This window comes from Pollachius pollachius (assembly GCF_949987615.1).
Source record: "Pollachius pollachius genome assembly, chromosome: 2".
In the NCBI taxonomy this organism is placed as follows: domain Eukaryota; kingdom Metazoa; phylum Chordata; class Actinopteri; order Gadiformes; family Gadidae; genus Pollachius; species Pollachius pollachius.
The window spans coordinates 12,408,300-12,480,388 of NC_136935.1; the positions used below are offsets into that span (position 1 = coordinate 12,408,300).

At 44.4% G+C, this 72,089-nt stretch overlaps 2 protein-coding genes across 2 annotated transcripts in view; one reads left to right on the forward strand and one right to left on the reverse strand.

The window, feature by feature from the left end:
* The window catches only part of LOC307091933 (VPS10 domain-containing receptor SorCS1-like), a gene marked incomplete at both ends in the record, with an annotated part of 39,166 nt that extends 34,337 nt beyond the window's left edge, over positions 1-4,829 (forward strand). The window contains 4 exons of the mRNA XM_079758779.1: positions 12-111; positions 723-846; positions 3,074-3,228; positions 4,771-4,829. Of these exons, the coding sequence (XP_079614905.1) occupies positions 12-111; positions 723-846; positions 3,074-3,228; positions 4,771-4,829 (438 nt within the window). The remainder of the gene's footprint in view (positions 1-11; positions 112-722; positions 847-3,073; positions 3,229-4,770) is intronic.
* A 4,680-nt stretch (positions 4,830-9,509) lies between these two features.
* sorcs3b (sortilin related VPS10 domain containing receptor 3b) lies at positions 9,510-57,094 on the reverse strand (the record flags this gene model as incomplete). The annotated part of the gene is made up of 27 exons (XM_079730781.1): positions 9,510-9,574; positions 12,125-12,285; positions 13,239-13,344; positions 14,492-14,591; positions 14,883-15,017; positions 17,167-17,279; positions 17,758-17,881; positions 18,218-18,351; positions 19,544-19,730; positions 22,090-22,261; positions 23,924-24,037; positions 25,266-25,399; positions 25,940-26,057; positions 26,779-26,886; positions 27,765-27,856; positions 28,415-28,491; positions 28,800-28,902; positions 30,739-30,885; positions 32,821-33,000; positions 33,638-33,727; positions 35,853-35,971; positions 36,746-36,810; positions 37,848-37,921; positions 38,188-38,346; positions 38,600-38,699; positions 42,321-42,388; positions 56,489-57,094. The coding sequence occupies 27 exons, from the start codon at positions 57,092-57,094 to the stop codon at positions 9,510-9,512; spliced, it is 3,651 nt and encodes a 1,216-aa protein (XP_079586907.1).
* Between the last annotated feature and the right edge of the window lie 14,995 nt (positions 57,095-72,089).

The following is a 72,089-nucleotide window of genomic DNA, read 5'->3' on the forward strand; positions in this document are numbered from 1 at the left end:
CCCCCCATCAGCTCTTCCAGGTCCTGATGAGTGCTCTGAACCAGGACCTGATCAAGTTCAGCCTGAGGCCGGGGGTCCTGATCAACGTGTACGCCACGCGGTTCTCCCCCGGTGAGTCTGCCTTCTAACGCCCCCAGTCTGTTCTCACTGCACTGAGACGGACAGGCGGACAGACAGACACACTGTCTCATGGGGAGATGTTAGGTACTCTGAAATGTGAAGTGTGACTCTTTCTTAATCAATCGCTCCCTGATTAATGTGAGGTTGTCTCTAAACGTGTTTTAATTAGTCTTTTTTTTGTTGTCATTAGTCTCAGCTCAGACATCTGTTGTTCCCTTAAAATATCACAAGTACATCATGTCTGCTATTTAGCACATTTGTTTTCCGCTTTTATCCAAAGTGACTCAAAGGTGTTTTTAAATATTTTGTAATAATTATTGTTACGGCATTTTACCCCCATGATGTGTACAGGTAGACACTGCTCACATCAGGGTTCGAACTTGCAAAGCTACACTATACTATCCCATCAGTGTAGATTTAAAATACCATGAAGCCATGAATGTTAACCAAATTTTGTTGAAATCATTGTATATAAGGTGTGTAATATACTTGTTTAAGAATAGTCTTATTAGATCAGACCTTTATATACGTTGTATTTTCATAGACATCCCTCCATAGTGCTCTATTTCACTGATTGTATTTTGTGTGTGGTGGTGTGACAGCGTCCCTAGTGGACATCAGTGAGAGTGGCATCTACAATCACCATCACAGCGGTGCGGCAGTCATCATGCTGGTGTCCATCGCTCTGATGTGCCTGGTCGTCTTCGCCATATACAAGTTCAAAAGGTACAGCCACCTTATGAGACAACCCAACCCCTACACCAGTTGTAGAGTGAGTGGTCCGCATTAGATGACCCTCTCTCCTTAGGTTATACACATGCCATTACGTGCATAACTTCTGACTTTCTGGCTGATGGGGTTCCCAAGTCACCTTCTGATTTAAGCGTTGCTGCGCCAGACCTTTTCCACTGCTCCTTCAGCTGAATAGAAGGGGAGTTTACAGTGGAGCCAGCACTTTTAAAGGTGGGGTCAGGGGTTTTTGTTTCAAACCCGGTCCCCTCCCCACGTGTCCCCCGAGGCAGGGGCCAAACATGGTACCGGTTCAAGTGGTTCAGCAATGGTAGAAGCGTGACAGTGCCTTGAGACAAGTAAATACAAGTAGAAGACAACAAACAAGTGCCGGTTTTTCTCTTATTTTGCCATCTTGTCTTTATTTAAATAAAAATTTGTTCCCAATTCATGACTAGTGCTTGATTTCATTTTTATTCTCTCCACAAACTTCGCCATGACCACTTATTGTTGTGTCCATTCAGTAAATTCTAAAGCCCAATACTCATTAAAATTGAAAGATTTTCTTTTGGAGAAACTGACAGCTCTTGTTGGAAAACATTCATCTGAAACTCACCACCCAGAGACAAACAACTCTTACCAAGCTCAGATTCGGCATGCGACTTCATCACTCGATTCAATCCTGCGGCGCCTCCCAGTCTGATTGGTCCACCAACCTTTCGGCGCATTCAGAAAAAGCACTGCAGTCGGCACTTTCTGTGGAACCCCCAGCAGTCATCGCTCAGAAGATAAGCAGGGCTCGGCGTCTCCACCGACGGGGAAGGCGGGGTCACGTGTCTAGCATAATGTACGTGATCGCAGTCTGACTTGATCTCCTCCCCTCCTTAAAACACCTTCAAAATGTTCCCGCCCCACGGCCCCAGAGTATCCAGACGCCTTACATCCTGCAGTTATGGACATCTGCGACACAATAATAGCCTCAAGGAATAAGACAATTCTCCTCTGTCTCAATCAGTCGAGTATTACGGTGGAATGACAGCCTAATCAATTGTCTTCGCACGGCAAACCGGGGGTCAGAGTCCTGTAGTTATCAATATTCATCTGTCTGACAAGGAGAAGCTTGACCTTTCGGGAAATGCTAAACACACTGGTTGGGTGGGAGGTACAGCGTGGGGAATGGCACCTAAGGTTGAAGAGATAAGCCCTCCGAGTGCATTTATTATACGCCGGCACGACCGTGCCACGACACGTGCCCGGTAGAGGACAAACTTTTGGGGGACCCAACGAAGGTCTATTCCCCCCCGCCCCCCCCCCCCCCATCCAGGAAACAAAGTATTTTTGTATTTTTTATTAATACAATCTATATGTTCTTCTTTCCTTAATGTCATGGAAAGAAAACAAACGGCGGCGGGTAGGATCTTGTTTCGAAGCCGGCTGTTGGTAGCACAAAATAAAAAAGTATTGATTGAAAAATGAAGGCGGGGATGGAGAGTGAATGTGTTGTGTTGCTTCTCGAAATGCTGCAAAACAAAATATCTTCACCGCAATCCATCAGGATGGCCGACCGGCCCTCATGTGACAACACAACCATGAAATAGCTCAGTGCTTCACATTCCTATTGACTACTATTGGCTTTGTTTCAGTTGCATAGCATGCAGTTTTATTCAAATAGACTTGCATTGGATTATATGTAGTCAAAGAGCAGGTTGGTATCTTCTTATTAAAATGTTTGGGCATTTAGCAGGTGCTTAAGAGCCAAAACTCTAAGCACCTGACAACACAACCATGAAATAGCTCAGTGCTTCACATTCCTATTGACTACTATTGACTTTGTTTCAGTTGCATAGCATGCAGTTTTATTCAAATAGACTTGCATTGAATTATATGTAGTCAAAGAGCAGGTTGGTATCTTCTTATTAAAATGTTTGGGCATTTAGCAGGTGCTTAGAGCCAAAACGACTTTTGATAAGTGCTCCACTAAGGAGCTGGAAGTTTGGTGAGGGCATCTTGCTCAAAGAAGCAGATTTTGGAGATCAACCCAGTAAATTTCAGGCTGGGAATTGAACACCCTAGCCACTACCTTTCACAGATGGTAATTTCTACTTTAATTTACATGTCATGAATGAGCAGGCTGCACTCAATGAGGGATCAAAGCCAACACTTTTCAGGCTGGAAGTAAAACTTTTAAGACGTTTTAATTTTTATGCTCCCAAACTCCCAACAGGAAGTCCCCGCGCGGCGACGCCTACACAGTGGAGCAGCCGGAGAAGGAACAGGAAGTGATTCCCACGGTGACTTCTATGGTGGTGACTGACGTCCAGGGCGGCACGATGGCATCACTAGAGCGCCTCGACGTGAAGATGGACTCCCCGCGCCGAGGTAAATGCTCCTCCCACCTGGTTGTTTTAACTGCTAAAAATCAGGCGTTTCCCAAACCCTTTGAGGCCATGAGCCACCTGTGGAGGAACTTTTGGCACCCAAACCGACCCATCAAATATTTTGTGCAAAAAACGTTCTATTTTTCTGTACTGCTGCAGAGTCAGAGCAACTAACCATCATCCATGTGTTCCTAAAGTTTGCGTCAACATGACAGAATGTATTTTTAGCCACATTTGCATATTGTACTTTTCACATTTATCGCAGTTTCGGTCATCAATACAGCGTACCCTTTCCAGTCATCAAAAATGCTAATGATCAGAAGAAACCGGCAAAGAAAGTAGGCATGCATATCGATTTGTGAAGAGCAGAAAAGATCAACGCATTCTGCCTTGACCCACTGGGTGCCCTGCTGTGACCCACTTATGGGTCGCGACCCACAGTTTGAAAACCCCTGCTTCTGATCACCTTTACCCTGGGAGTGCACCAAAACACTCTCATGCGCAGGCATGAAGCGTGAGTTGCCCATGGAAATGCTCTTGCTCTAATATTTCTGTTGGCCGGTAGCTGTGAACAGAAGAGATGCACTGTAACAGAGATGCTCAGAGTGCTGGCACCCTCTCGTAGCTTCAAATCTCCAGACACTTATTGAAGCAACACATTGTTTACAACACGTACCACTGTTTGGCAGACGTTCTTGTTCACTCATGTTCCGTATTTGCATATAAAACCAGAAGCAAAGGCAGAATCACAATACGCTGTAGCTGTTTCATTGTTATCCTTCTGTTCAGTTGAGTTTGCGCCCAGAGGTTCCCTGTTCCCTGCCCTTGACCTGATAGCACACTTGTATCTCCTCGCGGCCTTTCCGTTGTTGCATCTGATCATTTCTTTTACAATTTCCATCTCCCGAGCAGGTGGCGGAGTGAGGGGCATCTTGCCAACAGGTTAGGCTGCTATAGACATGGGGGCGGGGAATCGAACCAGGTACTTTTGTGGGCTTCTATTTGAACACCGTAGCTCCCAACCGTATCCCGCAGGCCGTACAGCAGACACAATAGCCAATGGAGCAGAGACTAGATACCCCTGTGTGGGTTGTGCTAATAAACCACGTGACCAATCTACATGTGTGTTAAGGCAATTCTAAACGTGTGTGTTCGTGCACTGTTTGTGCACTGTGAGTGAAGGGGTGGGGGGGGATGGGTACCCCCCTCCCCCGCTGTCCATATAAATTAATTAGTGTCTGAGGGAAAGCAGCAGAGCGTTGAAAGCATTTTCATCTGCTCCTCCTGATCCGATTTCCATCTGATTTATTTACCTAAAGTAGCTGAACAACCTCCCTGCCCGCGGCCTAGATAGAAGTGTTGACACGGGCGGGGGGGGGGAGAAACACTCACACGCATAAAAAAAAGACGACGGTGGATATGTTAATACTTCAATGCTGCATAATAAGACGAGAATAAATAAATAAAAATAAAATAATTCCCCCGTCTCTTTCTTCCTCTCCCTCTCCTTCCTATCCCCCTCCCTCCTTCCCTCTCCTGCCAGGCTACCTGCCTTCCCGAACAGACATCAAACTCTTGGAGGCAGCGCCCCATGTGTCTTAACGCTGGGAGTCTATGGCCAAGTGGAAGAGTAATACGTCTTCTTTGGCAGTCTGCTTTTTCCGTGGCTGAAACGCAGACTATGAAATGGCCCGGCCTTGGTGAATACTCCCGGGTTTGTTTTCTTCTTTTTTTTCTCCGCCGCTCGTGCGTGGACAGACAAGCGCTCACCACGCTGCCCGCTACACCGTGGCGGAGGGAGAAGATGTGTACAGATTTATACGCCAATATGCTCCTCAAAAATAAACGCGCCGCTTTGTTTTTCTCCCCTGACTCAAAGCAATTGTATTTTTGGAAGGAACTCTTGCAGATTTTTATGTAAATATCGTGTGTACATCGCTGCAATGCGTGCGCGTGTTTTTTTTTTTCAGATTGTTTTATCTTGTCTGAGATCTGTGCCATGCGTCTGTGTCGGTCTGTCCATGTGTCTGCAATAGAGCTAGGATCTAATATATATAAAAAACAGTGGGGAAAGAAACATGACACTGCTGTTCAATAATATCATTTTGAATGATGGTTATCGAACAGATCTGGGGCCTGGTGTCGGTGCAGTGGGGAGCCCACAGGACTTGGTGGCGGTGTGTGAAATTACACACGACTATGAGACAAACTCGCTTCTTTATTATGTCTACCCACAATCTGTGGATCTTATCACGAGATGTATCAAATTACCATCCGGGAGGGTACCACATCTGTGTTCTTATCCAACACAAAATATAGAAGTTTATTAGAGGGATATGTCATGTCCTGGTTTGGGTGACTTGGAGCCGACTGAATAAAAAAGAGTATGATTTAAATTGGCACTCAAATCCACAACCTGACAAATGATTTGAAGAAACAAATGATGCCAAAATGAATCCCGCAGATACACGTCTCCCTTTCTCCTCCATCTCCTTGCACATTCGCTGTTTGGAGGTAGATTATACATGTGTATGTGATGTGTGCATGCAATGAAACAAAACAGGCATCAGCCACATAAAATCACATCATTCAGCTCATAGAGAATAAAGATTTCTTTATCTATAACACAAGTGCAGTGCCTTCAAGGGTACTAACTTGTCAAAAGTACTGACAGACAGTAATGACCTGAAGGTGAAGGTAAATAAAATAAAAACTACCATTGATACGTTTTACAACTTTGTTGATTGCAGCTTCTGCCATTACCTGGGCTTTGCTTTTGCTTCCAGAACATATTGCTTGACTGCTGCTACACTTTGTATTTACTCCTCTCCTCGGTCTTACTGTACGTGTTCATACGAGAAGACGCTGCTTTCATTTGATCCAGGTCTCCCCCTCCAAGGAGTCCAGCCGAGGGAGAGAGAGAGGTGAGAGGGAGGGAGGGGGAGGAGAGGTGGGTGGTGGGGGAGGCGAAAGGGCTGCAGCAGTGTCGGTCTAGTTGGCTGCAAGGGACAGAGATGCTGAAGACATATCTGCTGTCAGCAAGGGGGTCTCTGCCTACGCATAGCGCCGCGGTCCGCGTCTTGTCTCTCCGGGATAAGCAACTGAACTGCGCTCTCCTTCACTCAAACTGAGTTTCCTTCTTCTTCCTCTTGTGTTCCGATTGTTGTGCCCGTCCACTGGCGTGTCAGAGAGACACATTGATTGGAAAACTTTTTCTATTGCCTCCGTCCCTCTTCTCTTGGTCGTGGGTGGATGGGCCCGCGGCATGGAATAGACCCCCGCACCCCCAATGCTGCAGACTCTCTCAAGACCGACACTGGAGGATGTGTTGCTGTTGATGTTTTTTTTTTAATCCTGTGGTTGGTTATTTAGATGGAACCTGTTTGGGCTTCGTATGCTAAGGTTCTTAATTACGCAACGTGTGGATATATAAAAACTGTACATTTCTGCATGAAGATTTTTTCCGCTCTGTTGGTCTCCTTAATGCGAGTCTTGGTTGGATTTGAAACGCTAGACCTGTGAACTATACCACAGTTTTCTGGGGGATAGGCGAGACATTTGTTAATATGATTATTATTGATGTGCTTCATTCTGTGTGTTATGTTGTCTTTGGTTTTATTGCTCACAAAATCACAGAGGTTTTCAGAATAAAAGCGGTAACCCAATTTATATTAATTTTATTCTTGAACAAGTGTAAATCCTTACTCCAGTAATATACTTCAGTATTTTAAAGGTCTACTATTTTACCAGCAGCAACGATTAGCCACTACAAGCCAGTTGACCCTGTACGAAAGTCGAAATGGTAAAGTCAATCTATGAATCATACTTCTCTGGGTAGACACTCCCACTTGTGATGTCAGGGTAGATGACTTGAGTTAGTCAACATGAGAAAATGGCCCTTAAATCCTGACTTCAGTCCACTGGCACCCGGACCAAGTCAGCATGTGGAGCACCAGTTTGTCATGAGGTACAAGCTGTTGTCCGCATGGAAAGTTGTTTGACCTTTCATTTAGTCAATCAACCCATTTAATGAACCATGCTGGAGTCTGGATCTGTTTTTTACCAAAGTGATGGAGTCACTCATCTGAGGGAAATTGAATGTGGAACTAAAAAGGGATGTTTGAGACAATTTCAATTTACCAGATCCAACCAGTCGCCCCCCCGTCCTCCTCCATTGTGCCTCAGGTTACTTAGCATTCCCTGTGCCGCTGTAATTATTCACACAATACCGTCGGGGCGATTGGCAGGGACAACAAAACGCCTCAAGTGGCCCAGAGTGATTTTAATAAGCTTGCTCTCCGGCTCTCTTGCCGTGCAACAAATTAATTATCCCCCTCCCCGGGAAAGCCAGCGAATAGTGTCTTCTAGGAGAGAAAATCCACCGGCAGGGTAGCACCTTGCGAGAAGAATGTCCCACGACAACAATAGCTAACAGGCGAGATTGTGTTAGCAGCGGTGTGAAATTGATGAGCGCATTTTCGTTTTCGTTTTCTTTTTTTTTCTTTCTTTCTATTGAGCGTCGTCCTGTGTTGCCGTGACCAATCATCCATTAGCGATTGTCACTGTTCAATTTGATTGTGGACTGAAACGCACTTCCCTCGGCGGCAGGTTGAAGGCCTCCTCGTTCATTTACAACCACAACACAAGAGAGATGAGGTAGGAGAGGGGAGGAAGTGGGAGGGAGAGACTCACTGCAGGGGGAGCTGACGGATTCGGAAGTGATGAAGATTGGTGTGTGACATTAAGTTGTTGAAAGTAGGAACAGGAAAAGTATAAGATGTAGGCAGGGTGTCCGGAACAGTGGGTGCAGCAACAGAGCGACCGAAGATGTCACACTCATTCCTCCATCTCTCGTGACCTTTTGTTTTACAGAACATAATACGTATGTTGTTGTTTTTTGCGACTAGCACAAAGGGTATCGAAGTGGGAAAACTTGTATTTGTTAAAATCGTTTTTTTTTTCTTCCTCTTTGTGTGGCTTTATTGACGCTCCACTCTGATTTAAGGCAGAGTGTGTAAAAACATCAGTGCCCCGTTGGGAACGCCATGGCACAGACGTTTGGTGTCCATCGGGAGAGAGAGATTTTTTTTTACAGAAATCTCATAACAGAGTTGGCCCTTGGGTTGTTTAAGGGCAAATGCAATGCCTAAGCCCTGCGTAAATGGCGTGTCCAGACCATAATATGGTGGGAGTCTGAGACCACGTGGTCGGATGGATTAAGACGAATAGATCCTCGCACTGACATTCATTAGTGTTGTGTTTGAAACAAAGGGAATTGCATCAGTTCACGCTCCAGTTGTTCTTCTGCACGAGAGACCAAGGGGAACGCATTAAAACGATATTCAATCCTATCAATAATGACGATAACAACAAACCTAATTCCATAAAAAAATACATTTATTTGAAAACAATTTGAAAACAATTATTTGTTCACAGTAAGAAATGTGATCCAAAACAAGTGAATGTTCACGTTAACAAGAACCGAAAAGAGCCATTTGATATATCATGCACGACCGCACAACTAGAAAAACGAAATCTTTGTTAATTCTTCGTCTTTAGTCAACTTTAAAATCACCACGAACACTGTGTATGTGTGAGTGTGTGTGTCCTAAGATTACTGGGCGTGCTACAGTAAATAAAACAAAGAAATTTAACATAATATTGGAAAAAAACAAGAATAACGGTAGCCATTTTGCCTGTTCATTGGGTCCTGCAATATAACAAGAAGTAAATATACTGAATAATATTTTTTTTACATTCCATCATTTATTTTGTACAGTACATGTATTGAAACACCTAGTAGAAAGGCGTCCATGGCCAATTCATCAATGACATGTATTCACTATGTATCAGCGTCTAAGAGATCATGGGGGAACCATTTCCCATCCCTGAAAATCAACTAAATATACAATATAAGTTTATATATATATAGCCACACCTTCCTGGAAATCTAAAAGGGTTCCACATACATTCGCCAATTCCCCAATTCCCTTATCCTGTTTGTGGTGCAAAATTCTTCCGTCATAGATCACTTTATAATAATAACACACATGACTACATATTATTTTCGTTTGACGTATTTACACGTTTAAAGTCCAGCTTTGTAGAATACTTGTTTCTTCTTCACGATAATAATATTCATGATATTCTATGAATGAATGTCAAAAGTGGCGTCCCAATGCAGAGAACAGTGTTTGATGAACACGTTCTGTAAAAGTGAAGCATTATTCATCCCGATCAGTACACCAACCACCCTGTACTTACTCTCCGACTACGACCGCATCAGACGTTAGTGCAGTTCGGAAACTCCCTTGTGATTACTCTCTCCATGTTTCTTCCCATTCCTCCTGGGAATAAAGCGACACAAAAACAATAATAGGGCTGAAGTGAGGGAAAGCAAAACTTATTTGATTCACAATCAAAAGGATAGTTTATCTTGAAGTTCAATATCAACCTACCAGTTATTGTATTTATGTATCTGAATAGAAAACCAGGCGTTATATACATCCTTTAGAAGACACTTACTTTGCAATTCGACTCACAGTAAATGAGATGCATGTCCTTAAGGAGCAGGTAGGGGTTAGGGGGCATCTTGCTCAAGGATACCTACAGGTAAAATTGCCTATACAAATTTAACCCAGTGTCACTTTCAACTGAGAGTCGAACGCCCTAGCGACTACACTATATCCTACTACTCAGTGCTGGATTTAAAATGTCAGCTTGACAGCGCCAGCTAAATTCAAAACCACAGACACCACCACAGAGTATCCTTAACACATGACATTTACATGATAGTAACCTTTACGTGAATTTTCTCACGTTACCTCGTATGATACGATATTATAATGTACGTTAAGTTTGTCTTTCTTATTTATCTGTGCCTCGGCCAGAAATTGCCGACAAGTCTGCACACGGTAATGAAATCTATTAGAAGGAGCTTTCGCAGCCGGAAGCGACTTTATTTAATCAACCTAGCACGAAACTGAAGTCACACGCTGCTATGCCCCTTTGAGAATAAATAGTTTGGAGAAGACAATCCGCGCGGAAAGAAAAAACCTGGAAGTTTGCAAGGTCGGGGGAGAAAAGTGAGGGGAAATATAGTGGCGGAAAAAGAAAAGAAAAGGGGTAAAGTGCTGAGTGACCAGAAAAGTGGCCCTGTGGTTCCTCTCGCTGGGCAGTCAGGATCAACGTGGAGTTGCTCTTGTCAAGCACACTTCACCGCTGGCAGCTGGGCTCCAATTTTGTTTCCTCTGGGAGCGATCACCGCAGGTATCTGGTATCAGCACCCTCCCCTTCCCCCAAAAATAATAAATAAAATCTTCGCCTTGTCAACTTGACATTATTTGTTTGGGACCAAGGCAGGTGCATCATTTAAACGATGTGTGCGCACACGCACACACATAGACACGCCAGCGCTATGCTTAAACTACTCTAAGTGGTAGTTTCAGCTTTTGTTTATTTGGTCAACTTTGTCGAAGGCGAGTCGGACGTGTGGTGAAAGCCAACAGACTTTGGCAGTCGTTTGATCGCACGGTTGAGGAGAGGCCGGCGGACGGCATGCTGGCCTCCTCACACAGTCATCCGCTCCTACGAGCCGAATAGCGGTGGGTGAATACTCTGCGACAAGAATGTTGATTTACAATCAATTAAACGGTGGGAAGACTGGTAGAAGTTGGAGACGCATGACCAGGCGGATCGACAATACTGTGAGGGAGGCGGACATGTTGGTAATTGGGTTGTCAATCCCAGCTGACTGGTGATTGTTGTTGTCATAAAGCTTGTTTATATATTTTGATTGTAAACAATTCTTACTTGCATTGCGATGTCCAGTTCCACAAACTTATATAGAGTTGAGCTGATATTGGCTGTATGAATTTGTTGTAGTCGCTTTGGACAAAAGAGTCAAGTTAATTGAATAAATGTTAATTTCATTCAGGCTGACAATTTGAAAGACAGGCTACTGAATATGTTTCTGCTGTTATTCCGATACTGGTTGAGGTTGAGAATGAGAATTTTGGGTTAAGCATAACTGAGTGGCGGCATTCAACGCAACTCATTTGTATTGCCGGAACAAAGACCAACCCAGCTTGAAGCCCTTTCATTTCAGTCTGCTCCAACAGTCAATTCAACTTTTTCACTTTGATCCCTTCGGTGCGACCCAGCCTTTAAGACCAACAGGATTCGACATTTGAGCAAAATCATGCAGAATATCCTGAAAATCCAAAATGTCAAACCATATCCTGTTTGACTTAACAATATTTATATCAAACTTCCCCAAAACTGACTCTTGAAACTAATATCCGACATAACGTGTACGATTCTGCCTCTTTGAAAATGTACATTATATCCATGAAAAATTAGTTGAGAAGCTTTGAATGTTTATGAATTTGTACTAAACATCATCTTCACATTATAGCAATCACCAGATGTTCACTGAATTAGTGACGGTGAACAAACGTCTGCCGACGTTTGTTCCTCAGATGTCAAAGTCCCCGATGCAGGATCATAGATAAAATAACTTGCAGTGTATCTACGGTGGCTGCTCAACATGGAATTATAGGATAATTCAACCTTTAGACTTTGAGAGCTTCCCTCAAGATTTGGTGAACTTCACTCCAGATTAAGAGAGCTTCACGCTAGATTTAGGCTGAATTCAAATAGCCCATGTATAGCGATTCAACACACATTCCCTGCCTGAATCTCCAGATGTTCCCCTTGATCGCCATTTTAGCCACTGTTCCAATTATTGAAACAGTGCTCAACCCTGCTGCTCGAAGCTCAAGGAAGGAATATCATCAGTTTATTAGAAAAGGAGTTAGCCTTAGAACAAAGCCTTAGAAGTGCTTAATTCTAGATTTAGGGAACTCTATCCCAGATTAAGGGAGCTTCACACCTACCTCTGCCCCTTATCTCCAGTTCTTTCTCCAGGAGGTCCTTCTGGGAGGGGAACTCGCTGAGCTTGACCTTTGACATGCTGTCGTTCTGACCCACCGTGCTGATCACTTCCGGGTCCTTCTCCTGGCTGTCTTCGGCCTGCACTTGAATCCAGGGGATTTTCCTAACCACAGAAATAGTGAAATGATAACAATGATGATATTAATCTGGTAGCGCTTACAAGGGTACATTTATCAACCCTTAATAAACATAACTTAATACAGTAATAAGCATTATTCTTTAGTGTAGGCATTTGTTAGGGTTCATGAGTAACCCTACTCCTACAAATCAGACTCCAGCTGATCTCCAGCTCATTCAAGCTCAACCAATCATTTTGTTGGTGGCTGGGATCTGTGCATAATTGGCAAACACAAACTCGGCGAGCAATAGCAATCTTTAAAAAAGTGTCTAAAGGCTTCTAAATAACAGTGTAAACTGGCAACTGTAGAAATACACACAATGTTTTCCTCGGTTGATAAGTTCAATGAAAAATAACCATAATGGTCATAGCATATTACCATAACCAAAACGTAACTCTGTCCTTGGCAGTTTCTAGTTTCTTGCCCAGACTCTGTGCCATCTCCCCCCAGAGGATCTGCTGGATCCGGGATTAGGGTTACCCTAACCCAAACTCTATTAAGTCATGTATAAATGAATTCCTTAGTTGATATGAACACCATGAGTAAACATGAACACCATGAGTTAAGGATAACCAAACAAGTTAACTGTAACTGTTAGTTAATGCTTAATGTTGCATTAACTAATGTTGTTTAATGGTTAAGGAATGTTGAATTAATTGTAAATTGTTACCGATAATCGTTATTTATTTTGTTATCTGTATCAGGGTATGCTATTATATTCTATTAAATGTCTATTTGCATGGCACCTTTCAGAACCAAGTTTGCAAAGCGTTTTCAACTCAAAATATATATCCTCCAAACATTCTGTAAAATGCTCGTCATCCCCACATCTCTGGTTTCTAATTAGTTGATCTGTTCCTTTCAACGCTAGGGATCAAAACATATGGGTGTGAGGATACAAGACGTTGTTGAAATGAGAAGGCACACGGCAGGACACCTTTTGAACTTGTAGATGAAGAATGCTGCGAGGCCCACGAACACCACCGACAGCAGCATGAGCAGGGCCGGCCCACTGTGGATGGAGCCCGAATCCACATGCGGCTCTGGAAAAAAGCCAGAAAAATCCAATAAATGTGATGTTTGCTCGGTATAATATACATCAGACTTCTGAGTCGGACATGTTTAGATGTGTGATTGAAAAATCATCGTCTTATTTTTTAATTACTTTGGGGACGACATAGGGGGCCTCTTTGAAGGATTATCCCCAGGGGCCAATATAAGGACACTCTCTCCCCAGGGCTCCCACATACAGAGGTTCTTTGCTTAGTCATGTTTTTTAAAGTGATGAGGTGTGATATTGAAATCACAGGTCTTTCCCACCCTCCACCTTCACCCCCCTCCTTCCGCCTAGAAGATGCCCATGAAGGGTGTGACCTTTGGGGATAATTTCTGAAGGCCCTCCAGACCTTTTGTATCCCGACAACCAATGAAGACGGATCTGCTGGTGGATGAAAAGGGTAAAGCCGACACCGGCCGCGCTTGTCCATGTGCTTTAGCCATATGCTAATATTGCGTTGACCGCCCCCGGTTGAATATCAAATACCTTGCGTGTCAATCATCACATTGATCACCTGTTTTCACAGAGACCTGATATCCAAAGTGTGCCCCGCCTACATAATGTATTTGACGAGACACGGAAAGAGAGATAGAGGACGGCGTCCACATTTTATGGTAAGTTGTGTTTATTTACGATAACTGCCAGGGGAAACGTTGATGTACATTCATCGTGCCTTCAGTGCATGAGGGGGCAATACGGAGCCTTGTAAAACAAAGATGAAATGCATAAATAAATAAATAATACATGTCATAACATCCTGGAGATAACAGATGAATCTTAGCAGATTGTGTGTGTGTGTGTATGTGTGTGTGTGTGTGTGCGTGTGTGCGTGTGTGTGTGTAAGAGTTGTTTCTTCGGAGGTGATGTTGGTGCTGTTAGGGTTAGGTTTCGTGGTGGAAAGGAGTCTTGTTGTTAAGGTGTCTGATTCCCAGCTACATCCTTGTTTTAATCCCTACTGTACGCTTACTAACCCGTAGGCATCATTGATAATGAAGGATACACCAGCTGCCCGAGCTACTCCTGGATAACTTGTATCTGAATTCACTGAGAGTGGATTTGGATGAGAGCGTTTGTTTATCGACTTAATAGTAAGTCTGAGAACGTATTTTACTTTGCTTTAAAACCAAACTCACCCAGTGTTTGGTGTGTCATGTACACAATGATGCGTACTTCAGGCTTCAGCTCAAACTGGACCAAGCCTTGGTTCAGGACGTTGACAAACGTGTCCGACACCTGTTTGAGGTCATCAAAACACAGACGCACACACATACGCATACACATACGCACATACAAAGAGTCAAACCTCAGACAAGAATATTTAATGGTAAAATGAGCAGAACACAAATGGCCCAGGCAGGTTTATTCATTCAGCACACTTCAAGCACAAGGTCTTTCACTGTGTGTCTCATGGGCAAGGAGGACAATTTTTTAACATTAAAAGGTCAATCCTTAAACAACATCCAGACAGAGCTAAGCTTCAACGCGGTCATGTCCTTGAAGGACTTTCACAAAATGTCTCCGTACCCTCTCGAGCGCTTCCCGTGTGCTCTTCTTGTGCTCAGACTGCGTGTGCGTGTCAGGCAGAATGAACAGCTCCCCTACAGTTGGGAGGCCAGGGTACAGCGACACCAGGAGCCGATCCGCTGGGAAGCCGGATGCCTGCAACCACAAGTTACCATAGGATAAAGATAACAGAAGGATAAGGTTAAAAGTACTTCTTCCATTACCGGCCCCTTTGGCCGGTAAGTAAACTGCAGCCTGCTCAAGCTCTTGCATTCAAAGCATTGATTGAGACAATAAGAATCACAAACCTATGTTAATTTTCATCATAAATAAAAGCATTAGTTAAAATTCAGACAATTTGAGTGGCATGAGTATAACATCTTATATAATGCACATGAAATGTACAAATGATGCTATGAAAGAACTGACATTTTAAGACATGACTTCCTTCCTATTTTCCTTGCAAACCCTGCCAAAATCTTGGTCAAACTCAATAGAAATCAGCCCACAGGCAGCAGGGCGAGTCGGGTAAGGTCACATTTCTTGACATGATTAAAAAACTGATGGGAAGGGTTGGAGGGTTGGTTCTCTATTTTTCAGATATATGGATTTTTTTCCTATATATTATACATTGTAGCTTCTAATTTAAAGTAGTACAGCCTGCTACAGCCTGCTCACTACACATAAAGTAAGAGTGACGAATACAGTCTTTGTATCTTTAGCCGGATACTCCAAGGAAGGACAACTTTTTTCCAACATTATGCTTTAATAATCAGAACATTCTTGAATAATACTGTAGAGATGCAAGGAAACAGCCGGTAGCAGTGAATTCTTCTCCCATCGCGTAGCGACAAACACTAAAGGATTCTCCATAAAAAGAATGAGGCTGCTTGTGCAAAATACATGACCACCGGAAGCGTCTGGGCAGCGTAACAACGGCTCTCTCTCCTCCCTCAGCTGCGATGGACTGATTGATAAGTGAGTTCACTGAGTTTATACCTTATTGGTTGATGGATTTACTTATGGATTAATTGGCTGTTTGATACATTTTGTGACGGACTGATTTATTGATTGATTGAATAATTAATTTATGGTTAATTGAGTAATTAATTGACTGGTTTAGAGCATTGTAAAATGCAACATTGCCATTTGGACGCGCCAGGATGTGACATATGAGTCACATTGAGAAGCATTTTAGAAGCCATTAGAGAAACTGCTGTTGCGGATCGTGGCCCCTGGAGGGCCATAGGTGGAGGGGGCGTTAGGAGGGGGTGACAGGGTCTACCGGGGGGGTCCAGGTTTACACGGGGTGACCGGGTGTATGGGGGGCGACAGGGTGTACAGGGGGGGTCCAGGTGTACCCAGGGGGACCGGGTATATGAGGGGTCTCCCAGGGGGTGACCGGGTGTATGGGGGGTCTCCCAGGGGGTGGCTGGGTGTATGAGGGGATCTCCCAGGGGGTGACTGGGTATATGAGGGGTCTCCCAGGGGGTGACTGGGTGTATGGGGGGTCTCCCAGGGGGTGGCTGGGTGTATGAGGGGATCTCCCAGGGGGTGACTGGGTGTATGAGGGGGTCTCCCAGGGGGTGACTGGGTGTATGAGGGGGTCTCCCAGGGGGTGGCTGGGTGTATGAGGGGATCTCCCAGGGGGTGACTGGGTGTATGAGGGGGTCTCCCAGGGGGTGACTGGGTGTATGAGGGGGTCTCCCAGGGGGTGACTGGGTGTATGAGGGGGTCTCCCAGGGGGTGACTGGGTGTATGAGGGGGTCTACCAGGGGGTGACTGGGTGTATGAGGGGGTCTACCAGGGGGTGACTGGATGTATGAGGGGGTCTCCCAGGGGGTGGCTGGGTGTATGAGGGGGTCTCCCGGGGGGTGACTGGGTATATGAGGGGTCTCCCAGGGGGTGACTGGGTGTATGAGGGGGTCTCCCAGGGGGGTGACTGTGTGTATGAGGGGGTCTCCCAGGGGGTGACTGGGTGTATGAGGGGGTCTCCCAGGGGGGTGACTGGGTGTACGAGGGGGTCTCCCAGGGGGTGACTGGGTGTATGAGGGGGTCTCCCAGGGGGTGACTGGCTGTACGAGGGGGTCTCCCAGGGGGTGGCTGGGTGTATGAGGGGGTCTCCCAGGGGGTGACTGGCTGTACGAGGGGGTCTCCCAGGGGGTGGCTGGGTGTATGAGGGGGTCTCCCAGGGGGTGACTGGGTATATGAGGGGTCTCCCAGGAGGTGGCTGCCTGTACGAGGGGGTCTCCCAGGGGGTGACCGGGTGTATGAGGGGGTAACTGGGTGGATAAGGGGGCTGTACCTGAGCCAGGGCCCTCCGGACCACCCGCCCCACGTCAGCCCTCCACTCGCCGATGTCCGGGTTGTGGTCGTCGAGCGCCGGCGAAAACGACAGCAGCAGTGACTTGAAGAGCTCTGGTGGGAAGGGCAAAAAACATTTTGGATAAAAAAAACGCTAAGCGTAAAAAAAACTATGCGTCGTCGAGTTGAATTGCCTCTTTTATAATTAGATTTCTGAATAATCCCTGCATGTAGTTTAAGTGTGTCTTTTATTTTCGGGGAGTCTAAGTTAATTGCTGTCGGAGATACGGTGTTCACGGAGCGTGACATTCTGCTCATTAGACATGGCCTGTGTTTGACATTAACACGGCAGCGCTTTCAACGTAAGCGCTTCGCTTCAAGTGCTTCTTTTTTCCTTTTTGCATATTCATGTTCACATCGATTGCCCCCCTCCCAATTAAAAGGTTATTCTGCAATTTTATTACTCACTCCCTCTCTCTCTCTCTCTCTCTCTCTCTCTCTCTCTCTGTCACGCTCACTCTCTCTCTCTCCATCTCTCTGTCTGTCTCTCTGTCTCTCCGTCTCTCTCTCCATGTGTGTCTCTCTGGCTCACCTTTGACGGTTATACGTGTTGAGTCCTGGATGACGACTCCCCCAGAGGACAGCTGCACTGTCACCTTACTGGTCCCCTCGCTCTGGAAGGTGTGCGACACTGTTCCCTCCAAGGTTATCAGGGGCTTTTGTTGTTGTTGTGGTTGTGTTGTTTTCAAAGGGTAGAAGGGGAGGAGACAAAAAGCCAAAGTGAAAAATGTACATTTTAGTTAGGATATATTGTCGTTTTTCTTGTTATTTCAGTTTTTTCCTTTTTCTTTTTCGCAACCCAAAAAGAAACCCAAAAAGAAAGGTCGCAACCCAAACCAACAGCGTTCAAACAGCCACATATTCTGTTATTTTATTTTTCCGTTCATCAGAAGCTTGGCTGGAGCAAAGCGTTAGCAGAGGATGGTCCCCGGCATCAGACCAGGGAGGACGGGAGGAGGTGGGCGGCGGGGGATGTTGATGGCGATCGTTACCTCGGAGCTGTTGTCGAACCACCAGAAGAAGGTGAGGGTTCTGGAGTGGCTGGGCCACACCACCGCGGTCAGGTTGACCTCCCTCTGCCTGCTCACCACCATGGGAGCTGAGAGATGAACACGCTCCACTGGACCTGAGGCGCACACACACATATACATTACACACACACATATCTATATATACACACACACACACATACACTATACACGCACACATCAATTATACACACACAGCCACGAACACACGCATTGACGCCTACTCACAAAATATGCGCACAAACCCACCCACATACATTATACACACACATTCCACACACATACATTATAAACAAAGATCTATAAACACACATACATTATATATACACACACACACACACACACACACACACACACACACACACACACATTCACACACCAACCCCAACACACATTCACACATACACACACACACTATGCACACAAACCCACACACATTTGCGTACAGCATCAACAACTAGCAAGACAGACAAACTACCTCCAAAGATGTTTATCCACCACAATGGAATATATATACACAGTATATACAGTGGACGCAGTTGAGCACTCTACAAAAAGAGTCAAAGCTCACAAGGCTCCAGGGTTTTTTTATTTTTCCTGAAATGAAAATTGATTCCTTGTTAACTAAAACAGCTGGAAAATCCATGAAGTGATCGACAGCCACAGGTTGGGGCCAGCAGCGAGAAATGAGAAGATATAAATCTAATGTTTCATTTAATTTGTTTACGAAATTTTGAGCCGCTCTTCAACCCATGATTGAGTTTGTTTGCGATTGTATGATAAAGCCAGACTGCCAACTAAGTGGAAAGTCCAAAGTTTACCCACACGCACACAGCGCTGAACTTTCCAGCCAGATGGACTGTTACGAGGGCTAAAGGGATGGAGGGTCCCGATTTCTTGGAATAATTTCCAACTTATTGGAAATAACACGATTCAATTTATTGTATAGACCCAAATATTTTATAAAATAAATATTCTGTATAATATTTCCGTCGTCTTTGATACCCCAACCCCACACGCACCCAGTGAGATAAATCAGACCAAAGGAATCAAACACAGATTGGTAAAGACGAGGCCTTTAACTAACCATTTATCTTTTTCGATTCCACAGTATGTAGTGGAAACTGCAGCCAAAGTCAAACTCCAACTGTTTATTTTTTAAATCGATTCTCAGCATTAAAGCGAATTGGAATCGAGAATCGACTCTCCGTCGGTCGACCTCTCCATTATCTCCACCATGGCCAGAGTGACTCAGCGGGAGATTTCATCTCTCTCCCTGTGGGGACGTACTGGTGATGTGTAGGAACAGCGTGCTGCTGTCAGACCCCTGGCTGTTCTCGGCGAGCGCAGTCACCCTGTAGATCCCGGTGGCGCTGTAGACGTGCTTGATGCCGTCGCTGGTGCGGCTCAGGTTGGAGTATGTGATCTTAATGCCGTCCCCAAAGTGCAGCTGGATGTGGGTCTTCTGAGAATCCCCCTTTCAGGCCCAGAGATAAAGGACAAGGGGTGTCTGTCAGATGGGCTTAGGTCTGGATTCCCCTTCCCAGACTGGGAGCTGAGTGGACACCACTTAAGGGTCGAGATGTACTTCAGGAGAAATGTGTCTGTGAAATATTTTTATATTTTGGGAGGAAATAAATACATGAGGGAGACGGCAACGGGGAAGCTGACTCGGTCGGAAAGATGACAAACTAAAGTCTGGGAGAGGTTTAAGTAGAAAAGTTCCATCGTATTGTGCCATGAATACCACTTATTAACATTATGAAATATTTTATATTGATACATGATGCATTAGTATTATAGGATCGATACCCTCACATCTCTAACTATGAATATGCTAATATTAAAAAATATATTTATATACTCCGAACAGGGGAGTTATAGGTCACACTTTATATTAAGGCGCCCTAATAAATAGAAAACTAGTCATTATCTAACCCTTTGTTATTATTTGTTAATTGTTACTAAAATATCTATTTGGCACAAGTTAATAGTTTTTTCATCATTAATTAAATATTAGTTGTTTGCATAACCCTAACCCAACCCTAACTCACTGCCCAAACCCTAACACACGGCCCTAACCCTAACCACAACACACGGCCCTAGCCCTAACACACGGCCCTAAACCTAACCCTAACCATAACACATGGCCCTAGTCCTAACACACGACCCTAACCCTAACCCTAACACACGGCCCTAACCCTAACCATAACACACGGCCCTAGCCCTAACACACGACCCTAACCCTAACCCTAACCATAACACACGGCCCTAGCCCTAACACACGACCCTAACCCTAACCCTAACACACGGCCCTAACCCTAACCATAACACACGGCCCTAGCCCTAACACACGACCCTAACCCTAACACACGGCCCTAACCCTAACCCTAACCATAACACACGGCCCTAGCCCTAACACACGGCCCTAACCCTAACCCTAACCATAACACACGGCCCTAACCCTAACACACGGCCCTAACCCTAACCCTAACACTGGCCCTAACCCTAACCCTAACCATAACACACGGCCCTAGCCCTAACACATGGCCCTAACCCTAACCCTAACCATAACACACGTCCCTAGCCCTAACACACGACCCTAACCCTAACACACGGCCCTAACCCTAACCATAACACACGGCCCTAGCCCTAACACACGACCCTAACCCTAACCCTAACCATAACACACGGCCCTAGCCCTAACACACGACCCTAACCCTAACCCTAACACACGGCCCTAACCCTAACCATAACACACGGCCCTAGCCCTAACACACGACCCTAACCCTAACACACGGCCCTAACCCTAACCCTAACCATAACACACGGCCCTAGCCCTAACACACGGCCCTAACCCTAACCCTAACCATAACACACGGCCCTAACCCTAACACACGGCCCTAACCCTAACCCTAACACTGGCCCTAACCCTAACCCTAACCATAACACACGGCCCTAGCCCTAACACATGGCCCTAACCCTAACCCTAACCATAACACACGTCCCTAGCCCTAACACACGACCCTAACCCTAACACACGGCCCTAGCCCTAACACACGACCCTAACCCTAACCCTAACACACGGCCCTAACCCTAACCCTAACCAGCGACACTCTGTCAGTGAAAAAAAACTATTAACTTGTGCCAAATAAATATTTTAGTAACAATTATCAAATATTAACAAAGGGTTAGGTAATGACTAGTTTGCTATTTATTATGGAACCTCATTATAAAGTGTTAGTGTTACCGAGTTATATAATATTGGGAAATTAATACCACATATTCACCAATTAAAAAACATATATACACATAAAGAATCCCATTTTAAGTTGTCTACATATAAAAGTATGTCTGCCCAGTCCATCTGTGGTAGAATCCGATGAGAGTTAGCCAAGTCCGAAAATGTCCAAAAGCGGGAGTTGGTATGGTCTGACTCTAGAGTCTGCCCATAGGTGGTACAGTCCTTCTTTAGATGGTACAGTCTTTCTATGGGTGCTGTCCGTCTAAAGCCCAGTCTATCCTGGCCAACTATAGATGGTACAGAAAATACATGTAACAGTCTGTCCCTATGTGGTACAGTCTGACTGGATGTTTCAGTCAGACCATAGGTAGCAATTTGTTTATAGATGGTACTGTCCGACTATAGAATATACAGTCTGTCTATAGCTGGTAAAGTCTGACTATAGGTGGTACAGTTCATCTTAAACCCTGTCTTGGTGGCATAGTCAGTGGTATAGTCTAAAGTAGTCTTTAGGTGGTACAGTCTGTCTTTAGATGGTACAGTCTGTCTCTCGATGGTACAGTCCGTGTTAAGGTGGTCCAGCACCTCTTACCTGGTCCAGCTGCACCAGGAAGGTGACGTTGGTCCCGGTGGGCGCAGCCAGCTCCCCCTGGCTGGTGGTGAGGCGCAGGCCCCGGGGGGGGCTGGGCTGACAAGCCTGCCTCCTGGGGGAGAACACGCTCCTCCCTCCCTCCTTGCAGTTATTGGACAAAACCTTTCGATACCTTTACCAGAGAGACAACATCAATACCAACTCGAGTCCCCGAGTCAATAACAACAGCAACAACAACAACCACAAAAGCCGGGTTGTTGTTTTTACTCTTTCTTCTTCTGTCTTTTAATACACAGCCCTGGGTGGACGGGGGAAGCTCAAAGCTGTTGTACTTTCTCTCTTCCACTCACTCTCCTGTGGATGCATCTGATGTAAAACATGACCCATATTTCTGTGAATGTTACGAAGTTGCAGGTGGTGTACATCAAGGGTACTGGAGGAGACTAGACTCAAACTCAGTGGTAGTAGATAGAGGGCAGTGAACTAGACTAGACTCAGTGGCAGTAGATAGAGGGTAGTAGAGGAGACTAGACTAGACTCAGTGGCAGTAAATAGAGGGCAGTAGAGGAGACTAGACTCAGTGGCAGTAAATAGAGGGTAGTAGACTAGACTAGACTCAGTGGCAGTAGATAGAGGGCAGTAGAGGAGACTAGACTAGACTCAGTGGCAGTAGATAGAGGGCAGTAGAGGAGACTAGACTCAGTGGCAGTAGATAGAGGGTAGTAGAGGAGACTAGACTAGACTCAGTGGCAGTAGATAGAGGGCAGTAGAGGAGACTAGACTCAGTGGCAGTAGATAGAGGGCAGTAGAGGAGACTAGACTCAGTGGCAGTAGATAGAGGGTAGTAGAGGAGACTAGACTAGACTCAGTGGCAGTAGATAGAGGGTAGTAGAGGAGACTAGACTCAGTGGCAGTAGATAGAGGGCAGTAGAGGAGACTAGACTAGACTCAGTGGCAGTAGATAGAGGGTAGTAGAGGAGACTAGACTAGACTCAGTGGCAGTAGATAGAGGGCAGTAGAGGAGACTAGACTCAGTGGCAGTAGATAGAGGGTAGTAGAGGAGACTAGACTAGACTCAGTGGCAGTAGATAGAGGGCAGTAGAGGAGACTAGACTCAGTGGCAGTAGATAGAGGGCAGTAGAGGAGACTAGACTAGACTCAGTGGCAGTAGATAGAGGGCAGTAGAGGAGACTAGACTCAGTGGCAGTAGATAGAGGGCAGTAGAGGAGACTAGACTAGACTCAGTGGCAGTAGATAGAGGGCAGTAGAGGAGACTAGACTAGACTCAGTGGCAGTAGATAGAGGGTAGTAGAGGAGACTAGACTCAGTGGCAGTAGATAGAGGGCAGTAGAGGAGACTAGACTCAGTGGCAGTAGATAGAGGGCAGTAGAGGAGACTAGACTAGACTCAGTGGCAGTAGATAGAGGGCAGTAGAGGAGACTAGACTAGACGCAGTGGCAGTAGATAGAGGGTAGTAGAGGAGACTAGACTAGACTCAGTGGCAGTAGATAAAGGGTAGTCGAAGAGACTAGACTCAGTGGTAGTAGATCTTAAATACATTGCATACAATGCTTTTTTATCTTTGCCTTTATTTTCTATCTATTTGACTATTTTTTTCTTTTACTTATGTACTATTTTATTTTATTGTATGACAATGTTTCAATGAGAAGCACTTTGAGTCGTCCTTGTGTATGAACAGTGCTACATAAATAAAGTTGCCTTGCCTTGCCTTGATAGAGGGTACTTGAGTAGATTCAAACTCTGTGGTAGTAGATGAAGGGTAGTTGACTAGACTCAGACTCAGTAGATGGACGGTAGTAGACTAGATGCTCACCCGGTGCTGTTGAGGAAGCTCTGGCTGGTGCTGCAGCTCTTGGTGGTGGTGTTGGGATTAAACCAGAAGGCAGGGGAACATTTCCCGTCCGCTTGGCGGTCGAAGCCGTAATCGCTGCCAAAACAGCACTCAATCAATGTGACCCAAGCCACGCTAATGGAATAATTACAGCTACAACGTTGGTAGTAGGGGCGATACATCATGGGTTCATGAATCGATAAGGGCGACGACTAGACACGCGACAAGAAGCAAAGATCAAAAGGAATTTAGGGACAGATGGATAAAAGATATTTAAAATGCATTTAGCAGTTCACTTATTATTAATGAAATTCGAACAAGTCATTTAACATTATGCTAATTTGAAGACGCTTCGCAGAGTTACTAACCTACATCTAAGATTTGCATACTTCTAATTAATTCTCCTGACAGGCAGGCATATTATAAATTTATCATTTTATGTGTATATATATATATATATATATATATATATATACACATAAATGAATAGGTCCCAGGTTCATGGGATTTGTTCAGTCAGTGATAATAGACCAATCTTCATTACAGAATAGCCTAGTAGGTAGTCAAACTGTTCTCGAGTCAAACCCCCAACATTTGCCTACTAAGTGTAGGCATCCTTGAGCGAGATTCCCTCCTGACCTACCTGATCCTTAATGACATTGGTCTAAAATAACTCACTCTAAGACGCTTCTGCTAATTGACTGCATTGTCAATTATTAAACATGTGAACCGTTAGGGAAGATGGATGAAGGAATGGATAAATGAACAGAGAAGGAGATAGTGGGGAGATCATACACCCCACTGCTATGGCTATTGCATTGAAAAACACTGGACTTGGATTGTGGAGTGGGGGGGAGGGGGGGGGGGGTACGGATATTTTCAGATGACTGAAGGAGCACTTTTAGAATCTTATTTACTCCTGGGATATGCCCTCCATCACAACAAGATTCTAGATAAGCGGAACAGAATGTGTGACGAAGTCTGGATTCGGATAAATTTGAACAAGGGCAAGACACACTTTAGAATCCTCCTAGGGGACAGTCCTCGGCAGTGGACCCGTCCTACCCTGCCTGGAGCAGCGCCCCACAGGGGACTGCCGGGGCCCCAGCTCCAGGGGATAGGGCCCTCGCCTTGTCTACGGTCGGCGGGGCGGACGTGTTAACTTGCATGTTCTGCGGTGGGCCCGTAAGGGAACCCGCGTGTACACGGGGAGAACATTTATTCAAGAATACATGAATATACACACGAGTGACGGGATGAATGAATGATGCATGAAATAGAATGAATACATTTTGCGTTATGATGGCATTGCTTTTGGATTTACCACTCAAAGTCGTAGGAACTGCAGGGGCAGGGCTCGGAGGAGTAGATCCTGGAGTAGTCCTGGGTCAGCATGCAGCGGTTACCAGGCCGGCGCTTCATGTAAACCTGCTTCTCCCCCATCACACACGGCTCGGCCTTGGGGGAGGAGGGAGGAGGAGGTAGGGGAGGGAAGGAGAGTAGATGGAATGAGGAGAGAGACGGAAAGGGAGAGAGGGAGGAAAAGAGAAGGAAATAGGGGAAGAAAGGGTGGAATAGAGAAAGAAAGGCGAGGAGAAGAACAGGACAGAAGGAAGGAAGGATGGAGTACAAAAACATGAAAAAATATGAAGAAAGAAGGATCGAAACAAAGAAAAGAATTGATGCAGGTATAAAAGAGGAAAAAAGAAAGATATAGGGGAGCAATCAAGAAACCAACAGGGGAAGACAGAGAAGAAGAAAAAAAGGACGAGGTGATGAAAAAGACAGACATAAATAGACCAAGAAATATATAGGGGAAGATGAATAAAGAAAAGAACGAAGGCGAACAGAAAATACACGTTGTTAAAAGGACCACCACTGTCATGCGACCATCAGCGGGATTATGCTGTCAACCCACACCGAGTGTCTCTTGATGGTGACACGACAAAAAGGCATAAAAGTCGATAGCCCTCCACATGTCAAGAGGAGGTGCGTTACCTTGTTGTGTAAGTGCCATGTCTGGTAATCACCGTCCATACAGCGCCGGCTGAAGATGCCCTTGTAGTCGATCTTGATCAGCTGCCACTCCGATCGGTGGCTGAAGTGTCCAAAAAACCTGTGGGGGACAGGGGGACGGACAAAACCACATGAAATGGGAGATCCATTCCCATTTATAGAGGGCTGGTGTGGGATCATGGCCCCTTTTCTGGACGGAGTGGGGGGTGACAACGTAACTGGTCGTTTTTATTGTCGACGACTTGTCACGCGTGGGATGAGGCTCAGGAGATAACAAGGGCTTTTAAAAAATGGTTTTATTCCCGAGGTGAAAACAACACAAGAGACGTAGCTGAGAGACAGACCTTAGTATAAAATGGTGTGAGCTCGGCGTGTGGTCTATTTCTAGCCGAGCCACACACCGCTTCATAGCTGAACCTATCACACGTGGCAGTATCGTGCCAAACAAGACTATTTTGATCTAAAGTTCATGGAGAGAAAAGAGACGCTAAATCTTGGCTCTGGTTCTAGCTGCTGGCTGTGTTTGGTGGCATTTAAAATCGAGTGTAGGGTAGCCAGCTTGTTCAACTCCCAGTCAGAAAGGTGCTGGGTTCAATCCCCCGATTTCCGCGGCTTAACCCGTTTGAAGTTCTTGAGCAAGATGCCCTACCAGCCCCACCTGCTCCTTAATGACCTCCCTCCACCCTCAAGGAAAGGCTCTTTTTGGATAAAAGACTCCACTAAAGGACTTAAATAATAAATCGTCATTTCAGCTCAGCAGCGCTTCTGCAGTGGGATTGGTTTGTTCTGATGGTGAAGTGATCTGGGTTCTGTGATCTTACGTGATTATGTGGTTCTCAGCTTCTGGCTCCATCATCACGCCGTCCACATACAGAGGCGCCAGGGAGAAGCTGTGCCGAGTCCATTTCTTCCCTTCGTCTAGACTGATCCTATCAGGGACACAAAGAACAAAGAACAACAAGTTATCAATGCTTAATGTCCTTCTGATTCTAACAGTGGCCTGTGTGTGATTTAATTGTGATTGAGTACTGCTTGAAATAGTGCTCCAATGGGTTAACTATGGCTCATAAAATGTGATAGAGTAAACAAAAGTAAACATTAGGCACTATACAATCCTGGATAATACTAATGGAGTAGACACTAGCCCAAAAAAGTTGCTTGCAAATAAAGCCATTTGAACGAATTTGAAAACAGCACAATTCCATGTGAACAGAGTTAATAAATAGCGAAACAAAACACCCGTTCTAAAACCTAATTCCTTGAGACTTCAGAAGGAGTGAAAACTGGGGGAAATCAAAGTATAAAGTTTGACAAGGTGTCAACGACAAGAGAACCTGGGCAACGCATCTCTCATGTTCATATTCCACAATGAAAAACCCTAATTTACATTTAAACTGTGCTGGAATAACAACATCCAAGGGCATAACAAAAGCTGCAACAAAACACCACCCTCCCTCTCGCGGTGTTCTATAGCGCTGTTGATGCACAAAAAGGCACTGATGTGTCAACTGTAATCATACCTTCCTGATCATCGCTTCAACAGAAAAATAAGAAAGAAGTAAACGTTTAATGGGGGGCGCTGTGAGCTGAGGAGATTCCTCGAGTGGAGGGAAGATTGATTGTCTCCATGGAAATTGACAGCAAACAAACACTTGTGCGAAGGTTCCCCCCCGATATATTCCCAGCAATGCATCTCAAAAGAAGATAGAATGAATATGAACAAGCCTCGGTGAATGGATGCATACAGTATTAAAAATATGATTATTTTCTGAACAAAGATGACTAGTCCTGAACAAGTTCCTCTCACCATAAGTGGCGGAGGGGGGTGTTGGAGTGAAGAACGGCCAGCAAAGCACCGCCATTGTCCAGGAACCAAACGCTGTGCTCCTCCTCGAAGATCTGCAAAAAACACACAGCCAAACCTAGTGATAGTTGCTGCTTTGCACTTCTATGAACATCCTAACTGTACCGACAGCGATATAAATGTTTTCACTTTCTTATGACAAATGTGCTTATTGTAAGTGGCTTTGGATAAAAGCGTCTGCAAAATGCCCTAAATGTAAATGTTAATGTCAAAAAGTTCAAATCACAGCAAACACTTGCGATCGGCCATGCAGATCCACCTTCAACATGAATGCACCGTATCTTTGTTTCATAATGGTTCCAAGAAAAGCCCTGCAACCCAAGCTTGTATTTGCTACCAAATCATGTTAACCCTCCACATCACACCACACACTCACTGGGGTAAAAAATAATGACTTCATTAGTGTGTTTATATATACAGGGCCTTTGCGAGACCTTTCAAGCATTGTCAATTATTTTGTAATCAAGCATGCATCATCAAGTATCCATAGCTTATAAATGAGCAATCTCCTACAACCCAGCATGCAGTCAACTCCTGAGTAGGTTAGCAACCCCAAGAAACCACAGCTCTAGATTACTAGCCAGGTATCATACCTGTCTCCAAGTATTGGCTGCGTCAGATGTTATAAACATCCCAAGGTTGGTGGAGGACAGCTCTGTTCCGATATTTCCTGGGTGCAGAAGGATAAGCGGTAAGCAAGTAAAACCATGCACCACATAAATATCGAAGCACCTTTTAATAAAACATTAACATATCTCATACATTGAATCCACTCTTTTAAATGAAAGGAATGTATTTTTCACTGCATTACTTTCATCTGAAGATACAAAATAATTAGATATTCAAAAGTTGAACATTATGTGCCAATATAATGTATAATTCGATGCATCATTGCCCTCCTTTCCACCAGGAGTGGCTCATAACTAACAATTCCTAGCTATAAAAACTATAAAAGCTAGGATCTGGGAGCCTCTTCACCTGTAGCAATCACGATCCCGGGCACCGAGTCTTTGCTGGAGATGCGTCCAGATGTGTAGGGGTTCTCTGACATCTCCAGATGCAGATGCAGTGAACAAAATGGCTGACCATGAGAAAACAACAGATCCTCATCAAGAAGGGGTCTCTAAACAACATGAATATGCCTCGTCGGAACAGATGGAAACTAATAGATTAGATTGGCCTGCTGCTATAGTTTACCTTTACAGTTCAAGCAATTTCAGAGCTTATTTATGAAACAATGGCGCTTTGCTCTACTCATCTCTCTGGCAGTAAAATGCGAGTGAAAGAGAGGAAAGAGAGGACACGACGGAGGGCATCTGGATTTTCTTCCCTCTTTCTCGAGCAGACAAGGCATGTAATTAAAATTCCCCAAGATGCACTGATAAATCTGGCTAAATTGATTCAAATCATCTCGGCTTATCTCTCTGAGTGAAACGTTTTGTGAAAGAAAAAGCAAACGTCAATAGAGATTTTCAAACAACGGGAGTTAGTGTGAGAGGAGCACGAGGAGACTTCGGGTGTAATAGCAAACTTTGTGTACCAAACAACACCCCGGTTCTACAGAGCACCATCCCTATCAACCGTTGGATGAGGTCAAATCAATATCAAACATATATACTGCATGTATAATAAAGGGAGAGGGGAGGCACACGGAGAACTTGCTTGTAATTCGGTATAATCTAACCGTCATTAGTCAGGAACCGACGGTGAGGGAGTAAATTAGATTTACGCAGGTTAATGGAGGTCTCACCCCTGCAACGAAACGTGACAACGCGAGGCCCCGCACACTAAGCCACAAACATTTAAATAAATCTCCTCTAACCAGCCATTTCCTCCTCTGTTTAGGATTCGGAAATATAGCTTTTTCTGTGAAAGAGAAATAAGGATGTGCAAATGGTCTGGAGGAGAGTGTGCAACCACTCAAATGAGATGCAGCCGACCAATCAGAAACATAAGCTTATTTGTATTGATCAATTATAGAGCATTTATATTTGATTTGACCAATCAAATCGATTTGTTTAAGCTTAACAAGTCACAGGCTGCGATTACACAAAAGCCGTAATTCAGCCAGGGTTGAAATTGCTACGATGCAAGACGACGCACAAGTAGGAACAATCAACTGCATGCGCCACTTGAGAAGCAGCATGTGATCTCCAGTGAGCAGCAAAGCGTTACGACGCACAGCGCCCGGCCCTGCTCCGTCGACCACGTCTCTGTGTTCATCAGCGGCACGTAGGGAGCCACAGGAGCTGTCTGTTCACCGCAATGATTATATGTTTTTGCTTTTAATAATGTTATGTGATAAGGCTCATTATCACACCAGTCGATGATTATTTTAACCGTTTTATCAATATTTCTTAACACTTTTTTCAAGAGGGCAGCTGTGCCAAGAATAAAATCAAAGAGACGTTTGAATGCGTATCGTAACCTGCCTGAATGGGAGCCAGTGGAGACGCTGTTGCAGAATCACCTTTTATAATCAAATCAGTGTTTTCCCTTTTAATTTCTGATCTGATTTTAGGGCAAAAAGCAAAAAAACGCAAAAAGCAGCTTTTGGATCCGCTCAGCGGTCCGGTTCCCAGTCGGTTACAACAAGGCTTCAATGTTCCTTGACTCCAGACGTCCATGGTGTGAGGGGAGGCCTACTTCCAATCACTACAACGCAAATAGGTGCTCTGAACATTGCGCAAAGCTTTTGATGCCATTGCACAGCAGGACTATCGCTTTCTCCCAAAGAGAACTCACACAAGCACTATGTGTTAAGCGCACATAGTGTAATTATTAGTAGGTAGGGCTTTTTGGTATCTTTCGTCCTTATTTACACATCAAAATAGCTGCTGAATACATTCACTGTTAAAAGATGTGTTCACCACGCAACACACCACACTGTGTCTAGTCTAGCAAGGGAGGAACTCACCAGTACGCAGTGAAGGTTGTTTCCCAACACATCCGTGGTCGGGGCCGGTAGAAGGGCCCAGGTTTGGCCCTTGTCGTACGTGATGAAGGTCTTCACTCGGTTGTCTATCAGCTTGTTGGTCAGGTACATGCCATGGATGCCTTCCACCTGTAGATGAAGCAAGAACAATAAGGTTTGATGCATAGAACATTTTTTTCATGTACTATGCATCAAACTCCTAAATGTTTTCATCACATTTAGGAGTAGATACAACCACTTTCACATTTTTTAACTCAACTGTAAAGAGGCTCTAGTTTTCAAATCTATCCATTTGTGACATCCCATTTAGGAGCGGACACAACCACTCACATTTTTTAACTCAACTGTAATGCGACTCTGTTTTCAAATCCATCCATTTGCGATATCACATTTTGGAGCGGACACAACCACTCTCATTTTGAAAATAAATTCACTTTTGACATCACACATTGAGTTGACACGCCCACGTGTAATGTCACAGGGGAATAGATTGTTCTAATAGGGTGCATGATGAATAGAGTTTGATGTATCCACCATCATACTTCTGGGTGAACATTCCCACTTGTGATGTCACAACTGGATAGATTTAGAAAAAAGGAGGTCACATCACGCTTCTAGAGTGCTCACTGACAGAGACTGATGAAGATAAATGTACGATAAAAAATCTTCCTGATATTTGAATATGAGGCATTCTTGTATCAGTCATGGCCTGGCATTAAGGGATGGGTTTTTTGTTTGGTTCCATGTCTCATATTTTTTGTTGGGATAGGACACCGGCACATAGGGGTTATTATCAAAACCTCATGGCCACGCCCCCTTATGGGTGACAGAAACACTCGGATCCTTTAGATGTCAATGTAATTTGACGTGTGTTTCGATTCTTTGTTTGCATTAATTTCATGTTAAACAAAACCTCTGCTTTATAAACATGTCCTGTCATTATTGTGCTACCTTACCTGATCTGAGTGTTCATGATAGCTTAATAAATGATGGTTGATCGGTCCGCCGTCATGCCCCTTCACACCCCCTTTCCAGGTGGATCCATGACCCAAACCCATATTTGTATATCCCGACATCTACACATATCAGGACATCTACATATTGGTGTTTTACCCCAAATAAAAAAAGGAGTTTCTCTCCTAATGTGAAGTCATGATTCTTACCCCCAAGAGGGGGCGTGGCCTTGGTGATGACACTCTGGTGTATGGGAAGTAATTCAACGCAGGTGAAGGTAATTGTGTGTTAATTTGGCCAAGCCAACAATTTGGTTTTGTTTGGAGGGCAACCAAGATGGCGGCCCTGTTGAGAGTGAGAAACGGGAGAAGCACTCGAACTAGGCTATATTACTCAGAACTATATTAAAAAGTTAAAGCGCGAGTTTAAATGGGGCAGAGGGGCAAATTTCAAATTGACTTCTTTGAAGATTACTTTTTTTAATCACATTGGACTACATGTTTGGATTTATGTTTGGACCTTTCCTGCAATGGAGTATTTAGAGTTTTCACATGGATGGATGGAACCTTCATCCTGGACGTTTGGTGGGGTAGGTCGATCTATATTAGTTGATATATTTCTTTCTTTACCCCTTGAGTAATGGGACTTTGTTTCAACGTTACAAAGGAACTCAAACAGTTTCTTGCCTGCAACAGAGCTACTATAGTGGATTTATTTAAAGAACTCTTATACGCGTATGGACGTTAACTCCCTACAGTCTGCTGAATCCCTCCTTATCTTCAAAACACGTCTGAAGAGCATCTCATGAACAGACGAGTGTGCAGTTCTTCATCTCTTTAAGTAGAGAAAAAAATATCGACTTGTCTTTTCTGATTCCTATAGCTTCAGTTCTGCACTCTGTCCAGTTGCTCGTCTTGAAACTTGGCTCATGCCTTATTCTTTATTTTGAAGTGAGTCAGTCTCGCTTGTGAGTCACTTTGGAGTAAAGGAAGAGGCAGCACATAGCATAAGACTGCAGGTTGGAAGGCTACCCGGGTCACTACGGGGCTACCTACTGCCTACACTGTTAGCGTGCTAGTTTCCGGAGCAAACAACACATCCTGTAGGTACCTTGTAGAAGTCCACCAGCAGGTTACCCGCGGGGCCCCGGCTGGTCCTCAGGTTCTCCAGGGAGAGGGTGAAGTAGACCCCGGGGGAGTCCGAGATGTACAGGCTGTATGTGTGGTTCTGGTTCCACTCCTGCACCGCAGCAAACACCTGCTTCTCGTCTGTACTGATGATGTGCATGTCCTGGAGAGAGAGAGAGGGAGAGAATTCTATATTCCATACAGATCCATCTGCAGATAATATACAGCCTATTGTAGGTTTGTTTTCTAGCAATCCACATATTTTGTGTGTTGAATTAAAAATAAAACAATTTGCTATCCAATTATTTTCCACGTTTAAGTTAACTAGTTAATGTCCGACGTGTAAAATGCACAATAGGGCACACAAGGAACAACCTGACCAAATCTAAAATTTGTCGTAAACATCGCTGATTAATTAGTTTGACATCAGCAGGAACAACATGTGTTTAGAGGTAAACAGTTGTGCTTTCAATCATCCAGTCAAAAAGCAAAAACAACATTATCAAGGCTTTTCATGCATATATTCTAAATGATAATGGAATGGAAGATGAAGAAGTAAGATGCACACACACACACACACACACACACACACACACACACACACAGCGCAAACAAAAATAAATCAAAGACAGATAATAAAGAGAGCTCATGCATTCTGCTGTGCGATTGCAACGGGTTGCAATTTTGTTCTCAAAATAACGCAATGCACTATTATGATCATCAGTGACAAACAGCATAATGCATGACCCTCATGATGAGATGAAACGCATAAGTGTTTGTGTTGTTTTCTGGCTGCTTACCTTGGGAAGACAGTATTTAGGCAGCTGCATCTGCTTAAATGGCTCCCTCATGTAGGACACGTAATAGCTGGCCCTCCCCGACTTTGTCACCTTGGAAACACAAATACAAAGATGCTGTAAAAAAGGCATCCAAAAATAATGCCACGGCAATCATGAGAATTATAGAATTACATTCCCATGGTGTTGGTTCTGAGTGAAACCTTGGAAGACTTGGATTATTTCTGTCAACGACCATTAAATCTTTCTCCCAGCTTGAGGACTGTAGCACCAGTAGGGTTAGGAGAAGTGTTACTCTAATATAGGAACACGGTGAACTGAATGTATATCTAAGGGTGTTGTGCTCCAGAGATAACTAGATGAAACACTCCCATAAGGACACTTTTCTCACACCACTTGACTCTCCAATACAAACGATCCGGCGCAGAGGAAGGCAGAGAATAATAACACCGGCCGAGGAAAAAGCACATCATTATCCCCATTAGCATAAAGCTAAGAGGCTTACAAAACAAGGCGGCCAAAAGTACCGCCATAGCCAGTCTCAGTAAAAAAAGAGTCCTTATGCATTTCCCACTTTTCGTCTCCACTTACGGCCCACAGTGACACTATGTGATTGCTTATTTTCTAATCAACTAGAGAGATGGTGTTTGTCCCTGACCACACTGCATTAGGGCCTCTAATAGAATAATCTATCGAAAATCAATGGACTGGCTATTCCCAAGCCGCGTTCCTCCAGGATGTTGCACTTGGCCGTTCCCCTCGGTCCCCGGGAGAGTGCGGAGGTGTTGAAGACTGCTTATTTCGTTGTAGCCCCAATCGATAACCTCATTACTCTTTGTCAAGTTAAATCTAACTGCCCCCGAGCAATGAAAGTCAGGAGAAAGTCACCAGTGAGCCACCATGGCCAAGTGCGGGGACGCCACACCACCGACCAACATGTCCAGTTTGGTCTTCTCCCTTTTCTTTTTTCCCTTCATGTCATTCGCTGTCATGATCGCATTTCACAGAAACTCAGTTCCCAAATTGTATTGAAGGCAATTTTTTTCTATCGCACATCGTCGTGTATATATATATATATGTTTTTTTTTCCCATCAGATTGAAGCCATTCCAATCAAGTTTGGAAAGTTAATAAAGTACGCAGAGAGGGGTAGAAATTGGGTCAGCGATGAGATATTGCTGCTGTGACATCTTATCATATCTGCAAAGTCAATTTATGGATAAAGAAATGTAGGGGGGGGGGGGGGGAAGAAAATGCAGACACATGCAAATGTTTATTCTTATTGCAACGAATGCAGAGTGACTCATTCCAAAGTTAGGGAAACATTGCTGTTATATTCTGTGTGTGTTTGAGTGTAAGTGTGTGCGTGTGTGTGTGTGTGTGTGTGCGTGTGCGCAAGTGATTTGTTTGGGGTTTTTAGTCAACGTTATTTAGTCAAAGTGCATCACAACGGCCCGCAGAGACACAATCTCCCTCGGCTGGGGAGGGAAATCAATGACGGCAGAGGACACTGGAAGTTTGCCTCATAACGACATGGCCGGCCTTGGCTAATGAGACCAAGGTTAATGTGAACAGTAATAAGGCGGACGACGGAGCGTCTCGCAGCCGCTCTGCCATTTACAGTCTACTGCCTGGCACACTATACAGAGAACAGGGTCCCGGCTTCAGCTCGGCGCCCCGGGTAACAGGTGAGAGGAGGGGTTGGTCACACGGGGAAATACGGAGCGGATTCAAAGGACGATGGAACAGGGAAGTTCTGAGGGTGCAGCAGCTGTTGTCGGATGGTTTTGTCGCATTGTGTAGTGTAGCATAGCACCATATGATATAGTATAATATAGTAAGCTTAGCATAGCGTAGTATAGCAGAGTGAAATAAGGGACCACATAAAATAGTATGTTATTTATCTGTTCAGGTGTAATCTCCCATCTGGGATTAATCAAATACTATAGAGAAGGTTTGATTTAATATCATAATATAATAAAGTACAGTATAGCATAGCATAGTGCAGTAATGTGTTAATGGTGCAATTCAGTATTGTTCAATATAGGAAAGCATAGTATAGTATAAGATAGCAGGCTACTACTATATAGTATAGATTCTCTATGGTACAGCATATAATAGTACAATATGTTAGTACTGTATCGTACAGCTTAGATGAGATAAGCCAAGTCTTCAATAGTACTGTACAGCTTATAGTATAGTAGCATTTCTCCACAGACCTGAGTGAAGACGTACTCGTCCTGCACCACCAGGGAGTTGGTGTCCACGTACCCAGGGAACAGGTACTGCCGGTTGGCCTCTGTACAGCGCTGGGCCCGGCACCGCACGTACTGGGCTCCTGACAGGGAGAACACATTATCATCCATTTAGATATCATTTGGTACAACATCTACCGCCTGAGAGAACATGCATTAGGTACGAGGCGTGCGTCGGAAGGACGCAGTATGAGCAGCAGGAGAGGGGCCATTTAAATAGCGATTGGAAAGTGGCTGAGGTCGACCGGCCTGTCTAATAATGAGAGCATTTGATCCCGTCCCCCACGGAGCCGTTGAGTGCTGCGTCCCAGGGTGAGGGCTCCCCGTCTCCCGGGCCCAGGCTCCGGGCTTCCCCCCTCCGTGCTGTCGAACTGCCATCGCAATTTATGTCAGACGGAACGCAGGGTGCGGTTTTAGCCAGAGTTTCGGCTTCTCCCGCCGGCCCGCCGGGGAATAATTAATTAAGGAGGGGGGAAGCATCGATCAAAGCTCTGTGTGACTTTACCCTTTTTCTCCCGGAGATTTCTAGTCTACTTTATAAGTCATGGGGGACTCCCGTTCTCGTCTTCCCGCTGACCACGTGGTAACCACGGGGGCGGGGCGGGGGTCCATGGGGTCTTGCTCCACAGACAGACTGACTAACGGACTGACTAACAGACGGACTAACGGACTGACTAAATTACTGACTAACGGACTGACTAAAGGACTGACTAACAGACGGACTAACAGACGGACTAACGGACGGACTAACGGACTGACTAACGGACTGACTAACGGATGGACTGACCAACGTTGGTCAGTCCGTCCGTTAGTCACGGACTTGTGTGCAGTCTAACGGACGGACTAACACGACTCACGGCTTTTAGCAATGCGAGTCTCGATGTGGACCACGTCCTGGTCCTTGTCCAAGCCCACCGCTGCCCTACAGGAAGGGAGGAGAGGGTGGATGAGGAGGAGGAGGAGGAGAGGATGAGAGGAAGAAGAGAAAGGGAGGAGTGGGAGGAGAATGCGGAATGAGGACCAGGGGGAGAGGAGGAGTGGAGTAGAGGTGGTGGTGGAGGAGGAGGAAGAGGATGGTGGGAAGAAGGGGGAGGAGAAGGAGGAGGAGATGGGGGTGGGGGGGGTGGTAAGGGTGGAGGAAGGGCGGAGGAGGGGTAAGAGGAAGAGGAGAATCAGAGTTGTGTGTGTGTGTGTGTGTGTGTGTGTGTGCGTGTGTGTGTGTGTGTGTGTGTGTGTGTGTGTGTGTGTGTGTTGCATGTGAGAATGCAAGGAGACAAGGAGTTATCCCGTAGCTCTCTTTAAATTAATCTTGATATCCTGAATTAATTACACTGGACCCTTAGAAAATCGACAAATTCAATGAAATGAGGACTATTTTGTAACTAATAAACGTGTATTTTATTTATGTATTTTATTTTTTATTTTTTTCATTGTTCATTCTATTTCATGCAAAGCAATACTCTGATATAATATATTATCCTATACCATGCTAGTCTTCAGGGGGTAATGGGGTGCCACTGCACCTGTTCTTGTTCCTATTTCAGCTTTTATTCATCACATTACTTTCGGTTCGAGGGGACTCTCGAAAATCATGCCATTCCTTCTGCTCAGCTCAAAAGGCACTTTGGCCCTGACGCGCACAGTGACAAGAAGGGATGAATAGCTCTGCATTAATATTCACTAGCTCACACTCGTCCAGACCAGATAACCAAATGACAGTGACAACAAAAACAGCATGTCATATCTTTTGGTTTTTAAAAAAGGGGAAAAAAAAGAAAAGGAGCACATTATTATTTTGCCCGTGGTTGACATGAGAAAAATATCCTATTTTTTTGTTGACATGCTGTCAGTGGATCACCCTTTGCTACCGTAATGCAATAAACATAGTGATTATAGGAAATTACAAGCAGTCAGATACACACAAGGAGGAATAACATCCAGCTTGTGTTAAGAACGTACCAGTAGAATCGGCCCGGCATTACGTTGTCGTGCACGAGAAGCCATTTTCTTCCAAAGTCCATTGAACTGTACAACTGCAAAAACAGAAATAAATATATCGATAAACATATATCACTGTCACAGTCTCACAATACAGTGTATGGGTTAAAATGATATCACTGCACACCAAAAACTTCCTGTTATGAAGCGAAGAGTTGAACCGGAACACAATCAGCATGCAAACAAGAAGTTTTATGGTGACTATTTTACATATCATTTTAAGAGCTCAGAGTCTCTCTCGGTGGCAGAGAGGGGGAGAGAGAGGGTGAGAGTCGTTGAGAAAGCTTTCTGCCCGGGCTACCTTGCTGTCGTGACTGAATGCCAGTATCCAGTTCTCCTGAGCCGGGTGGAAGAGGAGGCTCTGTATATAAAAGTTAATGGGGTGCTTCTCAAAGCTCGCCCCTTCATCAGAGCTGATGAGCACTGCGCTCTCCATCTCAGGGTCACTCAGCAGCATAATCTGGCAGGGAGGCAGGGAGGGGGAGAGGGGGAGGGAGAGAGAGAGAGAGAGGGAGATGGAGAGAGAGAGAGAGAGAGAAAGAGGGAGCGAGGGAAAGATGGAGAGAGAGGGAGGGAGAGGGAGAGAGAGGGGGGGGGAGATAGTGAGGGGGGAAATCTTTATGTTTTTATAGTTGGATATAGGATGTGAATTAAAGATCTGGGCCTATTGTACAGAGAAATAAAAAGAATATCAAGGAGACTTTAATATTTACCTTCCTCTTGTTGGTCGGACATACATAAAGATAACTCAAAACCGTTCTCGAGCGGATTTTGTCGTTCATTTTTGTGTAAGTGCTTCCATAGTTCACGGATCTGAAACGAGAAAAATATGGATAAACAAATCAACTAATGAAATGGATATTCATAAATTGCAATAATAAATGGACTTGCTAAGGATGAATAATTATTGATTAACCCTAGGGTTTCCCAAGGTCATCTTGGCTTGTTCAGTAAGAATAACTGTAGGCTCGCAAATGGTATACTATACTAGGTTTGAGTCAAAGGCTAGACTTTGTATGCAGATCAGATAGAATCAATTGTCAAATGTATTGCCCTTTAAACCTGTGTGTATTCCCCCGTTATCCTTTCATTCCAACATTTCGACACTCCTGTAACCTCAGACCTTTAGAATCTATCAAATAATAGCATTTGCAAGATGAGTACATTCCGTACGTTTCGCAATTACATGAATTAAACACACTATCAGAATGGCATTTGATTGTGCTCTGGAATCTTTATAATAGTGTAGGCTATGTTGTGCACAATCTCAGTAACTCTTCTTGCGAACAAGCAAACAAACAACATAGAAGGCAGTCAAACAAACAGGAAGAAAAAAAAGGGCTTTTTACTTAACTTTACTTTATCATAAATGGACTCCTTTTTAGAGCACACAATTCATACACGCATACATACACCCATTCATACACCAGTTCACACGTTCATTCATTCATCCATCCATTCATACACACACATTCCTTCACCCACACCCATGTGAACCATGCAAGGCGACAGCCAGCTCAGGGGGAGACTAGAGCTAGGTCTGGCTCGGGGACACCTCAACACTTGGCTAGGAGGAGCCCACGATCGAACCAGCAACCTTGCCAGACGCCCTGTTGAGCTACTTCATGACACAAAGGAGACACTAATTGCTCCCCTGTTGCTGGGACCTTGTTCGTTCGCTGTACCCTTCCTTATTACAGCATACGGGAGTATTCATGTCCTTAGCAGAGCACAGAGTTAGCCAGCAGCTACAAACAAATGGGCTACATTCACATTAAAATGCACCTGCTCCTCTCAGTGAAGTGTGTGTGTGTGTGTGTGTGTGTGTGTGTGTGTGCATGTGTGTGCGTGTGTGTGTGTGTGTGTGTGTGTGTGTGTGTGTGTGTGTGTGTGTGTGTGTGTGTGTGTGTGTGTGTGTGCGTGTGTGTGCATGCACATGTGTGTGCGCATTCTTCCATGCATGTGTGTTCGTCTCTGCAGTCTCCACAGTCCTTATGCTTGAATTTGTCTTTGCCATAAACAGCCAATCCACTCTCAAGTTCTACCTGACTGGCTCCAAATGTAATTTCAATGCGTAATTGGATAGATACCCCTGCTGTCTCCAGCGGCTACCTGTGCATTAAGCCGAATCATTCCATTTGCTGTTTGACATTGTTTCAGAAGTCTTTACACCTGAATGTTGTGCTTTAAGAATTTCTCTCCGTTGACACAACGTTGTGTTTGGGCTTTTTGAACCAAGGGAGTCTATTGGTTGCCTAAATACATTACAATACTTTATTGCTGTTTCATGTAACTCTGTTTCTTTATACTAAAAGGAAACTCAAGGATTGTTGGAACGCTTCCGGTAGTCGTTCGTTGATCATCACATCACATTTACCACACTTTTCCCGCTCGAGGGCTGCCGGCATCAATAATTTATGTTGTTTTCACACACAAAAGGAAAGGTTTGCCTTTCCACTTCCTTTTTTTTTTCTTTTCATTATTACCTCAAAACTGTTTTATATTGAAATCCTCTTCACTGCGTTTCTTAATATCCACGCGGCGACAAGACTGGGCCGCACACCTCGTCTCAGCTCTGACTCACCAAAGGAACTGTCGCTAAGCGGACATCTGGCTGAGGGAAAACCTCCGCGTGCACAACGTGGGCTGTCAGATGGTTTACAAATCCTGACCGCGGCTCCACTGAAGCTGATATCCACCCCGTGCTCTGTGTGTATTTCCTAATGACCTCACTGTTTGGGTCATTACAATATAGTCTCTTGTAAAAGCTTTGGGTTTTTGGGAATCTCAGCAAAACGTAACTAAAATAGCAAAACTTATCCATAGGAGCTGAAGTTAAAAACGGGTACGATATCAGAGGTCGGGGAGAGGTGACTATAGAACACAACGCAAATCTAATGTATCTTAATTAGTTCCCATTTTTAATCATGCCTTTGCCTCGGTGAGTCAGACAAGCTCACCAAGCTCACAAAAGCATGGATATAAAATAAATGTAAACTGAGGGCTCATCCCTAAATATTAGAAATGCATTGCCTTTGGAAAAAAACTCAACCCTGGAAATGGTTCATCATTTCTGAAGGCAATGGCACTTTTCCATTGGCACTTGCACCAAGTCAAACTGTGCCGTGCCGATTTGTGTTTCCATTGCCTATTTGAACGTGCTGAGTTGTGTAGAGCTGGGCCCGAGATGGAACATCTCTGAGGTAGGGAGAAAGCGCGACTGACCTGCCTCCGAGCGGGCTGCTGTGATGTCAGCCCTGCTCGATGTCAGGACTAACAGGTTGTCTCTCAAAGTGTCGGAATAAGACCCCTGACACTTGTTACGATAATTGTGCATTCCTGTGTCTGAGATGCATCGCCATGCATGCAGAGTATGGCTATAGTTCAACAGCTGGATTGGTTATGATTCATTCTTCCTATAACTATGTAATTTATAAAAGGTTAATGAAAGTTTAGAGAGAAGTGCACTGCAGTGATTTTAGCATGATGCTTGCAAACCAAATAGCTAGTTGAAAAATTACAGATTTCTTTCAGATTACTCTTGTTCTAAAGACTAAACATTGGACAATATTTCACATTATTAGATCGCTGATTAAGATATTCAACATGTTTTTTTCCTAATATCAAGGACATCGTGTGGAACTCTTGGAACTATGTGTTAAACATTGGCAAATGTGTAAACAAGTCTAATCTCAAATAAATTGTCTCTCAATGAGCTATTGAGATTAGATAGCAGAAGAGGGGAGGCCTATTGAACATCAAACTAAATTCATCACCGCGGATATCATTTTGTGTGATCCGTCAATTTGAAACAAACCAAATATATTAAATGGACCTTCAACGAACCAATCCAATTGACGATAGGCCACAATATAAAACTAAACAGGCTACAATAAGTCTATGTTGTTGTGTCGTTTGACTCAAGACAAGCGCTTGATCAGTTAATTACACACCTTTAAACGGGCAGGCCTTTTGTGAAGGACACCAACCCGGCAATAGATGCACCAAACCGAGTCAAACCAAATCAAGCCCGGCCAGTATAGCATAATAGAAAAAGAGGTTGAAGAGGAGAAGGACATGGTCCTCATCCGAAGCCCCCCCTCTCATTCCCGTGTATCCGAGCGGAGAGGCCCCTGGTGCAGGGTGGGGTTCCTACACAGCTTTATTAAAACATATTTCATATTGGTTCTCCCCATAACTCTGTTGTTGCACAGTGGGGAGAGTGAAATAAATCATACTTACCATATACTACTTTCCCCATGAATACATTATCTCACAATTGCATCTCTGCTTCTTACTTTGCATTTTTACACAATCCCTACCCTTCGCCGGTGGTGTAGGGGAAACTTGGTTTAATATTTAGATGGAGAAGGCAAAAGTCAAATAATATATAGCAACAACATAAACATTGAACACAAACCCCCCCCTCCTTACCTCCATAATGAGCTTTCGGTTACAGCGCCGAGATTGAAGTCGTACAGCTTGGTCAATATCAGGATCACCTGCAGCATAGCAACAAGACCCATGATTAAGTAAACATCAATTAAAGGCCCCTTTTTACATCCCTTCATGCATCCATTTATTAACCATGTTTTACTTGAATTTTGCTAATGACATGGAATGAGAATGAGGGGTGTCTGGGGAGAAGGGGGGGCAGGAGCATTATCATATCGCAATAAACATTATCTACGTGTGACATCACAAATGACAAGTGATCTTGGTGTGTGTGTGTGTGTGTGTGGTTGTCAGGAGATGGGTGTCGGTAGCTCAGGTGGAATGATACACCTGCATGACAGAGACACCTGCACATCGCTCACTGAACTAAGAAATGAAATACAGACAATGCAAACTGCCGGCACTCATGCCGTCTGCCTGCGTGTGCTTCCTCTGACAATTTCACCTTCTCTTCCACCTCCTTCTGCGTCTCACACAGAGAATAGAAATATCCTGTCCTCGTTTCGTCTTTCTTGAGGACAGTGGCAGTTCGGTTTTATCGAAAAAAAACCTGAGACGCCTTATAAAAGCCTCTGGCAGCCACAATTAAATGATGTGCGATGTGCATTATTGTTCGTCTGATGGCCTTATAAACGTCTTCCAGCGGGGATCACTATAAAGCGTGGCTTTAATAAGAGACGGTTAACCAGGGGCCACCTGCATTAGGGCTGTAAAGGCAGGCGACGGCCACGCCAGCACAGACAACCGTCCAATGCGGAGATGGGAGCACATGGGATATTAATGAGGGCTGAAAGAATGGAGAGCGATGGCTGAAAGATAGGTCGAAAGCTCAATTACAGTGAGTTTAAACACATTAACCTAGCAGGACCCAGCGAGCAAGTCATTAAGCAGGGAGAAAAAAAGGAGTTGTGCGAACAACGACGTGCCTTCGAGCCTGTGCGGAAAATGTTAAGAACCCAATTGACCCCAGAGATTTAGCCTTCAAACGACCACTGTTCGCCGCCCGGACTATCTGCGTTACGGGTTAATTAACCAATCACGCCGGGAGATAACCGTTTGCATAACTAAACTCACCGTGTCTGCTCAGAGCACCGGTACAGTCTGAATCAATTTGGAGGCAAGACGCCGTTAAATGGCTCTGATGTTTCCCACTAATCGCTTTTTACAATAACTCAAATGAAAAAAGACAGAATGATGAGGGAAAACTGCCACAGTGTTGATCATTAGTGGCTTCATCTTCTGTGGCCCTTGATATCGACCCCTTGGTACTGGCTGCTGGAGGATGCAGGAAACACTCTTTGGATGAGAGTTGCTCGTGTTCGTCATGCTCAGAAATGCCAGACATCCAGCCTCCTCCCCAATTACGGCAATCAAAGTCAAGTAGTGAATGTTTTTATAAATGCCTAAGACTTATAATTCTGCCCCGTTCTTCCAACTTCATGGTCTAATTTTCAACTAAGGTTACTGTAGACTATCAAGTGATTAAGCAAACTTCCATCCAAAGCGACTGATAATTAATGGAGACACACTACATGTCATTGATGCTGGTAGGGGTTATAGGTGCATCTTAAGCACGGTCGTCTACAGGTTTGGCTGCAGACACTGGGGAGTGAACCAGGGCCCATCCTTTCAGCTGACCTGGCCACAGAGCCCAAGTAGGAGGCTGAGAAACACTTTTCCAGTCTCCGCCTTTTTAAAGCAAAACATAGTGTCGCTAAATCACCTCCCCGGGGAGCCCAGCTGTCAATGTGAGCTTTGTCAAACGCAAGGCCGTTTCTGCACAAATGGCTCATTAAAGACACTGACGTCCGTCTGTCCCGTCCCCTCAGTCATGCACGGGGTCACAGAGGGTCCACTTCAGGGACTGGCGGGCTGGTGAGGTGGACAACTGTTTAGATGAATCCTCCCCCGGTGGAAACATGAAAAGCACATCACCGCATACATCTCAGAAATTATTGATAGGCAAAGCCAATCTGCGTCCAGTCATTGCACCGCAGGGTTGCGATTACACGCACATCACAAGCGGGGAAATGTTGTGGAAAAGTAGCGTTGGTTGATGTTTGAATGCGCAGGATGATTCACAGCTCGCTTATTGAGGAGGAATGAAATGTGGTGTCAACTCGAAGGACTTCCTGCCACTGTATTGTATATTTCCGTAAATGCTAAACAAAAAAAAGGACAGACCGACAAACAAGAATGGCAGCGGCAACTCTATTCAGCCCAGAGGCAAATACAATTAGCCGTGCATATCATCACTCACTTGCATACATGAAATGGAGTAAGGACCCTGGAAGGCCAAAAGCTGTGCATTTATTCATGTTTATGTTTTATTGATGTGAGGGAAAAGGGAGCTTTGCCCCGGGAAAGTCAACCAATCATTTTTGAGATTGGCTCTCAGCCTCTGAGGAGTTAAGTGTTCCCCTTATCTTGTCGTTCGCTCCTCGTTTTTCGTCTCTGTTACTTTTAATTTACTCTCCCTGTTCAAGTTGTTGGTGGCTTTTTCTGGGGGCTGGCTTTTTCACTTTCTATCGTCCGTGGACTAGGCGGGACAAAATAATTGCATATTAAAATAAAATTGGAAAGTATATTATGGAGAGATGCTCTCTGGAAACTCAAAGATCAGATTTTGTTGAAGTGGTTCAATAGATAGGTGCCATCCCAACCACAATTTATATTTCCCAACTCTATCTCTATGTCTGTGTATCTGTCTATCAACAGTATCTATCTATTAACTGTATATACTGTTTCTATCTATTTACTGTGTCAACCTCTCTACTTTATCTGTCCATCCATCTACTGTATCCATCTATATACTTCAGCGATCTATCTATCTATGGTATCTCACTATCTCTCTATCAAGCTATATCTATCTACTGTACCTATCTCATCTATCTATCTTCATTGCACCTATTCATCTCATAGCTCCATCTATTTCTCTCACACACACTCACACAAGGACACACCAAAAGAGATGTGTCTCAACCAAACCTGTCCACAGGATTTGTTCTTCCATGGTCTAACCAGATCTCCAGCGAGTCTCTCCAGCCCAGCTCTCATTACAGTGCAGCGGCTCTGCGATGTGCCTGCAACACCTTGCTTCACACAGTCCCCAGCGAAGCGTCATCACGACAGGCTACCTCGAATATTATTTTCCTCTAATTGGGCGGGCAGGCGAGAAACAGACCTATTACTGCTAAGAGATTACCCAGCGCTACGCAAGGTTGCTCTTTTCCTGCTTTTCTGTCTTATTTCCATATCAAGCCTTTCTAAAGGATAATTTTTCCCCCTGTCTTTCTTTCTTTCTCTCTTTTTTTCTTTCTTTCTGCTTTACCTTCCTTCGTTTCATTTTCCTTAAAAAAAAAAAAGGTGCTTCATTCTTGCCCATTTCTTTCTCCCCCTCCTTTTTGCCATCATTCTTTATTCCTTTGTCCCTTTCTTTGTCTGTCTTTCTGCAGTCCGTCCCGTTTCTCCTTGTTCTGGGGGCCGACAGGGGACCGCTGTTCAGGATCCAAATTAATTTCCAGGGGACCCGCAGGTTCAATTCCAACGGCTGATCAAAGACACCTTTCATTATCATGGATGACGGCTCCTGTAACATTTACACTTTGACTCGTCCCTATAGGAGTACTTTGCATCCTAGCCGCATGCGCTCGACTCAGAAATATACACATTAGCATGAATACTCTGACCACATGCCGAGGAAAATACAAGCTTAAGCGAAGAAATAAGCAGTTTCCCGGGACCCTGTGTGTAAGACCTTCTGTATATTCTGCCTACTTATTTCCAAATTAGGAGCAAGAATGATCAAAAGAAGTTGTATATTTATAACTTTTCATGAATTGAATGTACTATACACTATAAATAAATAAATCCACACCTTTGTATCTTTCTGCACCCATGATAGCTATAAGGAGCTAGTTAGTGGGTTTGCTTTGATGTGATTGGTTAACCTCCCTCACCGCATTAGGTACCATTGAGAGGATGACTTTTTTATCATTCCTATTTTATTTAGCAGACCATTTTATCCAAAGCGACTTACCATGAATTTAAGTCATTACTGAGCAGGTAGATGCTAGGCCCTAGGGCATCTGTCTCAAAGATGCCTACTGGAGGGAATTTGGAATCCCAGTACCTTTCTTTTGTTTGGGCTGGCAGTAAATCCCCTGAACCACGATCCTATCCTGCCCCAATGGACACGGCTGTGGCCTGTTAAAAATCTGTGTGTGTATGAAGTGCCACGACGGGGGACAACCTCTCAACACAGGGCCCGAGAGGCCACTAATGTCCCGACAACAGACAAACAACAACCCAACACCACGTGTTTGTCACTGTTCAACATGGAGACGGCTGACACCGAAACCAGCAGACCGGACTGGAGGCACCAATCCGTTGTCAAATACCGACGTTAGATTAGATGTTAAACTTTATATACCGCCCTCCTGTCCCCTGCTCCTTGGACAGACGGATGCCAGGAGCAATAAAGAAACGGCAATTAGGAAAACGATAAAAATAATAAATGATTCGCTTGATCAATTAATCTCTTTAATTGTAGCTCGAGCTTGCTGCTAAAATGGCTATGCTATCTCTATCCATCATCCCCCTCCCTGGGTTATGGGGGAAATATGTCACCGGTGAGCCGTGGGACAGGCGGCGCGGCGGCTAATAGGGTTAGTGTGACTCAGCACCGAGGAGGGGAGACCGAGGAAACACTTGGGAGGAAGGTTCCGGTTAAGGACGGGATCTGGTGGAGAACCTAGGGTTTTTTGAGGGGCGGATTATGAGATAGGCAGGGTGAGGTTTGACGCACGAGTCGAGGTTCTAGGCTCTGCCATCGATGTCCGCTGTTGTACACATTGTTAATGCGTACTGACTGCATGCCGTATCGGTTGCTTCCACTGAGATTACATTTACGTTTCTGCTTTGATTTAATTGGGTTGAATTGATTATGTAGCATAGTAATAGTGTTGCGGAAGCAAAGAGTTGCAACACTCACAGGTATCCTTTATTTTTCCTGATCCCATAGTCCTGATATAAAACGGGCAATTCTAAAACAAACAAAGACCTGTGTATCAACCCCCCCTGAACCGTGAATCAACTAAACTAAAGACATAATGGGTTACACTTTTTGTTTGTGCTCACATGATTAACAATTAATGTTATTCATGCATCTATTAGGCGTGATGATTTTTCCCGGCAAACACCTGTGGAGAGAGAGAGGAATATCAGCGGGTTAATTTGCATTCATTTTCCTTAAAGGCTCTGTCGTTGTTGTTGTCGTCGAATGAGGGGACAAAATGAAATGAAAATGCATCTCAAGGAGACGGCACCTCATGAAAGGCAACATCTTAATTTGTGCCTTCAAAAGACTCCACTTAGCAGCAGAACTCAACCATTGCGGTGTGCGCCACCGAGTCCATCTCGGTGATGGATTGAACTTTTACAAGGGAGAGAAAGCATTCTCTGGGGGACGGACGGTGTTTTCATTGTGTAAATCCCCTGGTGGAGGGAGTATGGTGCTGTGTTAGCCCGTCCCTGTATAGGTGGTGCTTGTATACATCCTTCCGGCTGCTGATTTCCGGGTCCCGCAGCCTCCGTGCGTCAAGCCTCAGAGATTTTCCCACAAATCAATTCAGTCCATCTCGGGGGACAGAATTAAGGAAATTGGCTTAATTTTGAAAGGGTTCAAAAAACGCAGCGCTGTTTACTGACAAAGGAATGTCCTGATTGGTCAATATGGAAACGCTCCATCGGTTCAATATAACAGGGTTGTTTTTCCCTTTATTGTTGGTGGCAAACCAGTAGGCTACACTGCTATGGGAACTGCCACACGGGATGGACATTAAAGTTGTTGTCGTCTTGTGTTAATTTCAGTGGCAGTACGTTTTGGACGTTATGTCCTTGTTCTTGTTGTTTTGTCGCAGTTGTTTATTTCCGTCATGCCTCTGGGACCGGCATGTAATTTGATTTCCAGAAGGGAATCTAATCACAGGTTTGTCTTCAGCTTTCAAAAATCACTTATACACTTATTCTGCATAATGGCTGAGTTGTGGATACTAATACTGTCTTAAGAAAATATTTTCATTTGTTATAAATATTTATGCACTCTGTTCTCCATTATTTACATTTATTATTCTGTTTTTTATAATGTATAATTACTGCAGTATCTATATATTACGAAGGCGTGGTCCCGGTCAAAACACAGTGAATATTTCCCAAACAAATAAATAGATGTCAAGCAAAGCTCTTAGTTAGGTGAGAGGCTGAAAAGTACATGACATTGATATTAGACATGATATTATACTATCGTATATGCCAATGACATCACTATTTCAACTTAACTTTTAAACAGGACGAGTAATCAGGTTGTTAGGGTGTATACCCACAGTCAAGTTATTGGGTCAAACCCCATGTCCTCAGTCTGACCTGTAGAAATCCTTCAGCAACACCTACCTTCTAATAACATGTAAGAGCAAAGTAATTGTTGTACTAAATGCTAAATGACCACATGGTAATCTATAGTTAGAAACCATTTTTTCCAGTTTTCCAAATACTTATTTTCTATATCATCCACAATGTTTTTCTCCTCCCGCCCCACCACATGATGTCTCTTTGTGTGACATTTAACACATTGAAGCACTGGTCGGAAACACAAGTTCGACAAAGTAGTCACCACAAGGTTTGGTCTGGGGCCACCTCTGTCATAACATGCCCAGGGTGACCCATCATCATTTGATTCTCGATCTCGGTGCGGTGAACACCATGACTGTTCTTCTCGAGCTGTCATATCAACGAGGCGTTTCCACCCTCATTTAACAGGGCTGGCCTAGGAGTGGCCCAGAATGACAAGGGGACCACAACACTGCAGAGATGGCAGAGTGGTTCAGAGTGCTTTCTTAATACGTCAAATTCTGAATGGGTAGGCCTTTAAAAATAAATAAAATGGATAAAAATAAACAAACCTTCTGTGGACAAACCTCTAATAAACAGTATGAGTAACAGATTAGGCTCTATGCTGCATGCTGTCTGCGTTAATCTTTTGTGTATGCACTTCAACCATTTCTAATATCTTTTCCGTATGGCCAATGAAGTGTTCTGATCTCAGATGTGAAGATAAATCCTGACTGTATTGTGATCCTCTTGAAGAGGAAATGAAATGCACCGGATGAAGTTGATGTGCCAAATAGGTAAACAGGGTGTGCTAAAAGGTAACAGGGTTGGTGAGCTAATTCTACTGCTACTACGATGCTTGGTGGAGAGGGTTGTAAGGGCAAATTTTCCCGAGTTAGGATATTGTCACTCACTAAATGGTAAGTAAACCCTCATTATGGCAGGAGAACTTATATTATGAGTTGCAAAAAAGTAAGAAAGGATTTAGAAAATACTGACACTTTGGCTTCCATAGAGCAAGTGTGAGAGGAGTTGTCAAACACTGTCAAGAAACCACGTCACCCTCGCCCTTGCTAGGGTGCCCAGCTGACCAACTCTTTGTGTGAACAGATGGGAGCCGGATTCAAGGGGAGAATTATCTTTCAGGTTATTTGACCCTTTAACTCTAGCAGGGAACAGATTAAAAGGAAATTCTGAGACCTAAGCAGCTGTTATCAATCTTTTTGGACAAGATGTTAAAGTGCATTTGATGTGGGGTTAAAGTGTTTCTGATTCACATCGAGAACCCTATCGAACCCTGGCTGATACAGACCACTGTGATCAAAGCATTTCCTCCAGCATCCAACTGCTGAAGCAACAAATATGTTTTCACTCTTGCAATGTTAATATGAACCGGGTTGGGTTGATCAAGAACCAGAATACAAGGAATACTTAATTTATAACGGAAATGGTAAAAAGAAATGTAGTCCAATTAATAGTTAAAGTAAGGTTAAAACATGTCAAAAAAGGTAATTGATTCTATTATAAATAGTATGTGGAAGCGTATCTATTCTTACACGATAAAGCTGTACCAATCTGTAAAGCCTGGTATTTTGGTCTCTCCTGGTTTAAACTGGTCCTCTAGTCTTCCAGCTCAGAACTTGGGATGGACCGCAGAGGCCAGCCACATGACCTGGGCCTGGTGTATATTACCCTGGTTTATACCAGGGCACTTAAAGGGCTAGCCCATATCTGAACTGGAAATGTGATAAAAAGTCATTTGAATAATTTTAATAAATCCTAAGTGACAGGCAGCAAATGATAAAGAGGCTCGAACAGGGTGTAGCCTGATCCCATTTGGCCTAGATTAGAGGGCGGGCTAGCAGGGTTTCTAGCTGTAACATGAAGGTGCTCTTCTGATTGGGGCAGGTACACTGGAGGTGGTTGCGGTAATATATCCAAGATGAGATAAAGGCATGCATGACTGTCTTGAAATCAGCGGCTAGGATAATCGACTTGATGAGAGCTCTATTTTTATAAAATGGTGAGAAAAAAAACATGATTAAACTGTGGGGTGTCATTGGTAAACATTCCCCGCTGAATTGTATTTTTTGTTCAATCGCTTTTTTGATTGAGCCGAAATTTTTGATAAATTTTACCCAAATCTAGCTAAATAACGGTTTCACAAATGTTTTTTTTTTGCAGATTTCCAATATGTATGATTAAAACCATTTTGGTGGATGGAGGGGGTTATTCATCACTACCTTGAAGACATTGCACTGCCTCTGCCATGTAGTTTCAGCAAGACACTCATGAAATATGCTATGCTTATCAGGTTGGATCGGAGCATGCATTAGTGTATCATATGCCTAGTGGTGCAACTGGACAGTTTGCGTGTCAACTAGACTGTGGGAAATACTACCTTCACCGTAGGTCAATTTCTGTTACGCTTGAAGTAGAGTGGCATATCGCCATGGGAACACGTTTGAAGTATGGGGTGCTGTGGGGTGGGGGGGTTGGGGTACAACCCTCTACACTGATATACTTTAAAGTGTGCTTTTGCCGTGCATGTTTTCTAATATCATAACAGCCCTTCACAATTAAGTTGTATGCCTTGATGAACATACAATATTGGTCTATGAAATGAATAATAATCAAGAAAGAAAACATGCAAAAAATATAGGCTGCACGCTCACACAACAGCGGCCGCTGGGCACTGGCTTGTAGGAAAGACACATTTTCACAATAAACTATGATTTGGCAATGATTTGATGGCATGCATAGACCATGTACACACAAACATTGTACAATAGCAACAATGCATCAGCTGTTATGAAGGCCAGATATACAAATAAAAAATATCTTGATAAGGGCATCGATCACAGACAGTTAGTATTAATTTAATAGCACTAAAGATATAAATGAGCACTATTTTTGGAGTGAATTGGTTATCGATAATATTGTGCCATATATGAATATGAACAATGATTGCTAATTTCTAATCAATGTCGGATGCATGAAAGAAAATGCTCCATATGTCTTCATCATTAGATCAAGCAATTCTGAAAATATGAAGAAATACCAAGAAATTGCATTCTTGTTATTTGTTTATTTTCAGCGGTGTCTACATGTGCAGCTGTACAGACCGCTGGGTCCTCCTGACACCCAGAGCGTCTGCAGGACATAGCCTACTGAAGCATTTGATTAGATTTTTGGTTGAGACAATCCTTACGGTTGGGAATAATAGGTGTTGGGGAGATGGCTGAAGTTAGTGCTGCTCCGCTGAGACGTGAAGTCATGGATGTACATAATATGACCGTGTGTACAGCCATGACTTTCAATGTATTTTGGAGAACCTGGCCCCGACGAACCCACAGGGAGTGGTTGACAATGACACGACAATAACCCCATTAAGGCAGAGAGCTTGCCTCATCAGCATCCAAAAATACAATAAATCTATATTTAAAAATATCGTGACCGATTTTATTTATTTAAAGGGAGGTTACTGCTGTAGTAACAGGGAGTTAGTTTCTGTCAAGCCTAAACGCTAAGTAATGTAAATACTAAAGTTAAATCGTTATTTAATTTGACTGCCAGTGGAGTACAATTCCTCTCATCTTTAAACATGTTTTTATGTATTAGACTAATTTCTTCAGGCCGTGTGCAGAATCAATGAATTAATATGCCCTTTTATGTCTGTATGCATAAACTAACTAGGCAAAAAAAAAAAAGACTTCCCCATATTTTTAATGAACAAGGAACATTTTTAAATGACCTAAAATGTATAATTACCTAAATGTAAGAAACACCTCCCACACTTTCTTATGGTTTGGGGGTTACGCTAGAGTGAGTCACATCCAAATGAGCCGGCTATATCATTGTGTTGTCACAGCTAATTAGCTAATACATCACAAAACACATCAAATAGGATGCTGCGCATGCTTGATCCCTGATAAGTTCCACAACATAAATGTGTCTCTGTGTCTGTGTGCATGTGTGTGTGTCTTTGTGTTTGTGTTAAGGCTATACGTCTTTGAATTGGTATGTGAGAGAGAGTGAGGCAGGGAGTGTTGAGAGAGAGAGAGAGAGAGAGAGAGAGGGAGAGAGGGAGAGAGGGAGAGAGGGAGAGAGGGAGAGAGAGAGAGAGAGACGAGCAAGCTCGCACTAAATGAGAGTGATAAAAGAAGGGAAGCAAGGAGGCAGTGAAACCCCCGAGAAGTGAAGAGTGTTCTTGAGCGTACGACTGAAGGGAGGCATTTATTTTGTACTTAAAATGCACTTTGTGGGGCAAAACTAGACCGTGAGTGCCAAGAAAGTGCTCAGAGCCCACGTTGATGTAATGCCTCGCAGTCCCGCAGCACAAATGATTCATGGACAAAGGCACACATGCATGCCGTTCCCGGGGCTAAAAACTAGGATCCTACTGAATTATTCCACCAACTGGTTCCCATGTGAAATGTACATTGAAATAAAAGTGGGAAACCCTACTTTTTATATCGGAGGGGGAAATTATTCATATTGGGGAGAATTTTTTTTCAACACACTTCCAATGCAGACTGGTAAAGGGCAGTAGGTTGTAAGTGGATTTGTAACTTTCCAATGTAAGATTTGTCCTGTGGTGTGTGTGTGTGTGTGTTGTATAGTACATGTTGTGTTGTACGCGTGTACTACACACTGCAGTTCCTCTCTGCATTCCGGCAAACACATGACTTGGGGCTGTAACCTTTAAAGACCCTTTAAGGCTTGAGCTTTGCTAGATTCATCTACACAAACACAGACACTCGCACACCTGTGTGTGTGCGCACACACATGCATTCAGACATGCACACACACACACACAAACTCACACATACACACACACGCAGGGACACACACATAGGGACACACACACACAGGGACGCACACACTGGGACCTGTACTCAAATCATATATATATATATATATATATATATATATATATATATATATATATATATATATACACACACACACACACACACACACTTGGGGGCATATCCCTTGGGGGGGCAGGCTGGGTCCCACACCAGGACACAAACAACACAAAATGGAGGGAGGACAAAGGAAGCAATCTTGATATTTTTCACAATTACTGCTACTATCTGTATACCTGTCTTTTAAGGCAAATGTCACATTGGCATGTCATGCATACGCTCAACAAAATCCAGGAAAAGTATTTGCTTCTCTCCATACTCAGGTGGCTTGATGTAGATTGGGTAAAGTACCCTACTGAAGGAATAAGCTCACACAGAAGGGCCAAATCAATCAAAGGCAATCAAGTTCCACTCAGACATCATATGTCATTCTTTTAACTGCATCCTGTAGATCTAAGAAGAAATATGGTGGCCTATTGACTAGAATTAGTCTTTATTCAAGTGTTACCTTCCCACTTAAAATGCCTGGTTTCCTCTCGCACTCCTAAATGCAATTTCAGCATGACATGGGGTTGTGAGTGTTTTTCTCTCCCAGAGCCAGACAGTCGCATTCCCCCCCCATACACCCACAGTCTACGGCCGGGGCCCTCTGTGTATTGGGGGGGCTCACTCCAGTAGATTTCATGGATCAAGGAGCTCCTCGTGCGAGCCATCCTGTGCACGCTAAACGGAATGGCTCTCTATCTAATGAACCAATTGGAAACACAGGTGTCCCCCTGGGCACCGCTCCACCTGCGCCCCCCACCACCACCACCACCACCACCACCACCACCTTTATTATCTATTTATAACGGGGAGATGATGTGCAACAATAACCGATTTAGTCTGATTGGGTATGCAGAGGAACGCCAGCCCGGGAGGGCCCGTCGGAGGTCCTGATGGCTACAATGGCGAGAAACGAAACAAAAACAAGTAGTTTGGAGCCGTGGGCAGGGGTTCTTATGGCGAGGACAAAGCGAGAACAATAGGAACCCCTGAGGGGAATCAGTGGAAGAGGTGAGGAGCGGGGTTCAGCTCGTTTTGTTTTGCAGGGGGCACTAAGATCCGGAGAGTCTCTGCCTCTTGCAGGGAGTGGAGCTTGTGCTGCAGTACCAGCAGTAGCAGAGCTTTATACTAGATGGGAATACATGGTGCACTAGTCTGGTGCCTCCTTGAGGAGCTGCTTCATGGAGCCTCTCCAGATGGGTGTGACTTGGCAAGATGTTCACTTCAAGGAGAACACGAGTTTATTTGGAACCAAACGTTGATTTGATATTGGCTAATTATCTGTGGGAGGGCAGTGGTGGACTCCTTTTTGAGTGTCATTCATATTTATTTGTCCATCTTTCCTAAACTGAACTCGTGGTAACACTTTGAGCCCCTCGGGTTGGTTCAAATGTTGTTTTCTTCTCTCAAATGTTAAATTTTATTTTAGGTTGGATTTATTAATCTATGTAAATCAAAGTTCCCATCATCCCATCATCCCACTTAGAAAAGCCAAGAAACATAAAAAATATATAAAATATAGCTGATTAAGTCATTCAGACTGGAGAGGAGGGATACCTGAATGAATGTGTGAGTGAAGATTCATTAAATTGCTGCAAATTATGTCAAATTCATTCAAGACATTTCTTTTGCTCCCAGAACCTTTGAATCAGGCACAGTCAACCCACTGGCCAGTCGATCATCCAATAAAATAGCATTAGAATAGAACATATTGGAACATAAAATATTATAATAGAATAGAAGGGGAGAGCATAGAATAGAATAGAACAGAATGAATTGTCAGAAAACTGAAGGGAACAGAAAATGTAAAGGACAAAGCAAGATGAAAAGATATGGGGGGGTTATGCATTCGCTAACGCCAGGACATTATATTCCATTCAAAATGTATTTAAAAGAAACATAGGCCTATATTTATATGCTGTGCTTCTAGCTTCTGTAGAATGAAGAAATAACTGGACAACCACCAGCAGTAGATTGTCAGATGCCTACAGAGAGTAATCCATAGTGTATACAGACGGTGATGTAAATTCATTTCGAATTTTTGCCGCAGCAGCCATTTAGCAATCAAGTGTAAGGGGGGGATTGCACTTTATTGAATGTGACGCAATTATGTAGGACTATTCAGGCAGACAATTAGGACCGCAATCAACAATGTGTAAAGTCAAATGTTAAGAGGAGACACGTGCATGCGTCGGCTTCATAAAGGTCATACTGTGTTTCTAATGCCTGAAGCTGTCAAGTATTTAATTATGATTGCTTAAGACACGGGCACTTAAACAGGTGATTAATATCGGATAATGCATTTTTTTTTTTTTACCTTTGCAACAGGCGAAAGGTAGCCTATTCACAGTCTGTTCTTTTAAACATACAAACGTTGCGCTGCTTGAGTCGTAAAAGTGATGCTTTGTAACGTGTCGTGTAAAGCCCGATGGGATAAAGAAGTATAGATTAACGTCTCCACGATTGGTCTCCATAAACCGTCGCGTAATGCGCTTGCCTTTTCCCTTTGTTTCTGACGAGCAGTGACAAAGATATGCAAGACAACCACAGCACATCGTCTAATACAGAGTCTTATGGCAAGGTGCAGGGTGAAATGGGACTTTTCACACTTCACGCTAAATAACCATTGATCCACAATGAACACACGCGTGCGTATGGAGATCAATGCGCCATGCGTAATGGCCCCACATGACGACGACTGAAAGGAGTGTTTTAAAACATTATTATTATCATCAGTTAATTATAAGGCTACTATAATCAATACTTGGTTAAATGGTGATCTGGTTGGCCTATCGGAGGTGTGCGTGGTGTAGTGCTGCAACATGTTTAGAGCGCAAAACTCACACTGCTGTTGTGTCCAGACCAGTGCACCATCGCCTGGTTGTGCGCGGAGTCACCGGCCAAAGCAAAGGTGGAGGTGTCCAGGTAGGGCTCAGTCTGCCGCTGGCCGGACCCCTTGCCCTCCTCCCCGCTGCGCCTGTACTCGGCCCTGGAGCTGTACACTCCCTGCGCGGTCTCCAGGAAACTTGGCCCAGCCTGACCCACGGGTATCCTCTCGAAAACTTCGGCGTGTCTCCTCGCCACACTCCGTATTACCCTCTTTCTCCTTTTGCTCTTCGGGTCAGGGTTAGGGTAAGGGTTTGCAGAGATTTGAGCAAATGGGTCCTTCATCCCGGATTCTCTCGCTAGATCCTGTTGCGGCGCTCCGTCACTGTTGGGGTCCCCGTCGTCAACAATAGGGTATTCCACAGTCAAGCCGTTGATTAACTCTGTTCTGTTGTTATTTACGACTGAGCCTTTAACACCCGTTGTCTCCGGCGGCATCACCTGCAGACGCTCGTGTCTGCGTTTCGATGCCGGGCAACTTATCTCACCGCGTGCCCCGAACTTGTGGTCCAAATGAGAAAACACGAAAGCCAAAGAGCACCACAGAGACCAAATTCCAAACATGTTTGGCACCGAGCAGTATTTTTGATAACCAAACTGTAGAAAAGTGTGTGTAGCTACTTCAAGGGAGTCAGATGAGTGTAACGCACCGCCGTTACGAGCCTATATTCCGCTCTCCCGCTCCCGTCCAGGAACGTGTCCAAGTGAGCTCCGGTTGGGGAGGCGCTGCGCATCTGGCAGAGCGCGCAAAGTGCAGGAATCTTTTAGAGTTCATCAAGGAGCCGCTGCTCAACGACAAGCAACAATATTAAATAAATAAAAAAGCAACACTAATGTAGCCATTCATGATTTTAGGACAACACCTCGTCATTAGCGTTTTATTACCCAATGTGTGAGCGAAAGGACTCTCTCGATGAAAGCACTATTCGTGATCCTGGATATATATTGGCTTGGCATTGTGTTTCATTTTGTAACAAAATGTAGCAATGCTGGTCTGGTTTTCACTCGGTGGTACGCTTATTTAAAAGTCAAATCAAGCGGGGTTCCAGCTTGGAGAGCATAGAGTCTTTGAGGTCGGAGCAGCTCTGAGTGGTTCCATCAATGCATCGACTGGCTACGTGGTGTTGGGGTGCAGCCGGGAATGGGTAATGTGCCAGCCTAATAAAGAAACATCTTCAAAGTTTACATGGACTTAATCTTCCCTGTTAACTTTTCATAATTGCAAAGTGCATGATTTTCCTTCTCTTCCGTTCGGAACGACCTATCGAACCGTTTTCCTATTCGTTCTGGATGTCTTGCTTTTAATCAGTGGGAATTCAATCTTCAGTATTGTAGTATTATTTCTTGATTGAAAATTGTTTTTCAGGTATATTGCTGAAAGCCAGATGCATGTTATGGCTGCATCAACTGGGAGACAAAACATAATAATCTGTGATGTGAAATAATTTCACATGATTTACCCATTGATTTCTCAGATGAATGGAAGTGTCTCTTGAATAATGATACAATTCTGCCAATGTTTTCATTCAACGTGACGTAGAGTCATTGTCACAGACGTCATTGTTACAGTCACATCAACGTGACGTAAAGGTATGGCCACACCAAACGCGTTACGCGCGTAACGCACCTAACCTGCCGCTTGATCATTTTGTGTCACAAAAATGGTTCAACGCGCCTAACGCGCCTTACGTGCCTACGCAGCTAGATGAGCCTGCCCAAAACTTATTTTCCCCTGCTACTTTTCTTTTGCTCCACAAACATGGCTGAGATCACCACCATCGCTGCGCTGTATTTGTTGTGGGAGTTCAAGGAGCGTAGGAAACCCAAACGCCGTTGTGTTTGGGTGCATGACATCCTCCGTAGGCGCCCAAAGCTGGGTGAGTTTTACCACCTCCTCCAGGAACTCCGCCTGGATTACGGCCGGTTCCAGCGGTATTTTCGGTTGACTGGGGCCATGTTTGATGACCTGCTAGCCCGGGTTGGTTCCAGGATCTCCCATCAGGACACCAACGCGCTGAGGAGCGCTGAGGAGCTGCGGAGCACCTGTCCTCCATCTCTCTGCCAGTGACATCGGGTCAAGCTCAATGCTGATTGGCTATCGCGGCTAAGCATCACACGTAGGAGTGTAAACAGTGTAATTTTTTGAACTCCGCGCGTCGGTGTGTTGGCCGCGTTATTTAGGTGCGTAAAACGCGCCTAACGTGCTGCTGTAGCGCATGTAATGCATTTACGCGCCTAAACCAATGGTTCCCTATGCAAAAATCAGTGTGGCCGTACCTCTAGGCATTAAGGAGCAGGTGCAGGCTACAGCATCCATCTCTATAGGATGCCTAAAGACTGTGGACATTGGGGTGGAACCAAGAACCTTATATCAGGATGAACCTTCATCCATGTTTATTTCATAGTACTTAAGGAACTTAAGTAACAACTTTAATAAAAAGTCGGCACATCTGCCCTGTTCAAGACACTTTATTTATATAGATGGCAGGATAATTAGCATTTAGTAATGAGTCCTGGTTAGGGTGCTTGAAAGGTTCTGCTTCAGAACCTCATTAGCTGCGGTCTGAACATATAGTCAGACTTAAGGTCTTACCTCCAAAACTACACTACCCAGATGCCCCGGAGTGTAATCCGCTGTAGAGGCAGGGAGCAGAACTAAGGCCCACATTGGCAGGCTGACAACCTCCCTTCCGCTGGACTCCACTTAGTTTCCCCGGTTTTTTTTTTGCCACAGCTGTGGAAACAAATTGAAACGCATCCGAGTGAGGGCCACCGGGCAGCAGGTGTGTGTGACAACCCCCCCCCCCCCCCCCCCCCCCCCCCCCCCCCCCCCCCCCCCCCAACCATGAGCCGACTCCCTCTGCGAATACTCCCCTCCAGAATGCCTCCGCCACGAGGGGGTAATTGGACTGATCACATTCTGTTTACCCATTATGGAGCGGAGATGAAGTGGACCGCTTTCCAACGCAACACACACCGACAGGGTGGTAGAGGGGGCGGGGGGGGGGGGGGGGAGAGAGAGATGGGGGGAGGCAGTGGTGGGGTACTCCTCCATCAATGACACATCTTTTAATCTGGACTAACCTTGGAGCACAGGGAATGTGTCTTGGGCTTCTGTTGTGAGCTTAGAGAGAGAGAGAGACTGTGTGATTGCATGTATGTAGGGCTGTATAAGGGTGTGTCCATGTGTGCCTGTGCATATGTGCATGTAGAGGTGTGCGTGTGTGTGAGGGTTTGTGTGTAATGGCCTGTTTAACCCTTCTCTGTCTGTCTCTCTTTCGCTCTCGCTCTACCTCTCGCTCGCTCGCTCTCTCTCTCTCTCTCTCTCTCTCTCTCTCTCTCTCTCTCTCTCTCTCTACCTCTACTTCTCTCTCTCTCCCTCTCTTGCCCTCCTCTATAAAGTGCAGATCATGAGTGAGATTATCAGCTCCACCCGTGCGTCATCCGGGTCAAGCACACACACACACACACACGTGCGCTCAACGCGGGAAACGTAGAAAAACCCTGCAACAACGGAGATTGACGAAGAGGGGGGAGCGAAACCCGGGAGCCATCAGGAATCACAATCCCATTTGTGGTTCCACTGCCGCCCGCTTCCCCAGCTTGTTAGTTCCAACACTCCAGTGATCCCGGCGGTGCGGCGCTATAGCGGGCATAATGGCCATCAGCCAGACAGCGTGCACTCACACTCCGGAGACACACTGCGCGGTGCTCGCTCCACGTGCTCTATTAAAAACAGAAAGGAAGAAAGGGGAAAGACACAAACAACAACAACAACATCTTTTTCAAGGCGGAAGGGAAAACGTTTTAGTTTATTTGTTTATTTTCTTCTGGTAGCGAGTTTATTGTCGAGACACAAGCGTTTTGCAATCTCGGTAGGGAGAAGCAATTTTGCACAGTTGGCCAGCGCAATAAAACCGGACATGGAGGAGCTCATTTGCAAATCACTATCACACCGTTATCTTTATAATGTGTTTGTTTTAAAAGGCTTTCTTGCACCTGGATAAGTAGGCCTCATGTAATAGCTGTCTCCTATAGGGAATTTGCAGAGCAGGTATTAAAATGATTTGCTAAATTTGCCTTTGCTATAATGTTTCAAACTTTCGAAACCCCATTTGTGGCCCGAAATCAATCTTTGCAACACAAATGAATGATTTTTGTTTTTTTTAATCCTTGCATTCATCAGCAGTACCCTTGCTGGTAATGTATTGCATACAATGTGCGCTTTCAATGTAATTATTTGTACCGTTGACGACTCCTGTGAGAAACAACATGTGTATCTGAAAATAGATATTTTGAAAACTTCCTTTTCTTTGATAGTATCGCAGTCGCGACGTGAAGTAATTGACTAACAGATACAATAATGCAATTACGGAGCTCTTAATGAGCGTGTTTGTTTGTTGCGACTGGTGAGCACCCACCAGCTGGTATCAAAGGAATATTACTTGACCCACTTTGTTATCCTGTCTCTTCAATGGAAATATCGGCTTATTTTAGCCCATTTTGTCTTGGTGCTATGCAGCTGTGAGAATGTTCTTGTGCAGGCTTGTAGGCAAAACAACCTCGGTATGCTAGCAAGAAGCTAGCAAATGTGTTAAGAAGCTAACCCCTCGGTTTCCAAAGATCTTCTCTGGATTTGCAGAAGCACTTTGAACGTGTTTAGTCCTTCACTATTCATTGGAAGCTGAGCTCTTTACTTCAAACTTCCTACAGATTTGTACAGCAGTCACAGCCGATGTCACCGTCAAAGGCAGTCCTGCGGGCTACATACTAGCTTGGCGTCACATCCTACAGTTGGCGCTCTGCGATTCCAGCGTTCAGAGAAAATTATTCATGTTCATACATACTAATTGGTCGACACAGAGCCAACATACACATCGATGTTGTTACATATTTATTATGTTATATCCCCGATTCAAAGTAAGGACTTTTCATGGCGTAGAGCGCAGAGCCGCTGTGAACAATATATGGCCGACCATAACAATATAACGAGCATCAAGGCAGGCCGCGGGCAAATCGCAAAGTCGCTTATTGTTGGGTTTAATTGTTCTTAAAGTCTGGGCCAGATTCATGGCTGCGTTAAAAAGAGAGAGACGCATGTCCAGAATGGGAATAAGAGAGGAAGTGTGCACATTAAGAAGCCAATCACACTCTCCCATCACTATCCCGCCTGCCCGGTGCCATAAACAAGTCCGGTTTAGACCGGTAATATCGGTTTACTACAGTTGTATTTCTCACAGGCGCTGAGTGTAGCCAAAGGAAAGATATTTCTTCTTGATGATGGGATTTTTTTTTGAACCCACACAACATTTACAGCATTTACCATAAAGGGTGAAAACTCAAACCAGAGGGGACTTTCCCAAGGTGTGTAAAAAAATGAAAACCTAAATAAATAAATAAAAAGAAAAAAGAAAATGAAGGAAGAAAAAATCAATAGTCTTAAAACCCTCGGCAACTTGTCAGAGGTATTTTTTTTTCTAAATGAGAGCTTTAGAACTGGGCCAAAGGTTACTTGTTGTTTTTCGACTCGAGGCTCACACACACACACACACACACACACACACACACACACACACACACACACACACACACACACACACATATATACTTGCGTGCGCATAAAAACACAAACTCCCATACACACACGTGCACAGACACACATGCACACAGACACACACACACACAAACACACACGCTTACACACACACACAAAAGCTTACACACAAAGGCATATACACATATCTGAAACTCATGCCCCAATAGACACCTACACACCCACACATCCACACATCCACACACAGTTTTGCCCCTCTCCCTTTTCTTTGTCTCATTGTTACTCTCACCGCCTCTACATGTTGCACTCTTGCGCTCCCCTGATCCCCTCCTCCTCCCTCTCCTAATCTAACCCCTCTTTTGAAGCCAGACAGCCTCCAGATCCATCCCTCCCTGCTGATTCGGAGAGAGGAGCGCCATTCAGATTATGTCCGTTCATCAAGCACGCGAGCCGCTGACGGGAATGCGAAACGGCACCTCCGACGCAAGCGTGAATTCAGTTTCCACAAGCATCGTTCCCGTTACTCAGTTTTATTGGTGTACACGAGCACCTAGTGGGGTGTTACACGTTATACTGTAGGAGCCTGAAAATCATGCCTGGTTTTTCTGTTTTGCTCCACTTCATTATTCCGTCTGAAGTTCCTTCCGTCTGAGAGGTTCTCAGAGACCGGGCGAGGTTCCTTTCACCTAGACCAAGGTGTTATAGCGATTCTGCAAGTAACGTGGCTTTCTTGTTGTTTTGGAGCCAATTTTCTTGTTTCAAAACAGCTTCAATGGCAGAATCCACAGACTTTGAAGATGCCAGGCAGACTCCAAACTTTTCTCAACAGGAGTCACCGTGTTGTTTTTCCGTTGCTCCCCTCGGGTGGATTCTGTCAGCAAATTTGTTTCTCGGGTCCAGCCTATTCATGGCACTGATTGGGTCTGTGGAAATGCATGTAGAACCCGGTCCCTCTCAAGCCAGTGACACCAGGCCCTGGATCGCTCACCCGGGTCTCAGGAGAGCTCATCTCATGACGAGACGGCTGGAACGGGGGTGTTAGCAGTGTGTTAATCGGTGAGAGATAGAGAGGACAGGGTCTGTGAATAGGCATTTTTACACTGCAAAGCCAGTTTGGTCGCGGCTTGGCGCGCCCTGCATTTCACTGTCTTGCCTGTGTAAAACCGAGGGGGTATTATCCCCCTTCATCAAGGAGCAGGCTTTCTTGGTTCACTGGAGAAGGCGGGGCTACACAAGGAGAGTAGACCTCTTTGGAATAATTTGCATACTCCAAATGTTTTTATTTTTTTATGATTCAAGACATTCTCATGCAAGAATGAGTTCGCATCTGAGTGTAGGCTACAAATGCGATTAATTACTTACAAGTGCAAAAACGCCAACATATTCTTTATTTTGCTGACCACTTGTTTTTTATCCCGACAAAAGCCTTGTAAGGAAAGTTCTTTTGGTACTTTCTTGTAGATCGCACCATCTTCGTTATATGCGACTGCATCAGCTTCTCTCCCATGATGGTCAGCAGCTCGCGGATTTCACTGTCTCTCCAGTTAGAACTACTAATGTTGAACCTCTGGGCAGGAATGGTGGATTCAGGCAATGGAACCAGGCAAATACTGAAGGGCACTACCCTCCGCAGGCGTGGAGGGTGGAATCAAACAGTAATACTCTAGGATCAATACACTGTGCTAAGTAGCTATATTCAAGTTCTACCCTAGCTATAATCCAGAATCCATTAATCCCACCAGGTGCACTTTTGCTGAATACTACGCGCGGTTAAGGAGTTACACAAACTCCAACAAAGATGCTGTTTTTATATATATTTTTTTCCCCTCTCAATTGTCAAGGCGATTTGCCTTTGGAATGTTTTTCTGTTTTGTTTTTGATGCGCTGCTCACCACTGTGTCTGGAGATCTCTCCTGACTGCTCCGCTCTCCTCAGTCAATTAGTAGCTTTCTTCTTAGCGTTCCTGTATGGAGAGCCATGCAGTCAGTCTTCGGATGCAAATTTGAATTTCAAATCGCTCCCTCTCGTGAATAATTTCACGTCTTACAAAACTTCATTTGGAGACCTCTTTAGGAGCCAAGAAAAATAGAAAAAGGATTTGGACATCACTGATGATGCCGACAACAATCAGCCAAACAAGAAGCGATGAAGGAATATGAATAAATAATACAACAGTTTGTTATTTTATGGCAGCTTGCAACGTGGCCTTCGCTATATAAACCATCAAGGGGACAGATTTACTCCTAGTCCACAGCTTTAAGCAGGGTTTAGACCGGCCCTGAGTAACATCTGCTGGGCATTCAACGATCCCAGTGGTTAGACAGCCTTGCAGAGTCTTATCAAGCACAACACAAACCCCCTCCCCCCCACCGACATCTCAGTTTGTTGTTAAGATGAATCTAGTGCATATTGTGTTGAGGAAAGGGGGGGGGGGGGGGGGGAGGTGGAGAGAGAAACATAGCTGGCTAAGCAGTTACACTGGGATATCAGTCACGGGAGGACATCTGCCTACATCCATTACACCGTTACCTCTCATTTTTCGGGACAAATGAAATTGTGTGTGTTTTTCTGGTGGCAGTAAATGATGGGAGAGGCTGACGCAGCGCTGTGCAGTGTCGGCGCATTCCGGTTCACACTGTGCTCTCATTCCCCGGCTACCACGGAGGCTTAAGACTTCCCTGTGAGCCTACATTAACCAAACCTCCTCCTCCCTCTCCTCCTCCACCTCCTCCTCCTCCTCCTCAACCACTGTCACTGTCTCATCTCTGTGCTCCCATCAACCTCCCGCCCTCCTCCCCCCCCCCCCCCCCCCTCCCCCCCTCTCCTCCCCCCTTCCCGCTGGGTGGCTTACGACACAGTAAGATAGAAACATGACACCCTCATCTCGTCTCCCCCCCTGTCTGGACTTGAGTCGGGCGGGCGAAGTGGGTGGGGTGTCGGCGCGACATATATCGGGGGCGAACTCTTCCGCAATCCGCTCTGGGAACAGCTGCGTCGGGCGGCTGTGACATCTCCCTACAGAGAGAGCACCCCCCAACCCATCTCCCTTCCATCGCACTTCAATTCCACTTCAGTCTCTCTCTCTCTCTCTCTCTCACTCTCTCTCACTCTCTCTCTCTCTCTCTCTCTCTCTCTCTCTCTCTCTCTCTCTCCCTCTCTCTCTCTCTCTCTCTCTTTCTTCTTCTTCTTCTTCTTCTTCTTCTTCTTCTTCTTCTTCTTCTTCTTCTTCTTCTTCTTCTTCTTCTTCGAGCCCAACCACCTGCCTCCCTCGCCACCACTCTTCCTTTTTTGAATTTTGCAAAGCTGTCATTCACGCAGTTTAGATTAGGTTTTTGGGGCGGTGACGGTGCTCGTGTGTGGAGGGTGTGGGGAGGTTGTAAAAGGAGAAAAAAAAAATGTATTTTTGGAATTGAGTTTGTCCGAGATAATAACCTTCCTCAGTTCCTCAGGCTCGATATGGCGAACGTGGTCTCGCTCCTGGCGGTGCTCGCTCTATTTTATTTTTTATTATTTAGCATTTTTTATTTTATTTATTTGTCTGATATTTCCAAACTGGCCTTTGATTCTGCGATTTACTTTTCATGAGGCCCGACGTTGCTGTATTCCCTTCTAATAATTATGATTTACGTGGGATGAATGCAGGGGGGAGAGTAGGGGGTATTCTTGATCAGGACACTGATCAAGGTGAATAATAGAGGCACCCGTTTCATACACAGGCCCCTGCGTGCTGACGCTCGTTGCAACCAGGTTCTGCAGCTCCTACATTTGCATAGCATTCAGGGAATTCTCAGAGTCACAATTGTGCAAATTGGAAAGAGAACCCCATAGCACAACAACAAGCCTAAATAACAATAAAATGTCCCCTGTATTTACCCCTAGACGTTCTGAGAGCATGATGCATGCATAAGCATAAATATATTTTTATGATAATCTTTCTGACACAGATGACACTCATTATGCCATGGAAAGGTATATTTACTATTTAGTGCCACTATTAAGTTATTTAGCAGACATTTTCACCCAAAGGGACTTGCAGTGAATACAGATTTGGGTCATTAAGAAGCAGGGATGGGGTTAGGGGGCATTTTTGCTCAGGGAGGTCTATAGGTTGCAAGACCCCCGACATTGGGGGGGGATCGAACCCAGTGCCTAACGATGAACACTCTAGGTAGCCACAGGTGGCTAGGGTGAGCACGGTGGCCACTACACTATCCACATGCCATTTATTTATTCATGCATAATTGATGTATCCAACATTAACTATTAACCACACTGACACCAGCGAGTCCACAGTCCAGTCCACAGAAATCCCTTAAATTCCGTCATTCATTGTTAAGTCAGAACCCCTCAGTCCCAGCTCACATAGAATACAAAGCGGAAAGTAAACGCACACAATGTTAAATATAATATGATGTACGCTGCTGCAGGGCTGGGACCTGGTGCAACATGAAATAAACGTTTTATCCCACATTTCGTCAAAAGCCGTCAATGTTATTTCCAGCTTGACATTCAACATCTCGTGAATAGCGAGGGGCTCAGGCTCCAGAGACTGCAGGTAGAGTAAGCCTGGGTGGACCCAGAGAGAAAACAAACCACCTTTAAGCCATGCTTCATTAGCACTAAGCACAGCCATTTGAGCGGAGTAATAAAGGACCCCATACTCATCAGTAACCAATCAATACCTTTGAACAAATAAAAGCAAACTGTTTGTATTGTTGGGTAACGCGCAGCCACAGAACACCTCTCTCTCTCCCTCTCTCTCTCTCCCCCTCTATCTATCTTTCGCTCTCTCGGACCCTCTCTTTTCCCTCCCTCTTTCCCCCTCTTTATCACGCTCTGTCCAACACTGTCCATTTATCGCTCTCTCTCCCTCACTCTATTTCCCTTGCTCATCCACCCTGTCTGTTTATCTCTCTCTCTTTCCCTCTCTGTCTCTCTCTCGTTTTCTCCCGGTCTCTCCCCCCGGTGTCTTATTGTGTGCACCTCGGGGCCCATTGAAGACTCTGCATGTATTATAGATGGGGGAGACACACGGCAGCAACAGCGAGAATAGGAAACGCTTCTTGCCAGTTATTCCCAGACAAAAAACCTTTGAGATGTCAAAGTAAGAAATACAAAGATTTAAGCGGTCAAGTGAAGCTTTCCGCAAAGGAACGGGGAAGAGGGTTTAGGGGGTGTTGGGGGATGGGGGCGGAGCTTCACTCTGCGTGTCATTTGTTTAGCTAACCAATTACATTGTGCCACACCACTCCCACTCTGGGTCTATTAAAGTGGCCCCTAATCTAATGGAGGGCTTTAGAATGTGTTGTTGTGATAATTACTTCTCTCATTCAGGGTGACGGCACCTTCATCAAACATCGCTGGGCTCTAGACGACCTCGCCGCACACTGCTAAATTAAATCGGAGAGTCGCGCGGCGGCGTAGCACGGGGTCGGCGCGCTAGCAAGCTTTGTTCTGGGTCTGATGGATTTAGCCACTCCTTGAGGTTGAAACTGGGGCGACGAACCTGCGCCACTCTTCCAACTAAACGCCCGCTAACTTCATTGCTCACTTAATACTTTGGATATCGGAATCACTTTTGTTCCCCCCAACCTTATTTCCTAATGGTTATAAACAATCTCTGCTTGTTAGGGATTTTAAAAACCTTTAAATGTAGTGCGGTTATTATTTTGTTTGTAGTATTGAAATAACTTAGGCTTTTTGGGATATGAATATCTTTACTTTTTCCAAAGAAAGCACTGTGCATCGGTGACCAGGTCATTAGGCTTCGATTAAAATTGTCGGTCGAATACTAATGTTGAATGAAAGGACTTCTCAGTTCTTTCATGATGAAACAACAAGCCAAGAATCAGCTAATCGTCGTTAACAAACCCAAATGTACTCAAAGTGAATGGCAATTAAGATGATTCATTAAGGTTCCCATGAGGGAATCATGGAGGGGAGGATAGAGAGGGAAGAAATCAGCACACCAAGAGAGACGGAGGTTATAACAACCGATTAATTTCACCTTTGTACAACTTTCACCTTGAATGTGGGAAAATATCCTCAAAATAAGACGTTGTGAAATTGAATTAAATAAACATTTGATCAAAAACTTGATGTTCCAAAGTAACTATGGTAGTTATAGACCTGTGAAATCACTGATGAAAGGACTCGATTTTTTACCCAGATAATCGGTAGCCTGGGTATACCCATGCTGCCTTGCGGCCGATTTCATTTTGCGCTGCTAGGCAGCCTTGGATTCCATGGATCCGAATTTCGCCTGAGATAGAGAACCAATCAAAGAACGGGGAGGGATGGCAAGACGATGACGACGTCTATTCGACACACCCATCGTCTTCTTCCTCATCGAATTTCTGTCGCTCTACGTACGTCATCTGGTATAATTGATACGATTGGCTATGAGCTACGTACAGACTCATATGATAGACATTCGTAGCGCCTAATAAACAGCTCCGGGCAATCGTAAACCACGCCTCAAATACGAGAAATACGAGAAAATTAATGTGTGGTTCCCAGACCTCATCTCAATGTAGATTGAGATGAGGTCTGGCATTAGCCAGGCTAGATAATCGGTATATTAAAGTATATCTTGCTATCTCTACCTGGGAGCCCTCCCTTAGGTTTTTAACCTCGGGTACGATGACTCCAAAAGGAGATAAGAAACGATATCCCGGGAAATTCCAAGGCTAGACGAAAGGAGAGAATTGCACTCATCTCTCTGGCAATATCACGGGCCAAATGAAAAATGATAAGACAGTGGAGCCAAGGTGAGACTACGCCTATGAATATATCAATGTGTTGGATTTGCAATGTTCTATTGAATGAGAAGCCCTGACGGTCATACATTATGGATATGGATGAAATGATGGCATTGACCACCGCTTACCAAATAATGCCTCAAATGTCATGAATCAGCAAAGCCAAAAAAATTACAACAATGTAAATGTGTGTGTGTGTGTGGCGCGTGTTTGCACAGCGAGAGAAAAATCAGCAAGGCATTTTTGCCGTTTCTGCCCATCTCATTATTAACACTGTATACCTGTAAATGTGCAACTAGCTCAACAGGTGTGTGTGTGAGAGAGAGAGAGAGAGAGAGAGAGAGAGAGAGAGAGAGAGAGAGAGAGAGAGAGAGAGAGAGATAGAGAGAGAGAGAGATTATCCCTCTCTTCTCTTCTCATTTGGTAAAATACATATTTCTGTAATCTGCATGTGACAAATTCTACTTGTGTAAATTCAGGGTTATAAGGTTAGAAATGGTTAGTTACAAATGCAGGGAAATAAGGTTGTCTTGAAATAGTTTTTGTGTGTTATTATTTCTCATTGTAAATTCTATATGGACCTTTTCTGCTTTCTTCTATTTTTCTCTGTACCCATTTTCAACTGCCACAATATAAAAGAACAAGTAAGGGCTTGTGTTGTTATTCTGCTGTCTGAGAACATTTTGTTTTGATGCAAAAAAAAGCCTGCTTTCTTGTCCTGTACCTTTTTATCTTATCGACGTTCAGGAACAACTCAAGATAAAAAAATTGATTTGGAGGCTAAGGAGGAGAGAGGTGTTTTATTTATTAGTTTTAAAAACAATGGGGGCTGGAATCAAACCAACAGAGTAGAAGTTGAGAAGTAGTTATAAAGGAGCAGTATATATATTTTGGTTAAAACAAACAAATGGCATGTCTTATCAATTCAATACAAACAAAGAATATTAAATGATGATTACTAAATAAATTGCTCCTTTAGAATCAACCCCCTTGGATAATTAAAGTTGGCAAAGAGAAATTAATTAATAATTTCACAGCTATTTAGTAAATAGACAGAATTAAACATGGATTGAATTATAGCTTATGCTTATTTTACCAATTGTTTAATCAAAAGTTGAACTTCCAGTAATAAGCTAGGGGTATGCCACAGGGTAGCACTATCACACTCTATGATAATAGCATCTCTCCTCTTGGTGAGTCAGTCTCCACCAGATCTTGAACTGAGAAAAAGGGGGTCCATCCAGAAATTGAACAAGGCTTTTTTCCTGGCTTTCCTCTATTAACCTATGACCATCTAATAGCCAGAACACCGTCCAGTGTACGCCTGTAAAAACGCCTTTAAAGCAACCACACCTCCACTCATCCAGCAGGCGTTTTCTCGGCAGAAAACTACTCAGCAGACTGTCAGCTGAAGCCTGGCCAACACCACTCAGCGTCATCTCTCTCTCTCCCTCCATCTTCCTCTATCTATCTTGATCTTTCCCTCCCTCTCTCTCTCTCTCTCCCTCTATATCTCCTCTCTTCCCCTCCGCCCCTCTCTCTCTCTCTTTATCTCTCTCTCACTAATGCTCTCTCTCTCTCCCGCATTCTCTCTCTCACTATCGCTCTCTCTCTCACTATCGCTCTCTCTCTCTCTCACTTTCGCTCTCTCTCACACTATCTCTCTCGCTCTTCCGCTCTCTTCCTCTCTCTTCCCCTCTCTCCCATGCACCGAGTTTCTAAAGTTGCATCGAGACGAATTCAAGTTTCCCATTTATGCATAATTCATTATCATTATTCTTGCCATCCTGTCACTCGGCAGTATATTTGAGTTCAAGGGCAAGAGATGAAATGCTGGTATAAAGGAGCGAGGGAAGCCACGGTGGTAAAATGGCATTATCTCTCTTCCTTAAAGTTTAATCAACACTGTCATGGGCCCCTCGCCACCCTCACTCAGACTACTCCATTTCAATGAATTCACTGTGGGATGTGTGACGACTATATCTAGATAGATTTATATCTTTAAAGGGATATATAGATGTATAGGTGTATAGATATAGATGTTTAGATATAGATATATAGAGAGAGATCTATAAATCTATATAGATATATATAGATCTCTCTCTCTCTCTCTCTCTCTCTCTCTCTCTCTCTCTCTCTCTCTCCCGTCCACCGAGTTCCCAATCGCTGTTTTTTTGGTGCAGATAAGGAACTGAAATTATCAATAAATGTAGTGCGTTGCTGCCATTTCATTATTGCCTTAAGAATTATTTTACCGTGGGTCTCAAGAACGGCTGCAATCAAACCAGGTTTACTTCATATTGATGCAAAATATAGCAACAAATAATTATTATAATGATTTAATAATAAAAAGGAAATAATAATTTCCTTTCCTTCTACTCAGAAAATTGTCTGTGGAAATATTATTCCTTACAGTGGTCTGCTCTTTATAAAGAAACAGACTGCCGCATGCCTTAATTGACGATTCAGGATTTCGTATTTAGAACATAAACTCAATACTGCTGCAGGTGAATTCAACATAGGCAGGATTTATTATGAATCAAAAATTTCACCATTATAAAAATTGTTGGACTCTAATTATTTCCCTTTATCTTTGATGTTGTAACTAATTCACTGTGATGTGCCATTTGATGTGCTATTCAGTCATATAAGACCAAATTTACCACCTATCCCACAGCACACACACACATCCCACTTTTATCTGGATTTGTTGTTGACGCTTCGCAGATTGCAAAACGGAGTCAAAGGAGGAGGAATTTTCCTTTGACGAGAAAATATCCCCGTCATTTTCCTTTCAAAGCCTTTCCTTTTCAAGTCATAATAAAACAAAGTCAGTGGGGGGACAAGGGACGGGGCATTACCATATACGGGCCGCCGTGAGGAAGAGAAGATTATGCTTCCTTGACAAGGCCCGTTTAGCTGTGTGTGCAGGAACACATTAGGCTCTTTATTTACCGTCTCGTAGGACATTAGGAGCCGTCTGTGGCCCCCAAGTCCCCGCCAGAGCCGGGCCCCGCTAATGTGTGTTTAGGATTCCAAACCGTGAGTGGGTCCAATCTTCTGATGACAACATCGCCAATTTGGAAGGGGAGGAGGGGTCGGGAGGAAGTGTGGGGGGGGGGAAGGCGGGGTGCGGCTTGTATAAACAACATTAACTTAATCTTCTTCCGAGGTGGCTGCCATCCATAACCCTGGCGTTGCGGCTGCTCTATAAATAAAACTAATAAAGAAACGCCTCCATTTG